The 72,089-nt window shown below is 41.3% G+C and overlaps 3 protein-coding genes across 5 annotated transcripts in view; 1 reads left to right on the top strand and 2 right to left on the bottom strand.

Annotated features, from left to right (window-relative positions):
- Positions 1-13,662: 13,662 nt before the first annotated feature.
- LOC147856907 (uncharacterized) lies at positions 13,663-24,234 on the top strand. Its single transcript, XM_087328246.1, has 14 exons — positions 13,663-13,912; positions 14,425-14,550; positions 15,558-15,676; positions 16,921-17,068; positions 17,146-17,252; positions 17,340-17,423; positions 17,510-17,558; positions 17,642-17,733; positions 18,678-18,777; positions 18,881-18,972; positions 20,668-22,418; positions 22,517-22,636; positions 22,714-23,327; positions 23,391-24,234. Exons 2-14 carry the CDS (start codon positions 14,449-14,451, stop codon positions 23,484-23,486), a joined length of 3,474 nt encoding a protein of 1,157 aa, XP_087184372.1. The 5' UTR covers positions 13,663-13,912; positions 14,425-14,448; the 3' UTR covers positions 23,487-24,234.
- A 1,058-nt stretch (positions 24,235-25,292) lies between these two features.
- LOC147856906 (vacuolar protein-sorting-associated protein 37 homolog 1-like) lies at positions 25,293-42,556 on the bottom strand. Of its 2 annotated transcripts, none has more exons than XM_087328927.1 (7): positions 42,378-42,556; positions 35,286-35,501; positions 35,123-35,210; positions 33,176-33,215; positions 33,008-33,054; positions 25,664-25,784; positions 25,293-25,585 (listed from the first exon to the last, which is right to left on the bottom strand). In XM_087328927.1, exons 1-7 carry the CDS (start codon positions 42,383-42,385, stop codon positions 25,404-25,406), a joined length of 702 nt encoding a protein of 233 aa, XP_087185053.1. In that variant the 5' UTR covers positions 42,386-42,556; the 3' UTR covers positions 25,293-25,403. The 2 variants fall into 2 exon arrangements, with proteins under 2 accessions (XP_087185053.1, XP_087185052.1); XM_087328926.1 differs by lacking the exon at positions 42,378-42,556 and adding an exon at positions 40,436-40,707.
- Positions 42,557-65,065: 22,509 nt separating this feature from the next.
- NPQ1 (non-photochemical quenching 1) overlaps positions 65,066-72,089 on the bottom strand; it is a 7,708-nt gene continuing 684 nt past the window's right edge. For both annotated transcript variants that reach the window (XM_087328280.1, XM_087328281.1), the window contains exons 3-5: positions 67,125-67,221; positions 66,014-66,405; positions 65,066-65,936 (exon numbers count right to left, since the gene is read on the bottom strand). In XM_087328280.1, the coding sequence (XP_087184406.1) occupies positions 65,435-65,936; positions 66,014-66,405; positions 67,125-67,221 (991 nt within the window). In that variant the 3' untranslated portion in view covers positions 65,066-65,434. The remainder of the gene's footprint in view (positions 65,937-66,013; positions 66,406-67,124; positions 67,222-72,089) is intronic.

Raw genomic sequence — 72,089 nt, 5'->3', positions numbered from 1 at the left:
ACATGCCCTCTTTTGTCGACTTGGATCTTTTAATATTTGAAGTCGATTATTAGCTACAATTTTTTATGGAGCTAGTGATGCACAAATGGCTGCAAAGGAATTGAGCACGTTGTTACAAAATGAGCATGGTAAGGAAATTTTAGCTCCCTCACACATGTTAAGGTGTATGGTGCACACTTTTCAATTGGGCATCAAGTCAGCATTACAGATTATCTCACCCTCAACGGAAAAGTTGAGAACAGTGCTCCAAACTATTAGATCTAGCAAGGTTCGAATGGAAGTGTTTAGGAAGTATGCTAAGATGGTTGAACATCGTGAAAAGGAACCTCCAAGGTTTGATGTCGTTACAAGATGGAATTCTACTTTGGAGATGTTTAGGCAAGCTATCAAGGATAGAGATATATTGAATTTTACAATTTCAGATCTAACAATTTCAAGTGATTTCAATGGTTATGTCTTGACCGTAGAAGATTGGAGTCACATACATGCTATGGAGGAATGGTTAGAAACACCTGCAGAGGTTTCTACCTTTCTAGTAGGATCAAGATATCCTACATTATCACTAGCTAGCGTATAATTGTTTACTTAATCATTGTAATTAGTTTTTAGATTCTACCTTTCCAAGATCATCTAGATTCACACAAGAGGTGCTTCAAAACACGTCTGAGAACTGCTTACAATATTTAATTAAGTATCAAGAATCGTTAAAGTCTATTCCATCGCGCATTGCAATGTTTCTTGATCCCAGGTAATACTTTCCTTTAAGTTTTACAATTGTCTTCATGCTTTCTAATATTTTATTTGAGTTTAATAATATTTTTCATTCCTTTATAGATTGCCTATTCCAAATGACCATATCGAAAGAGAGTTAGATATTAAGTTGGTTGAAGGCATGATTGAGTCCCATCACCACTCATTCTCGAGTGGTGTTGAGCCACCTTCAACACAATACAACCTATTGATAATAACTCTAAAATTTGGAGGTTAATGGGTGTACACAATAAAAGTCTTGTTTCAGATTCTCGATCTGAAATTGAGCAGTTCATAAGACTTCCTTTAGCTAGCACAGACAAGGATCCTTTACAATGGTGGCATGATAATAAACCTACAATGCCACAATTGTATAGGATGACATGTGATTACCTTGTTATACCAGCATCATCAGTACCTGCTGAAGAGGCAAATTCAGCAGTAAAAATGACCTTTGATGATAGGATCAAACCACATTCATGCACATTCAAGGCCGAAATGTGTATTCGATCACGGATGCAAGTTTTGCGAGAATCGGATGTTCAAATAACAGATAACTTTCACATGGCTTATGAAGAATTTAAATTTAATCTAGATGATCTTGTTGGTGAAGACGAGGTAATAGATTACATGTTACATGATAATCATGGGAGATAAGGTGTGCATACCTTTTAGTACAGGAATCATGATACTTTTTCACAAGTCCATGAAATGCAAGTTGCAATTGGAGATCCTCGAAGACATTGTAATTTCTTAGTGCATACTTTACGAATTTGTTTTTTATTATTATTACTAATTACTTCTTTTACATATTTTATACTTCCAGGAATTCGTAATTCAAGCTGAAAGTAAACATTGGAAACTAAAAGAGGAACATTAGTTTATGTAGAGGTTTTTCACATTTTTCTTATATTTTTGACTTTGTTGTAAATGGTGGATATAAACTTAAATGCTGACATGAACTGTATATGATCGATTGTTGGTCATAAGCTCTAGGATTTCATTCCAAAAAACTTTTAGTTTTTTGTGTATTATCTATACATTCTCCACAAAACTTTATTATCAGAAAATTTCTATTTATTATAGTATTCTTCTTCAAAAAACATTTCAAATGTCTAAATTTCTGTTTTTCTTTCTCTAATTCATTTTGTTTATTATTATTTGTCTTTGGTTTTGTTTTTATATTTATCTAACCTCTACTTTCTTTATTATGTTTAACGAATCTCTGGTTTTGGTTTAGATGTTGCAATGTCTTTTGTTACATTTTCTTAAAGTGGTTTGGTTTGGTTTGGTTTGGTTTTGGTTTTTTCGTAAATGGTTTGGTTTGGTTCTGATTTTTTCGTAAATGCTTTGGTTTGATTCTAAATTGTTCCTAAACGGTTTGGCTTAAATGGTTTGGTTTCTCATACTTCTTAAATGGTTTGGTTTAAACGGTTTGGTTCAAAATGGTCTGGTTTAAATGGCTTCAAAATGTTCAAACGGTTTGGTTGGGTTTTTTTTCTTAATAAGTGGTTTGGTTTCAAGGCCAAAAAACCAAACCGAACCGGGCCCATTGCTAGTTTTATTTTCCAATCCGCTCAACATAGACAAACATGGAGTCGGTTAGATAGAATGTATGTGATGCACAATGATTCTTTTTTACCGACATCACTTTGTATTGCAGTTTTACAAGATGTAGGAACTTCAGATCACTTTCCTATTTGTTTGGAGGTTTGTGATCATGCAATTGACATGTATAAATCCTTACTTGGAAAGCCTCCATTACACTTTAACTCTTCTCTTTTGCGTCAACCTCACTTTGATTCTCTCATGGAGCAAATTTTGATAAATTTTTCATAAGAAGTGAATCTTAAAGGAGTTAAAGCATAGGATATCACGTTACGAAATATTAAGATCATTCGTCGCATGTATGGAGTAACTAATGCTCAACGAAGAAGCGGTCTTCTTCGAACATTCTCACAAGTTCTCTCTAGGTGTAATGCATTATTGATACATGCACCATTAGATGAGGAATGTTGTCCATAGGCCAAAAATAGAAATTAGTTAAATGTAATACGCCGGAGGTAAGGCAAATAGGTAAGGGAGAGTTAGGTAAATGCCGAGTTTCGAGCCTCACAGTCAGCCGACCGCTCGGCGCTATATGAAGGAAAAGAAGTATATAAACCGAGGTCTGCGTACCTCGGCGGAGGGGGAGATATCGAGAGCCTAGGCGAGGTCGTTTTCATAGATATAAGAGCTTTGTAAGGCTACCCGCTGTGGGCCGTGTTTTTGTAATCATCATTAACTGTTGCAGTAATACATATCTATTAGCTCTTGTTGTTTCATCTATGTGCCGTCGTTTCTAAGGTCTCAACTACGTATACAACCCAGGCTCTATTCCGGGTAGGCTCTCTGTGTTTTTTCCCTAACGACACTGATGAGGTGTTTAAGACAAAGGATAATCTTACACTATATGAGGGCTTGACCAAACCGGTTAGATGGAGTTGTGACTCATAATATATTATATGGATCAAGAGAGACTCAAGAAATTAAGAAAAAAAGATATAGAAGATGAGAAAGAGATAATATTGTTATGATATTCCAACATCAAGACAATACAAAGGAGATAAACTCCACATTCAACTAAGAAACCAAAGACCTTCTTACTACCAATCACTCAAAAACCACAATTAAGACCCTTCCTCTTTCACTAAGATATCTCTTCCTAAGACTCCCTCTCCTCTATTAGTATCCTCTCCCTCTTAGTCCCTCATCTAAGACTATCACTTCCTCTTTTATAATTTTCTTCTTCTTCTTCGTTCATGCTATTTTTAGAAGCTTTTTATCTCCTAATTTTAGCTAAGATCCAACGACCTTCTAATCGTCATATCTCCCTCCTTAGAGCTCCGAATTTAGTGATTTAAAACGCTATAGATAGATCTCTTTACAAGATTTCTAACCCATATTTAAACCTAATATTTGGGTGAAAAATGAATGAGTTATGACCATTCCTTTTTTACTATTTTTTATGGTCCGCTTTTTCTCTTTTTACTTTTCTCTTGGTCTATTACTTTTACTTTTGTCTTCTTCCTAAGGTCTTGGTTTGTGTTCTTAGCCTCCAAATCTGAATTATCCATACTTTATATTCTTCTAATGTTCAATGGCTTAGCTTCTAAAAACACTTTCACAGACACCTCTATGCACAAGTCTTCACGTTACACTTCCCTTGATACCGATAGCTTGTAGGCATATCGAAGGTGTTTCCAACAGAATGATTAACACAATTTGGCACGTCGGGTGGGACGAACCGATCGTGTGTCGGCCATCCGAAGCCAAAAGGGGCAAGGTTCCCATTGATTCAGGCCGAGTTTATGACAGGTAGCCTCGCTGATGACATTCACGCTAGAGCCGCCGTCGATTATGCACCCGTGCAGGTCCCTTCCTTTAATCATAATTTTTATGGCTGGATTCTACGCATCCATGAGGGGTGGACCCGGTCCTGGCTCGGTCAGGTGCACAGATGGCGCAGTGGAATGGGTGTTGGCCGTGAGTGTATCCAAGGTGTCCCGAAACCGCGGCATGAGTGGTAAGAGTTTATGCAGAGGCAGGTAGATCCTGGAACTGGTAAGGGCGTCCCACAACTGGTCATCTTCTGTCACCGTGGATGGTGCCGAGGACTGTGTTGCTCCGATGATCGCGTCTCCCATTTCTGTTTGCATCCGCACCACATTGTTTTTGTTGGCCGTATCCATCCATTCTTTGGCTGCTTGTCGGACTTCATCCTGTACTTGCCATGGGGTAGCCTGGGCTTTGCTGTGTGTTGTGACGTTTTGCACATCGACCATAATACTATTCACGGCAGGAGCCTTTCCGCGATCTGTTGTTGGGCATTGCGTAGCGTAGTGACCAGGTTGGTTGCACTTGAAGTAGGTAACGACGGCCGAGTTGTTGGTGCCAGCCCGATCTATGTGTGTGGGGGGGTGCGGTTGATTCCTGGCCTCGTGTGTTGGTGGGTTGGTCCAAGGTGCGTTTGAGATGCACGGTTCATTTTGCGGGGGGTCCCGACGACGGTTGTCGTTATTCCTTCTGTTGTTGCGCGATCCTCGGTGAGAGTTCGCCGATCATTACGGGAATTTTGTTGATCATATCATCCTCCCGATCATCTTCATTCTGATCATAATCGTTGTCTGCCCGATACTGGTCATCGTGATAACGATCACGGCGGTCGTCCGATCTCCGTCGGTTGTCGTTTCGATAATGGTCGTGGTCCCAACGGTAATCGTCGTCACGACACCGTCTATCCGGCGATCGGGGTCGTTGGTTACCCTGGTTCCGGTAGGATTGTCGCTCATCCTGACGAGAGTATGTATCCCTAGGCTCGACCTGGCGAACCGGGGCCGTCGTTGTGCGGTTGAGCATATTGTATTCACAGTGCTCGAGAATGTGGGATCGGGACTGGCAGATCAGACACTATGGTCGGTGAGGACATTCGAGGGCCATATGGCCCGATCCCGAGCAAACTATGCATTGGAGGGCGTGGCGGAAGCGATTATCCTCCTGGGGAAGGGCGCTTTGCAATGAACTCATAGAGAAAGTTGTGCTTTGCTGAGTCCGATCGAGGGCGAGGACGCGCACTATGACTTGCTCGATCATTTGGTTGTCAAAATTAGTAAGTGCGAGAGTCGTCCATAGAGGCTCCCGTAGGCTGGACATGAATGCGTCCAGAATGTGTTGTGCAGAGACATCGTCGGCCACTTGTCTGTAGAGATCCCGGAACCGGATCGTGAACTGTGTGACCGTCTCGTGCGGTTCTTGTCGCATGGAAAAGAACTGTCGAAGCAATTCTCGTTTGGGCACCTCGCGATGGAACAGTTCTAGGAACTGCGTGCGAACGTTGTGGAAGGTGACGAACTCCCTTGTGTCGAGGCCAGAATACCATCGCACAGCTGGTCCATCGAGGGATAGTGTAAACTCAGCAATTTTTGAGGCCTCGATTTCGGTAGGCGAGAGTCGTTGTGTTGAGTGGTTGGCCTGCCATGTGGACACGAAGGCATGGATGTGCGACTCTGCGTCGAGGCTGTCGGTGTATCGTGGTATCGAATTCGGGGTCTTCCGGTAAAACCGAAAAAGGGTTAGGGTCAAGGTGGGTGACCTCTGGAGGGCTTAGTGGAGAGGTTGGTGTGGACTCAACTCGCGACCGAGTAGCAGGTGGCGAGGATTGCAACCGGTGAGCTTCCGATATTTCGTGGAAAGATTGGTCCGTGACCGCCGAGTCGGAAGTTCCTTCGACTGGCTCAAGGTGTCGGCCAGATGGCCGAGACCGCTTGGTGCTATTGGGCGCCGTAATGGCGGCTGAAGGTTGTCTTCAACGTAGTTCGTAGTGATCTCACAAGGATCGAGCCTTACAGAAGATAGGACGGAAGAAGCAAGTGCAGAATGCTTCGCTCCTCATGGAACTACCGGATCTGAACATGGCCTTAGTCGAGGCATATCGCAATCTACACCACACTACTCGGACAACCAAGGACATGGACCGACATATCAAAACGGCGCATCAGCAAGCCAAACGGGCTACCGACCTATGGCAAGACGCTGAGGAGAAACTGGCGACACTCACACAGCAACAACCACCCTTAATCCTCCTTGCGCCGAGTGAAGTTGTCTCACCAACCACTCTTCCGAACCCCAGCTCGAGTGCTGAAGATACCAAAGACGACACCACCCACCCCACGGTAGCCACGGCCAAGGCCAGCACAATGATGGACTCGGTACAGACAAGTGAGCCATCATCACGGGCAGATATCAGCCCGCACCCCCAAACCAGCCAAACCTCGACGCAAACGCCACCACCTCCGGTCGTCATGGAACGAGCGACACAGACAGACAGGGAGTCCTCGGCCCAACTCCAGCAAACGGCAACCCAGACAGGACCTCCCCTTAGGGACTACCAAGAGGAGCTTCAGGCCCAGATCGCTCTGGCCGAGTTGGCTGAACAGAATCACAACAATATTCTTGGCCAGCAACGAGAACAAGCCGCGAGCCGTGAAGCGAACCTCAAGCGATTGCTTGCTGAAAGGTCGGCCGCACTTGAAGCACGAGAACGAGAGGTGATGATATAGCCCTAGTGGGCTCTCTGGAACATATATTACATATATGTCCCTTCATCCGGTGAGAGGTTCTCACCGGGTCTGCATCATTCGGTTCTCACCGGTTCTTCCTTGCCGGGTACTCATCATCTGGTTCTCACCGGGTTTGCGTTGTCGGGTACTCATATCCCACCCGGAGGGACCGAAATACTAACATACATCCGATGCTTCATCGACATGAGCTTGTGCAACAACTTCAATGAAGAGAGCAAGGCTCATGAACTCTGGGAGAAGATCGGCATCATGTTACAGAACAAGAATGTTGTTAATCGGGTTTCGGTATTCCGGAAGCTAGTGAGGCTCCGTTACTAGGATGACTCCAGTATGGCGAAGCACATGAATGCCTTCCCGGGGTTGATACATCAAGCCACCTCGTTGGAAGTACCTCTCGCTGATGAGGTACTCGCATTACTCCAGCTCGGTTCCCTCCCAGATAGCTAGGAGAGGCTAGTTGTCACGTCAGGAAACGTTGGGCCGGAAGGAAAACAGTTGTCCCTAGCAAGGGTAAAATCAAGCTTGCTAGATGAAGAAGCTCACCGGAAGGATCGGGAGTCCAGAACCAATCCGAAGGACTTGGTCACGGAAGATGACCACAATCGGGGAAGAGGCCGGTATCGGAGTCCCCAAAACCGGGACAAATCGGGCACACGGTCGAAGTCAAGGGGGAGGCCTACTTGCTTCTGTTGTGGGAAGTCAGGGAACTTCCAGAAGAACTATCGGCATTTCCGGAAAGAGAAAGAGACCAACACTACCGATTCGAATAAGAGTTCGGACCGGAGAGGACCGGATCAGAAAGGAACATCAACGATCATGACAAGTGAAGAGGAATTGATGCTCATTACCGAAGAGAGTGAGTTAAACCTTGTCGGCGACGAGACAACGTGGGTTGTCGATTCTGAAGTGTCTTTCCACCTGACACCGGACCGGAAATACTTCTCATCCTACACAGCCGGTGATCATGGTTGTGTCCAGATGGGGAATGAAGGTACATGCTGAATTGTCAGCATAGGAGATGTGTCGTTGACGACATCAACCGGATGCAAGTTGCTACTGAAGGATGTCTGACACGTTCTAGAGGTTTGACTGAACCTGATATCAGTCGGTCGGCTAGATGATGAAGGCTACATGAGTAGCATCCGGAACGGAGTTATGAAGTTCACCAAAGGGAGCCTAATAGTGGCTTGAGCCCAGAAGGTCAACACGCTATATTTGATGCATGCCTGGATATGCCTGGATATGCCCGGAAGAAGTGAATGTTGCATCCGACACTGCCGGGGAGCTGTGGCACAAAAGACTATGTCACATGAGTGAGAAGGGGATGAAGAAACTTGCCGAAGACAATCTCATTCCGGTGAAGGACGTGCAACTTGAGAAGTGCACCGATTGCTTGGCAAGCAAGCAAAACCGAACCTCCTTCCGGTCAAGACCATCGATGAGACGGAATGCACAATTGGAGCGGGTGCATACCGATGTGTGTCAAGTGGACACGAAGTCACATGCTGGATCGCAGTACTTCGTGACGTTCATAGATGACCACAACTAGAAGTTGTGGGTCTCACCACTGAAGACGAAGGATCAAGTGTTATCCGTCTTCAAGGAGCTCCACACAAGAGTGGAAAGAGAAACCGGTCGGAAGCTAAAGGCAGTTCAAGCGGACAACGGAGGAGAATATCGGGGGTAGTTTGAGGAGTATTGCCGGTCGAAGGGAATCCGACTCGAATTTACCATGCCAAAGACGCCAGAATTGAATGGGCTGGATGAACGGATGAACCGGACCATAATGGAGAGAATTTGATGCATGCTAGCACATGCCAAATTACCCAAGACGTTTTAGGCTGAGGCGCTAACGACGATGACCTATGTGATAAACAAATCACCCTCGGTACCCTTGGACGGAGACACACTGCAAAGAGTATGGACCGGTAAGGACATATCCTACCGACATCTAAAAGTGATCAGATGTCTCGCTTACGTGCATGTGGCGAAGGACAAGAGAAAAAAGTTGGATCCGAAGTCCCGGCCATGCATATTCCTTGGATACGGTGATGATGAGTTTGGTTACCGAGTGTGGGATCTGGTCGACAAGAAGGTGTTCCGGAGTCGGGACATAGTCTTCATGGAAGACAAGACCATTGCTGACTGGGAGTCGGAGAAGAAGGTGATGAACCTAGGATTATCCAATGAAAACCGACTTGAGGACACAAGGATTTACCCGATTGAAAACCGGATGTTACCCGGTAACCGAATGACACTCGACGAATCGGCCAGATTCGGACAAGATCCCGAATCGGATTCAGATTCAGAACAAACGGAGGAACCGGTAGTTAGAAACCAAGAACAATGATATCCTCTCCAAGAGAGAAGAGGCCCCCAGAGATTTCCAGATGCAGAGCATGTGTTGCTAACCGAGGAGGGGGAGCCGGAAAGCTTTGAAGAAGCAAAGAGAGACACCCACAACCGCAAGTGGTTGTCTGCCATGCAAGATGAGATGGATTCCCTGCATGAGAACCACACATATGAATTGATGGAGCTGCCGAAAGGGAACAGAGCACTTCGGAACAAGTGGGTGTACAAGCTGAAACCGAGAGATGCCGGAAATCCACCAAAGTATAAGGCCTGAATCGTAGTGAAGGGCTTCCATCAGAAGAAAGGAGTGTATTTCGATGAGATTTTTGCCCCAGTAGTAAAGATGACATCCATCCGGATGATATTGGGCATAACGGCAAGCATGGACCTCAAGGTAAAGCAACTGGATGTCAAGATGGCATTTCTACATGGCGACCTCGAAGAAGAAATCTACATGCAGCAATCGGAAGGATTTGAGAAGAAAGGGAAGGAGCACCTGGTGTGCCAGCTGAAGAAGAGCCTATACGGACTAAAGCAAGCTCCCCGGCAATGGTACCGGAAGTTCGACTCCTTCATGACTAACCAAGGGTACCACAAGACGGAGGCCGATCACTGCATGTTTGTGAAGAAATTTGACGGAGGAGATTTCCTGATACTCCTCCTGTATGTGGATGATATGTTGATCATCGAACGAGACCAAGGCAAGATTTGGATGTTGAAGAAGGCTCTAAACCAGACCTTCTCAATGAAAGACTTGGGTCCGGCAAGACAGATACTGGGAATGCACATCATCCAGAACTGGTCGAAGAAGTTGTTGTGGTTGTCATAGGAGAAGTACGTGACAAAGGTGCTTCAATGGTTCAACATGTCGGAGGCGAAGCCGGTCGGATCAACACTTTCGGCAAACTGCAAGCTATCTGGAAAACAAAGTTTGAGGACAAAGGTGGAGAAGACGGATATGATGAAGATACCATATGCCTCTATCGTCAGAAGCTTGATGTACGCGATGGTATGTACCCGACCGGATATCGGATATGCAGTCAGAGTAGTGAGTGGGTTTCATGAGCAATCCAGGAAGAGAGCATTGGAACGCGGTCAAGTGGATACTCCGGTATCTGAAAGTCACCTCGAGTATGTGCCTCCAATTAAGCTCCGGTAATCCCCAACTTGACAAATTCACGGATTCGGATATGCTGTTTGATGCGGATACCAACCAGTCTACATCTGGATATGTCATGACTTATGCAGGGGGGAGTCTACATCTGGATATGTCATGACTTATGCAGGCTGCAGAAGACGGTTGCGCTATCAACCACGGAGGCGGAGTACATGGCAACTGTGGAAGCCGGCAAGGAGATACTCTAGATTAAGGACTTCATCGGAGAGCTAGGGATCTAGCAAGAGGAATACCGGCTCTACTGCGACAGTCAAGTGTCATCCACCTTGCAAAGAACGATGCCTACCATTCCAGACGAAACATATCCAGCGGAGGTACCATTGGATCCGGGAGAGAGTAGAAGATCAAGAGTTCGTGCCGACGAAGATCCACTCGGAGGAGAACGGGTCGGATATGCTGACCAAGGTGTTGACGACCGACAAGCTGGACGCGTGCCGAAAGCGGATCGGGCTAACGAGACATCCCATGTCGGAGTGAAGGGGGAGATTGTTGGGAAATCGGTCCCTCCAGATGGGATCCGATTATGAATGAAGAGATCCGGAAACCGGATCGGGTGGACCCAGTGAGAACCGGAAGAGATCCGGAAACCGGATTGGATGGACCCGGTGAGAACTAGAAGTGAAGACATATTTGTAAATATGTTTTTGAGTAAGCCTATTGAGGCTATATTTGTAAATAGCCCTAAGTTCATATAAGTATAAATATGACTTAGGGCAATCACTTTGGATGTTGTTATATTGTTGTATGTGCATAACTACTGTACAAAGAGCGACAGAAAGAGAGAGAGAGAGAGAGAGAGAGAGAGATACAGAGCGATACTCTGTTGAACCACCGACTGGCGAAGATACAAACCTCAAGGTCGTTGCCTCCGAGTCTTTGATTGTACCTTTCTCATATATTGGTAGTTTGGAGTCCGTGGGCTCCCGTGGTTTTTCCCTATTTGGGTTTTCCACATAAACATCTTGTGTATTTCCCTTGTGTACTCTCTACTTCCCATTTCTATGTTTCATTCTCATTGAAGTGATTCAAGACTCAGTTGTGGCCGAGCAATATTCCGCGCTATTCTCTTCAATATCATGTACTGAAAGGGATTTGGAATGTTTAGAATGACAAGGATCTGTGGTGAAGAAAGGCTCTATATTTCGACACTTGGGCTATCCATTAGGAATGAATGTTACAAATGGTGAATTGATTGAATGGATGTCTAGTAAGTTGAGGGATAAGTTCATGTATTGGAAATCACAATCTTGGTCATTTCATGTACGTTTGAAGGTTGTATAATTTATTATGGAACCTATGATATTATATTACTTGTCATTGCTGCCATGGACAAAGAAGGCTTTACATTCTATTTTGCAACCTCTTCGATATTTGTTGTAGAAGAAGAGGGATAAGATGGGAATCACTTGGGTTGCATGGAATCATCTAGTAACTCCTAAGCGCTTGGGGGGAGCTGGAATATTAAACTTATCAAAGCATATGATGGCTCATAGATTTTCATTATTACAAGACATGTGTTCAAACTCACAACCATGGTTATCTATTGTTCAATATTTCATTGAGAACAAGGGTTTAACACATGGGAGGACAACAATTAAGGCTTCATGGTGGCAATTACTAAATGAATGTATTTCACTTAGGATTCCGGGTTCTACATGTGTTCAACACTTGGTTACCTCATGGCAAGAAGCACTCTTGTTATGTGTATGGAAACCATCATCTAGTAGAGAGCATTGTAATTCTTTGCAAAAAGAGTTACTTGTGTCTTCTCGGTTATTATGTTGGCCAAGAAAGGAGAGATTGCACTCTCAATTTAATCGTTTGTTTCGTTTGGGGGTCAAAGAGGTGGGAGATATAGTTGAGGCTCCATCTCAAAGAATTTTGGAGTTTGTTGAAGCACGACAATTATTACACATTCCGCCTAATTATGGGTTTATTTGGCAACAACTACAAAATATTCCATTGATGAAAGGTCCCTTACCTCTACAAACAGAAGAACAACCGTGGATTGATTGGTGTTTAAAGGGTACAAACATCGTTGTTACAAGTGACTACTAATCTTTTGTATCATTGCTCTATTGAGTCTCTTGGATGGTTATCATCTAAGGCTAAAGAAGAATGGAGATTACACAAATCTGATTATGGGTGGTGGCAAATCTTACAACGTAGTTAGCATTCTAAATTGCCACTTGTAGCAAAGGTCTTCATTTGGAGAGTTTTGATTGGAGGATTGCCTTTGGGATTGGCTCTAAATCGTCGCGGACTAGCAACAAGTAATTGCTTCTTTTGCACTGTTCAAATGGAAGATAGTACTCATCGATTTATACAATGTTTGATTGCTTCTCATATTTGGAGTTACATTTCTCAAATTTGACAAGTTTTAGCACGATGTTATTTGACACCTAGACAGTGGGTGTTTGCACAAATTACACAGGTTGACCCAAAGTCAAAGATGGGGATTGTTTTTCTATTTCTGAGATATTGGGGATTGCGTCATAATTGGAATATGCGCAGTGCTTTTGTATTCGATGGTAGACATGGAGTGAAAGCATATCTACGAAAGTTGAAGGGAGTACTAATGTGACGATTTTCTTTATTGGAGCAAGTGGAAATTCTTTCCTCGGTGGAGTGTTCATCTTGCCTATTGGCAATTCAACATGTTCCACTACCCATGTAATGCAGTTAGTGGGTGACCATACTTCATTGTCACACCCATTGTAAGTAGTGTCTTTTACACACATTTATTGATATAATTGTGTATTTTCGCCGAGAGAGAGAGAGAGAGAGAGAGAGAGAGAGAGAGAGAGAGAGAGAGAGAGAGAGAGAGAGGGTTGTCGGCAATTGTGATATAGGAGATAAGCGAGGAGGTGATTAGGTGGCCGATCAAGAAGTGAGCAGGTCACCAGGGATTCATCACGACACACACACACACAGAGCGTGATAATAAGAACACGCGAGTGAGTCACATCGGGATTCATCAGGGGGGGGAGAGAGAGAGAGAGAGAGAGAGAGAGAGAGAGAGAGAGAGAATGGGTTGTGGGTGTAGTATGTATAGTAGCAGTAGCTTTTTCTTATCCTTTTTGGTTTTGGTTTTGTTTTTTTTTTGCATCCTTCCTTTTTCTTCTTCTTCTTCTTCTTCTTCTTCATATTTTCTATTCCCTTCTTATTTTCACTCATTTATTTATTTCTCTTTTTGTCCCTTTTCTTCTTCTTCCTTTTCTTCTTCTTCTTCTTCTTCTTCATCTTCTGCTCTGCGATCCTTCACTGCTTTTCTTTCCTCCTCCTCCTCCCATCTTCTCCTTCTTCTTCTTCTTCATCGATCGGTCTTCTCTTCTTCAACACACAGAGATTCGCACCTTCGCTCCCATCTCCCCGCCCTCGCCATCGCCGTCACAGAACCGAAACCTGCTGCCGCCTCTCAAGCTCTGCCTTACATCTTCCAAACTCTGCAGGTAGAAGTAGACGTGGAATCGATCCTCCGGCAACAGACGAACTGTATTTTCTTTCATTAAAGGTAACACCTTCGTCCCTCCTTCTCCACCCTCTCTGTCTCCTCGCTAAGCGTTCTGTAGCAGCTGCTTGAGGTTTCGTATTGTTCTGCTTCTTTTCTCTCCCCTTGTCACCGATTTTTCTAGCACCGTTTCGGAAATCCTTTTTTGTTTTCTCGTTTTTGCGATTATAGAACTTGATCTGAATCGAGTCTGATCCTCTTTCACTTTTGATGTTTCAATCCGCAGATTATATCTTTGTCTACCTCTTCGTACGGCTTTACTTATTAAATATTTATATGTTTGCTTCTTACTTGAGAAACTTGCAGAGATAATGTTCGATTCTCACATGAGGAGCTTACATGTCTTTTGGATACGATACATATGCATTCTAGAGTAAACTAGATTCCTGCTCCATACTATCTATATGCATCTTAGTGAAGTTTTCAAGCATACATAATGAGACTCATTTATACTTGAGCTCTGCTAATCAAGAATAGATGTCTAATGCTCGTGCTATCGGCGTCTTTGCTATTAGGATTATTTTGCTTGGTTTTGGTTCATGGAAGTAATGGCTGAGGACTGGGATAACTGCTGTCCATTATGCATGGAAGAGATGGATCCGACTGACAGGCAGCTCAAACCTTGTCGCTGTGGTTACCAGGTAATCACTCCTTTGGTTTATCATGTGAAATCCTCTAAGTTGTTTCCACTATTATTACTTCTTTGTCCCCAATTTTTATTGGTTTATATTGTAGTTGTTTGTCCTGAGAACATGCAACTGGTTTTCATTTAATAATATTATTATAATAGGCTTATCTGCTAGTTTGCATTATTCTCAGTTTCAACAGCATTAGTCAGGCTATCATTTCTCAGGGACAGGATCAGATATAACGTAATGGTTAATAGGCCTGAAAATATTTTGATCAAACAAGATCTGTGAGTGCCATCATATAGTATGTTTGCTAACCTGAAATGAAATATTAAATAATTAGAACTACTCATAAAATGAACCAAAGAAAATATGTTTGCTAGGATTTTGATTGGCTACAGCTACCGTTCTCCACCTTTTACTTACGATTAGGCATGGTTTCCTTTATGAGAACTTGGATGCCTTGACTTTTTACCAGTACTTAGTTACAAAAATTACCAATTTGGCAACCAAAGCCCTAAGTTTTAGGCCTCAAGCTGTGGAAATATTCATAATAGATATGCATTATTTTCTCGGCCTTCTAATTTAACTTTGTTCTGTTATTTGGCTTCAGTCTTCTTTCTCACTTACATGTTGATCATTTCCTATAAAAGGGACAGTTTTTTACACACGTGTGTTCTATGTGCAGCACATATGAAGTTACGTTGTCTTGGCTATGCTCTTAAAGAAGGGTTTAAATATCATATTTTGGATGTATACTGTTGTAGGGTTTACTTACTCATGCCTTTTTGTTTAACATTCATGACGATTCCCTTAATTAAGAATTGATCACAACCTCCATATACATGCTGTTCTTAAAACCTGTGATGTACTTGGGAATTGCTAGACAGCAAGATGCATAAGTTCTGGGATGTTTGTAGTAGGTTAGAAAACATGGTCAGTTCGGGCATAGATGATGTAATCAGTATGGTTTTTGCAGTCTAACAATGTGATAACCAATTCAACTGTTATTTCAACAGATTTGTGTATGGTGCTGGAATCACATAATGGAAATGGCAGAGAAAGACAATAGTGAAGGACGCTGTCCTGCATGTAGAGCACCATACAATAAAGAAAAAATAGTGGCTACTTCATGTAGGTATGATATACTGCAAAATAATCACTTTGTCTTTTTGGTCCTTGTTTTGGCTGATGCGTTTAAAAAAAAAGTGAACACACAGGCTAACCTGTGGGATATGCTAATGTTGTCTATTGTTTTTGTCAAATATTATTGTTAGCCTTTCTACTTTGGTAGCCTAAGATTCCATCTTGGAAGAGGAGTATCAGATATAATTTGTTTATCTCAAACATCATTGAGTTCGAGAGTTGGTGTTCTATAGCTAAATAATGGAACCCATTTATGATTGATGTTTTGCTGTATTTATATCAGATGTATGAGCATCATCGAATCATCAATATATTTTTATACAGAAGTGTGAAAGACGAATAATTATTCAACCTTTATTACTTAGTTTGATAGAACATGCTCTATACACATAAACCTACACATAATAAATAACATACATATTACATAGTACATTGATATATGAATCTTATCTATAGAAATACAAATACATGATCTCGTTTTGTTTTGCATATGCGTTATATCAGGACAATGGATTACCTTTTTCACTTTGTGACATGTTTCCTGCACATCAGCAAAAGAAATAATCATTCGACCTTCCTTTGTTACTTACTTTGATTGAACATGCCTGGACATAATACATATTACGAAGTATATCAATCTACAATCTTATCTATGGAAATACATGTACATGATATCTGTTTTGTTTTGCATTTGCATTATAACAGGATAGTCTATTATCTTTTATACTTTGTGACATGTTTCATGCACATGACCAGAGGAAATAATCGTTCAACTTTTATTACTTAGTTTGATAGAATGTGCTCTATGTGCATAAACTTGCACATATTGCATAACATATATATTATGAAGTATGCTGATCTATGAATCTGATTTATGGACATACACATACATGATCTCTGTTTTGTTTTGTGTATGCATTATAACTGTATCATTTATTATGTTTTATACTCTGCGGCATGTTTCATACACATCAGCAGAGGAAATAACATTCAACTTATATTACGTAGTTTGATAGAACATGCTCTATACACAAACTTCCACATATTACGCAACATATATTACAAAGTATATCAATCTATGAATCTTATCTATGGAAAAACACATACGTGATCTCTATTTTGTTTTGCGCATGCATTATAACGGAATAGTTTATTATCCTTTATACTTTGCAACTAAAACATTTTTTTGTAGCCATTCTCCCCGTTCTTTATGTTGACATTGAATACTTTTAATAGGTCAATGGACATCAACGACAGGAAACAAAAGTCTGGTAAATCCAAATTAAAATCTGCAGAAGGAAGGAAGAATTTAAGCAATGTTCGTGTTATTCAGAGAAAGCTTGTTTACGTTGTTGGAATGCCTGCAACAGTTGCCGATGAAGAGGTGCAAATTGTATATTTTGCTGTCAATGTTTTCAAATCTCAGGGATTTTAGATGTTTGGTATGTTCTTGCATGACAGACATTGGAACGTAAAGAGTATTTTGGCCAATATGGGAAAATCCTCAAAATATCTGTCTCAAAGCTAAATGGGCAGAATTCTTCATCCGCAAGTCCTAGTGCTAGCGTGTGAGCTTTTTATTGCTACCATTGTGCAATTGTGATGTCATTTATATATAGCTATTATTTATTTCAAGATTGTGCATATTTATGCAGATATGTGACATATATGAAAGAGGAAGATGCTCTCCGCTGTATCCAAGCTGTGAATGGCTTTGTTTTGGAAGGAAAAGTCCTCAAGTACGTCTTATTATGTATGGTTAATTAAACTGCACAAGAGAGTTCATAGCGTTCTTCATATGATTAACTGTATTATTTATCTCCAGGGCTTGCTTTGGAACCACAAAATATTGCAATGCATGGCTTAAACATATGGTTGGATTCTTGAGCTCTTCAAAGTGTTATATAATCATGTCTTTTTTACGAGAGATGAGATTGCTGACTATTGTTATTGGCAGCCGTGCAATAACCCAGAATGCTTATACTTGCACGATGAAGGTACTCGTGAAGACTCCTTTACCAAAGAGGAGATGCTTGCAAACTATGGAAGGTACACTTGCTTAGTTAATACCTTGGTTTTTTTTCCTGGCGTATATCCATTGTAGTTGACATGATGGGCATCTGCATACATTTATGCATAAATTAATTTCATTAGCATTGATACATTTGCTCAGAGAGATAAAAAAAGTTATGCTTATAACTGATGGTTCATGGTAGGATCATTTTCATGATTTTAGAGAAGGTTGTGTTACAGAGAGGAAAGGAAGAGAACCTTGCTTCATTGCTTTCACATTATGGTTTCTGTTCTCTGAAGATCTCTCTTGAGAAGCACCACTCTGGCTGCACCATACAGCACCCGTTTATCTTTTGAGGGGGGGATTAATCATTGGATCCTTATTCTGAAAACTACAAGATATTTTAGAGGCATTATAAACATGTTTCCTACTAACTCTGTATGAGTCAGATAATCATCATAGATGCACTAATTGTAGCATGGATTGCCCTTTATCTCATGAGGGTCATTAGACCCGTCTTTATGCTGACATCTGCAGGACATTATAGGGACACTTCGGACTGATGTCCTATGAATGAGTTAGATGACCATCATGGATGTATTATTTCTGGTGGAATTTCTAGCATAAATTAGAAGAGCTGATGGTCCCACATACTTGGTGGCGAACCTGATTCTACCCTATGGAGTCAGGAGATGCCTCCACTGGCTCATCATTGGCTTTAGAGGAAAGAAAGCAGGCTTTTCTCCTTTGTTGGGCACTCTTGTCTTTTCCTTCATTGGTTTCTTGATCGATATACTTGGCAACACCTTCACCTGCATTGAATTATTACTGATGGCTCTTGTCAATGTTCTGAATGATCCTTTAGCTGTATACCACTTCATACAACCTTCAGACCAGGCTATTTGGAGTTTGTGATGTTTTTTTCTTTACAACTAATATAGTATCATTTAAAAAAGAAGAGTTTTTTGTCTCTTTGCAGCAAGAGTCAACACTTCCATGAACTTACCCATCCAGCTCAAAGGCGCTCTGGAGTTTTCTTGCCTCCTCCACTTGACGCGAATCCTGTAGCTTCTACCTCTGTAAGTTCCACAGCTCTGAAAATTGTAATAGAATATGGTGGAAATGTATGTTTTCATCTGCTAAACTACTATGAATTCTGTGTGCACTTTTTTCATTCTGCAGCAACCAACATCTATCCCAGCAAGCATACCAAAGGTGTCTTCAGCGGCAGGAAGCTTACCAAAGTCTAGCAGTTTACCTGCTGCAGCATCATGGTATATTTACATATTATGTTACATTTTGCTCTTGTATAGTCCAGTTTTGGTAAACTATCCTTTGTAACTTGTGAACTGCTGATATCCTTTGCTTTCATGGCTTTGTAAAGGTAGTTTACATTGGGATACCAAAGTCAATAATCCTCATAATTTAACAATTGAACTCAGCTACATTTACAGTCTAGACATAACAAGTGTCAGCAAGCGCTCATGCATCTGCACTGTAATTTCAGAGACACATGTGGGAACTTCTATAAGACATTATAGTACAGTAGAAATTTGCCTTCAAATTTAAAGTCTTTGAGTGAATGTATTGATGTTTGAGAGTGCAACCCAGGAAAGAGAAGGTTGAAGAAAGGAAATGTAACAGCTGAGGAAAAATTGAAGATTGTTAGTGAATTCCCTCATGTTTGAGAGTGCAAGCTAGGAAATAGAAAGATGTAGAAAGAAAGAAAGAAAGATATATTAACGTCTTTTAAGAGGCCATAATGGTCTATAAGACCAAATAAGAGATTACATCTTAAGTGTTGTCTCGTCTTTAAGAACAAATCAAAATAAAATAAATATTACACAGTAAATATAAAAGTAAATAACATGAAAAGAAAAGAAATGAGGGAATCTGGTTTTTGGCACATGTGAGATCCTCAAGTTAGGTATATTGTAGCTGAGGGAACATGTCATTATGTCACAGTTCTCCAACATTGATGTAATATATCTCCTTGTGAACAATGTGCCATGGAATCCTCTGCTTGCACGTGTGACCAAAGTTTGTGGTGTTGGAGGGTTTTGCTTGATGTCTTGATTCTGTGTACCTTCGTTCCCTTTGATGATAGCCATCTTATGATTTCTCGTATGATTTGCAAAGACCTGAGTTACTAGCAGTTGGTATCCAAAGGCTATAAATGTCTGCATACTCTCCAAAGATATCTGATTACAGGGGAGTATACAGAGACCTTTGGAGAGTATACAGGAGAGTACATGCCAAACCATTGATATCTCTAAGCTTCAGCAACAAACAAATTTCTGTGTATACTAGTAAGGTCAGAAAACACTTTGATAGTACAATGTCAGCTGTCCCTATCATGGTGTGGCAATTTCAGAAATCGTAGGCTGGAAGAGAAGTTCTCACAATATCTAAAGAAAATGGAGGAATGGCAAGATAGTTTGCTAAAAAATGTCCGAGGACAATTTGAGGAGCGTATTTCATCTTACATGAGGCTATTTTATCTTTTTCACATTCTATGCAAGGGCAAACCATACACATGTTTTGAAGTGTCCCTGGTCAAGGCACAGCTGAAAATATTTTAGAGAATAAATGTTTTTTGGTAAAGTAAGTTCAATTTCTTGTATAAAAATTTCCTTTTTGTAATTTAAAGAAGAGCTGCAATCAGTAATTCAAAATTTGGTACGTTTTCCTTGAGTACTATTTTTATGTTCATTGCAGATGAGCACACGTTCTTCATAAATATGCTTTTTAAGATTTTTTTATGATCATCTACTTTTGTTCCTGTCCAAGAATGCTTTGGTCTTATTGCATATATGGGAGCATATTTAATTGACATTTATGCTGGAAATTCTAAAATTTTTACTAGAATTGTTTCCATGGAAGTCAAAATGAAGTATGTGTATGAATGGCTGCTCATGTTCCACTGAATCTCTTTGGTGACTGATCACTTCTCATAAACTCAAATCCAGGGGATCACGTTCGAACACGTCATCTCGGCTTACTTCTGCTGGAAAGACTGGTGTTGTTGCCACCATTAAACCCAAAGCAACAAGCTCATCACTGTTGATGGCTTCTGCAGATCATGGGAGTGGACAGATAGCATATAATAACAGCTATGATGGTGTAAAACCAAATACTACAGATGAAGGCCAAGGTTCTGTGGCAAGGCAGCTAGTGAGGGCTGATCCACCATTTTCACAAACAGAGGCTTCTTTTACTGCTTTAGACACCTTTGATATTGGTGTAGAATTTCCAAGATCTGCATCAGACAGGGCATCTTTTGATAGCAGGAAGCCAAATGACATCACAACTGTGAATCATCTTGATACTTCAAACATTGATATGCTAGAATATCCTAGGCCTGAATCAAACAGGGCATCTTCTGATGGCAGAGAGTCAAGCGATGTAGCTGCTAACCATCTTTACTCTTTGAACATTGATATGGAATTGACTCGGCCTGTAACAAACATGGCACCTTCTCATAGCAGGAAATCAAGCGATGTAGCTGTGAATCATCTTTGCGACACCTCAAACATTGATATGGAATTTCCGGTGCCTGTATCAAATATGCCCTCTTCTCATAGTCGGAAGTCAAGTTATGATGTAGATGTTAATAATGTTGATGGTTTAAACATCGATGTGGAATTTCCAAGGTCTGTATCAGACAGGGACTTTTCTAATAGCAGGAATTCGAATGATGTTGAGATCTCAAACAGAACATCCTCTTCTAGCAGCAAGTTAAGTGATGTAGATATCATTAACCTCAAGGGTGGTGTGCAAGAAGAGTCAAAATCAAACTCTTCAGTTTCCCAAAAATTTGTTGGTGCGGAAGAAAATGACACAGGGATCAATTCTCTTGCAGAGAAAGATTCATCTAAGAGAACATCGACAGAGAATTATTCTATTAGCTCTGTAGGCTTAGGGATTGTCGATGAGCATTCCTCGAGAGGCATTGATGCAATCGAGGTTCCAGTGAACACAAAGAGTTTTCCTTATGGTAGCTCAAGTGTATCTAGTCATTTGTTTGCTGATGCTGAAACGTCAAATCATACTTCTGAAAATGATTCGCAGCAGATGGAAAATCACATCCATTTGCACCCTGATACACATACATCTCCAAATAGTAATGACAGCAGATTTCAGACACCAGCTATTGATGGTTTAACTGTTTCAACCAGTCAAATCACGGTGCTTTCGGAAAATCCGTGGTTGGATTCTGCAACTAATGACCAGTCATTAGAGCTTATGAAAGATGAGATAGATCAGGTTTCTAGAGGATCTTTGATCGAGAAAGATAAATTGACCAAGCTAGAGAGGGATCAGATATCAGAGGAGCCAATAAATGGTCACAGAGAGCATGAGCTTATAACTGACATGTTTGCGACAGGGTTTGACCTTTGGACAGATGGAAATCCTCAAGATCTTGCTCAACTCTTGTTCAATGGTGAAAATGTAGATCTTCCTTCACAAGTACCTGTACAGGAACCATTACCATCATGGAAGTCTTCCAGCACCAAGCAATCAAGGTTTCACTTCGCAAGGCAGGATCATGCAACCAGCGACACTTCCCTCACCAGTAATTGTGATTTCCACGCAAGTGGACATGATCGATGGATCGAAAAGCAACATACATTAAATAGCAGTGCTTCAAACACTTTGGATGAGATTTCCAGTGGTGAATCATTTCGAAACAAAATTGTTTGTTCAGGAGAACCGTTTGGTAAAAGCAATTTCAACCTAATCTTTTTGTATTTAGTTTAGTAGAATTACAGCTTTTCTTTTCTTCTTCGAGCTTATGTCTTTTGTATTATGGTACAGCAACATCATCTAAGGGCGTTGTTGGTGCACCTCCTGGATTTTCAGCAATCAGGGTATCAGCAGCTCCACCTCCTGGGTTTTCCCAATACAGCTGGCCATCAGATCCAAGACGAAATGCAGGTTCGGAAATGTGAGAATTATTCATTTTATTTTTCTTGAAGTGGAAAATGTTGTTTAGTTGAACTTTTACTGTACAGAATCTAGTCAAGATCCCCCTCGATCATTGGTTGCATCTAGTATTTATAATCAATTGGAACCAACAAATATAGGAACGAATGATGTTGAATTTATAGATCCTGCAATCATGGCTGTTGGTAAAGGAAAGTTGGAATCTGGCATGAGGTCAACTATGCACTTTGGGAGTAGTCCTGCATTACCAGGCTTTGTTTCACAAGCAGCTTCAATGTCACAGCAGCCAAGACTGGCAGATTTTGATACAAACTATCAACCTAGTCAAGAACGTTCATATCGAAGTTATGGCAGCATGAATTCAGTCTCGCAGCTTAGATTTTCAAATCAGGATCGCAGTTCTTTATCATCTTTTTTCCATTCATCTTTGAATGATCTTAACAAGCAAACATTACCTGGACAATATCGCGATTCCATGAACTTTCAGCTGCAAGATTCTGTTTATGGGAATGGCACGACTAAAACCAGATATCAGCCTACAGAATGGGATGATTGGAAAAGGCTTTCAGAGGTTAATTCCACAGCACATCAGTCTGTTAATGATGTGGGGCGATTCGCCATGTCTCAGATGTCCCTGGACAGGGTACTTCAAAGTCGCTATGAGGAGTTCGCACTGACCAAGGTAAGGGAGCCTTTGGTTTGCAGGAAAATATAACCTATGATGCTGATTTCCTTTGTTTTGCAGGAACTGGCATCAAAATATTACGCTGATGCTGCAATTCGTGAGGAGCAGGGACAATTTAGCAATGCAAGAGTTGGGCGATATTATCTCCAGAACTGAGGTTTTATCCTCCTAGCAATGACATGTCTTGGTTTTGCCAAATTCTGATTCAAGAATTATTGATCATTTGGGATGGATACTACTTGACCAAACCTGCAGTACTGAAGACATGTCATTATGGTCTACTGCATTTTAGTAAGGTTGGTGTGGGTAGCATTTTGAGCCACTTCCTTACTATATCTGCTCAGGAGGCATCGCTTGATATCAGGGTTCTTGGGGATACTATGTTCTATATTTTGGTTGCAAAAGGCAGAAAAACATGCTCTTCTTTAGGGCTTGATCTGCATGCTTTTAATGCTTATCATGAGGTGATTTAGTGATACATCGATTAAGGCGGTGGCAGGGCTCTTCCAGATTCAGTCGAGCTCTTCATATCTTCCAAATTCAGGTGATGCAACTGCATAGAAGCCTTATGCCACAGGTGTAATTGATCGAGGCAGTTAATTCTTCATACCATGATATAAGCCTCTGCATGCTGTATTGCTTGAGAAATTATTTTGAAAATGAATACATGGATTCGCGAGGCATCTCTGAAAAGGCATTTCGAAAGTACAAGCTTTTAGTATGGAATAAGACGTGTGCATTGAATCCAAAGTAATTGCAGTAAGAAGTTACATATCAGACTGTTTGTCATATTTTATACACCGAAACATTGATTTGAGTTTATGCCCATTCTTTTCTGCTAAAAATGGGTGATTATTTTGTTTATGAATATCATATATACTAAAAAATTGGTTTTGAGTGAAAACTGAGTCGATACTATTTTCTGATCTTGTTGAACCTATTGTATTGTTCTGCAATTATTGGTGCTTCAATTCTGCTGTCGATTCAAAAGTTCCTTTTTATTTATCATGTTTTCTTTGCTTAACATAATCACAAGATAGATCATTACATTACCTTATTCACTTCATGACATCGTTTTTTACAAAATTGTAATGTCAGTCTGGTTCAAATTTTTGAAGAAAACCTGCGCGTAGACACAATTTTGCTGGGGATGCAAACATTTATTTATTATTCATGTTTATTTTTTCTCATCTAATCATGAAAAGTTATAATTTGAGGCTGTGACTCAGATTTGAAAACGTAATTTCAGGCTATTGTAAAGTTGTAAAGATTTGGAAAACCTACATGTGATTTTTTTCGTTATCTTTTACTTTGCTTGTGCACTGTAAAATTTTAATTGTAGTCTATGGTTCAAATATTTGAGGGAACCAATGTTTTTGACATGTGGGTCTGTAGAGGGGGAAATTTGATTTAATTTTCATCACGCAGGTCTGTAGAGGTGGGAGGTAAAAGAGGGGGTGCTGGGAAATTGAAGTTGGTGTATGCTAAGAGAACTTTTAACTTTTAACTTGGTAATAGTCCTGGTGCATCCTCCTGAGGCAAGTTTCTAAGAGACCTTTTGTGCTGATTTTGTCTAATAAATATCATAAATCTTAAAGTTCTATTTGTACTGAATGAAGAGCTGCAAAGAATTTTTGATTGAATGGTGAACGCAAGTTATATTGAGAATATAGCAATTCCGATGTCACTACTCGAATTACTGTAATTTCAACCCACTTTCATTGTGGAACTGTTCCTTTGAACTTTTACAACAATAAAAAATATATAGGTTTTCAACCACTTTTGATGAGGGTCCAAATGTCAAGATTAGTGCATCTTATACACTACATTTAAAAACTAGATTAAAATTGACTTCATCAATACAAGTTCTTCTAACACTCTTCTACACGGCTCTGATAAATGTGAGAAAATACAACAATAGAATCGATTAAATAGAATGTTTGGAAACAGGACACAACTTGATAGACAAATGAAGAATGTATTAAGGATATTGAAAAACAAACAAAATTTGAAAGTTATAGCACAACGAATCTGTACAGAATACTTGATACAAAGATTGTCAGCAGTATTCAGCTACTGTTCAGGTCTGCCTGAGGGAACCATCCAAAATTTGGCTGCAGAATGTATCAGAGTCATTCGATGGCATAACAAACGCAATCTCCGATATTTTGGAATAAATTCCATGAGCTCTATCTCCCCAGACAGAAACCCTTGGTGCAACTTTTCAGATTCTTCATCAACTTGGTGTGCAGCCTCTGAAATAAAGAAAACGCATGAAACATTTGCCCAAGGTTTTTCAATCAATTACCAATCTTAAAGGTGTTCAGACATACCTTTAAGATTTTTTAAAAGCGTGGGGATACTCAGTTGATTTGTTATCTCTTTCTCCTGCTCTTGAACTTTGCACAGGTTTTCCAGAGCAGCAGCTAACTTCGAGGTTTGTATAATTGCACACTGACCTCGACTCAGATTATTCATGAAAATGTTAGTACACAAATTGAATCATCAAATTTGAATCTCATCAAATTTGCATGGAAATTAAAATAATTGGATAACTTAAACGAAACCATACTAGTGGCACTTTCCTATGATGATAAAAACTGTTTTCCCAACTTTTTCATTAAACCTAATTTTAAACTGTTTTCTAAACTTTCATCAAACCTAACTTCAAAATGGCAAGGTAAATATGTACCCCAAGCAATGCATAGGACACCATCATAAAAATGTATGTATAAAGTGTTTCTGTATAAGCATGTTACAGTGCTTTTCTGTAAAATGGAATTTGTTTATTTTTTTGAAATAGCAGTACAGAAAAAGTTTAAAACCAACCCACTTGGAAAAGTCCTTTCTAAAAGTAGGAAAAACCAGCAAGAATGGCCAGCTGATGAAAGAGAAAGATCCCAAACTCCATCATACTACCATAGTTGTTCAGAACACATGGTCAAAAGCAGAAAATTGGCAACATGCATGAAACCAGCGTCCATCGTAGAAAGCAATTTGATGGAAAAGTGCTGGAAAAGTCATGCATGAAACCACCTTTCAATTTCAAAAGTAGGAAAAGCTTGGAAACATGTATGAAACCGAATTTCATAGTGAAACGCAACATGACAGAGAAATGCTGCTCAATGCAGGAAAGGCTTGGAAATGTAAAAAGTCATTCATACAAAGATTAAGGTAGCAAGTACCTAATTGTTTGTGCCATTTTTCATAATTCACATGTTACATTTATAAAAAATATCCCAACTAACATTATTCATGAAAAGATATGGCCCACACTCCCAGATAATGATGTCATAGTCCTTTGTCTCCCACATTCTTCTCCTCTATTCCTGAAATTCAAACTTATTCCGCTATTGCTCTAACTACTAGTTCCAGAAATATACAAAAGTCAAAGGACTCCTTTTTTTTTGTATATTTTGACCCTTCCATGTGAAAGCTCCCTTCGCCCCAATTTGTGGGATTATAATACAAAACACTCATGTCATTTGCAGTAGGGTCAACGTTTCCGCTTACTATAGGAGGACTTACTGGTATAGTCTCGGCTATCGGGATAGATGTTGCTCTATATGATACTTATCAAGTGGCTGCATTTCCTTTCCTGCAAATATATAGGGTCAACGTTTCCGCTTACTATAGGAGGACTTACTGGTATAGTCTCGGCTATCGGGATAGATGTTGCTCTATATGATACTTATCAAGAGGAAGAAAATGAAACTGAACGAATAGAAATGAAGAAGACAATTATGTAAGAGCAGCCTTCTGAACACTAGTAATAGTAGCCGCGCCGCTAACGGAAATAGGGAGAAATAGGGGGAAAATACCACTAAAAGCCAAGAAAGCATCTGACGCAGTAAAGGATCTGCAGATTGTATTTGCCTTGGGCAAGCAAGCAATAAGGAGAAGGTCATGTCTGGGAACTCTGACTTGATAGTGTAGTGTGACGAGGCGGGAATTCTCATTTTCCAAGAGAGAGTTGGTCAAACCCAATCCTAATTGCTCGGATAGAAACCAATGCACATTGCTGAGTGATAAGGTGCTTTTCCATGCTTGCTGCGTAGAGGCTTGCTTTCCTGATACTCCTGATATTGAGGATATTCCTGATGTCGTTGAGGTAAATTTTGTCACTCTATACTAGGTGTAGATCTCTTCGACAAAACTAGTAATAGGCTTGATTCGCGATTCGAAGGGTAGAGGGGGTTCTTGTGTAGGAAGCTAAAAAGGGATAGGGATACGTTCAAAGAAGTTCAGGAAGAAAGGAAGAGCATGCCGTAAAAGCATGGTTGAAGGTCGATCCTATCTTCCCAAGGAGTACCAAAACAAACTACTACAAATAGAAGGACAATCCATTACGTATTAACTTTCTCGTTTGCTACTTTGTCTTCAACTGTTCCATGGAATTAGAACAGAAACTAGGGAGGGTTGCTTTGAGAAATCCCTTCTCATTTCTTCCAGGGGATGCAGACACACTTGCATGGATTATAGGTGACGACTACAATGTCTTTATAATTTTTTATCATTGGCTACGTATGAACATGCCCAAATGACCTAAAAGTCACTTATCCATAAGATTTGGTCTCAAATCTCTTCATTTTTCTACACAATTTTCTCTACTTTCCCTCTCCTCACACAATAGCTCACTCCCTTGGTGTTTTGGAGCAACCAACCACACCATCACATCTCGGTGTTTCATCATGATTTTTTTTTGTCTCGGTGATTTTACTCTTTTTTTGGTGATTTGTTTTTTAAATTGTAGTGTGCAAACATGACTACTACCTCGAATATCAAAAGCTTTTTGAGATCAAGAGAGTTGAAGATAGTGGTTTTGATTTATGGAAAGAGAGAATGTTAGGCATTCTCTTTCTTAAAGATTGCGAAAGGACACTTCTTGAAGTCAAGCTTGAAGATATGACAACTGTAGCATGGATGAAACTAAATAAGAAGGCAATCACTTACATCAAGATGGTCGTATCAAATGAGATCTTAGTGGATCTAATGGGCCTTGCAATTGCTTTTGAGGTATGGGAGAAGCTAGAAGCTATTTATGAAATTACCATGCCTGCAAATCAAGTGCATCTCATGCGTAAGCTAGTGTGTATGCAATTTGACGAGTCAAAAAGTGCAACTGAGCACTTATCTGCCTTTCAAGGTACTCTCTCATAATTGTAGGACTCTAGATTACCTTCCTTTCCAGGAACAAGAGCAAAAGCAAAGGCAAGGCTGAAGTGATTTGTTATCAATGTGGTAGGAAATGTCATAAGAAGCTTGATTGCAAGTATTACAAAGCTGCATTAGAAAAAAAGCACACAAGTGACAAGAAGAAATAGGACAACAAGAATGAAGCACATAACAGCTTTAAGGACGACGACAACGAGAAGGCATCATTGAGGAGCCATCAGATGCAAAAATACTTTTTGGCTACTATGGCAGCAGATCATGCAGAAGTTAATGATGCTTTTGTTTATATCCATGCACACGACATGCAGATTACAAAGAGCGATTGAATTGATGCCTTGCTCACTTTGAATGATGCTTTGTCACAAACATGGATTGTGAATTCAAGTGCATCATTTCATGTTACTCCTAAGGACTGTATTACTGCCTTTCATGCAAGCAAACATGGACATGTATATCTTGCAAATAACCATACTTGTTCTATTGAAAGTGTTGGCACGCTGCATCTCCCAGCAAGTGGTACTAATGAGTTGGTTTTGCATGAGTTGATCGTGCCTCTAAGTTAAATCTGATATGAACCCTCATGATGCACCACGTTTGGTTGGAAATAATAATGAGCAAGTGGTTATTGAGCCAGATGATGTTGGACAGCAAAACGATGCTTCTGATGGGCACACAGCCACCTATGCATGCTGAAAACAGGGCTGGAAATGATGTACAGCCTATTAACAATGAAGATTCCAATGCACCACCTGATGTAGATCCATTGTCGGATAATGTGGATCATTGGGTAAGAAGATCTAGACGTTCTAGTAGGTAAGTGAATAGGATATGACCCCTCTATACATTACATTACATTATCAGATGAGGGTGAGCCTTGGTTATAAAGAGACAAAACTATGTGAGCTGTGCACAAGAAGAAGTGGGAGTTAGGAAACCTTGCACAGAAATGATACGTGGGATTTGGTTGAGCTGCCCAAAGGTAGGAAGGCCATTCCAAACAAAACTGTTGATGGCAAACCCAAGTATAAGTAAGGCTGGTTGCTAAGGGATATGGCCAAAAAGAGGGCATTGATTTCCAAGAGGTTTTCTCTCCAGTGGTTAGGATGACCACACAAATTTCTTATACCGATGCATATATGCTCAAACATGGCAGGGAAGAAAAAGAACACTCTGAATACTCTAAAACAGCAGCTGAACTCTGCATTCTCAATAAAAGATCTTGGGAAGCTGAGCATATTCTTGGTATGCGAATAAAAAGGGATAGGCAGCAGTATCCTTTGCATTTATCCCAAGAAAAGCACATTGAAACAGTGCTGGACAGATTTAATGTGGCTGATACGAAGCCTCTTGGAGTGCCATTGCAGCCAAATGTTAGGCTTTCCAAGGATGATTGTCCCAAAGATGACAGTGCAACCAATTACATGAAGAATGTTCCATATGCATCAGCTTGTGGTTCACTTATGCTATGGTTGCTGCTCGGCCAGACATTGCTCACGCAATTGGAGTTATTATCAGGTTTATGGATAATCCAAGGAGAGCTCATTGGGAAGCAATCAAATCTACCTTGGGATATTTGAAAGTGACCAAAGGTAACTGCCTAGGTTATGGAAAGGGTCCATTAGAGTTAAAAGGATTTTGTGATTCAGACATGGTAGGTGATGTGGATACATGCAAGTCCACAAGTGGTTATGTATACAGCCTTGCAGGCGGAGCTATTTCATAGTGCTCTAGACTTCAGAGGATAGTGGTTACACTTAATGCGTATCCTATGAAAGCTTTGGTGTGAACATAGTTATAAATTATAATAGTATGAACCTAGTTAAGTAGCTGTTAGGTGTGAATATAGTTATAATAGTGTGAACCTAATAAAGTGACTGTTGGGTTTCCACCTACCTGTAGAAACTGGTTATATAAACCATTTTCAATCTTTGTAATCAGTGCTCATTTTTCCTAATCTACTGATATTTCCTTAAGTCTTCTAAGTGATCTCATTGTGTGAGAGTTAGTCTAAGATCCCTGCATTTTCTACAATAGTTGCACTATCTACTACAGAAGCTGAATATATTTCAGCTACACAGGCTTCCAAAGAAGCCATTTGGTTATCCCACTTGTGAAGTGAGTTTAGGAAGCCTGAAGAGGCACATGTTCTTGGATCCAATGGCCAAGTGCAATATGTTTGGTAAAGAATGCAATGTTTCATGCTCGCACAAAGCATATTAATGTGAGATACCACTTCATCAAAGGGGTGATAAATGATGACCTAATTACTTTGATCAAGGTCAATACTTCAGAGAATCCTGCACACGCTCTCACAAAGTGTCTACCCAAGGCACAATATTAGCTATTTATACAAATGGTGGGAGTTACTTAGCTTAAAGGAGCCTCCTTGGTCCTTTAAGTGGGAGATTGTTGGGGATAAAGGCCCCACAAACTGTCCTTTTTTGTATATTTTGACCCTTCCATGTGAGAGCTCCCTTCGAGAGCTTTTAGACATATTTTTACTATATTTTTTGCCACAATTTGGGGGGTTATAGGCATTTACATTATCTTTATTTTTGGTCATTGGCCATTTGTGAACATGCCCAAATGACCTAAACAACACTTATCAATAAGAATTGGTCTCAAATCTCATGCTTGTTCTTCTTAGGTGAGGAATGGATGCCAAAAGGTTGTATACGCTAAGAATGAGACCGGACATGTTAAATAACCAATTTACTCGAGAAACAATTGATGTTATAGTTATGGAGTTCATAATGGCATCCTTGATTTGAATCCTTTTGCATCCCCAAAAGAAGTCATACATGGGTTGTCAAAGCCATTGCAATATGCCACCAAAAATGCCTTTGCAGAGTGTTGGGATTAAAGGACCTTAAATCACACATTGACCCTCCGAGGCCTTACTGAGGAAGGGACAAAACCATAAAAGGAGAATCTATTGTTTCTTTGTGGATTCCTAGAGAGCCTTCAACACTACACCACATGCTTGGCTCATGCAGTGACTAGAAGCTCTTGGAGTTCCAATAGATATGCGATGGGGGATCTATGCACTGTATGAACAGCATTAGGGAAGGTGTGCACTCCTATTGGATTGTCAGAGATTGTGGCTAGCACAGTTGGAGTAAAACAAAGATGCCCATTATCACCCGCTCTTTTTGGTCTTTATATAGATGAGATATCTAACTAGATAGAGAGATTGTGTGGTTAAGAAGCATGCTTAACAGGAGTAGTCATACTGATATTATTCTATGCCGATGACTTTGTGTTGATCTCGAACTCTCCGGTGGGCCTACAAAGACATCCAAATGCTTAAGTTATTTTGTACAAATGAGGATATGTCAGTCAACCTTGATAAAACTAAAGTCATGGTGTTTTAACACCACTCGAGTATGGGGACCAAGATCAGAAGATCAGAACCAGAATTCTTCTTGGGAGAGGAAAATGATGGCATAGACACGATCTTACACATCTAGGTGTAACATACACTCTCTATTCTCCCTACAAGAGGCTACTTGTGCTTGACTTTCTTGTGAATATGCAGCTACAAGGCATTCTTTTTACACATGTCACAGAATGGATTTATTATCAAGCCTTCTTATATGGATAGACATCGGCCTCATGCACTGCAATCACAAACCTACAAGAGGCTACTTGTGCTTGACTTTCTTGTGAATATGCAGCTACAAAGCATTCTTTTTACACATGTCGCAGAATGGATTTATTATCAAGCTTTCTTATCTGTCTCATGCACTGCGATCACAACAAGTCATCAGCAAAGCATAATCACAAGTTTCTTTAGCCACATCACTCATGCTACAAATCAATTGAGGACTACATCAGTGGATTCTCAACGAAGACACTTGAAAAGGGTTACAATAGCAATTTTTCGTGCATGTAGGCCACAACCATCTAGACCATGGCCTTGTCACCCATTCACCGATAAATAAAGGCCATTATCACCTGGCAGCAAAGGGGCTTCCCTCGCTTCGGAGATCTCTCCATTATGGAACTGCCCCTGTTGGGGATTTTTAAAGACAAAAGTTTCAGTCTAATTAAGTTTAGAATTGTAATTTCTTACATATATTTATTGTATTTATTTCGATTTGTTGTTCTCAAAGGCGAGAAAGCATTCTATGATGTAATCTTTGTTTGGTCTTATAGGCCAGTTTGTATCTGTGCTTGTAAGACATCAATATAGCTCTTTTTCGATCTTTTTATCTGTGTTTGTATTTGGTTTGCATTCTGTGAGGGATTTTTTATGAAAACACCTTTGGTTAAGTTCCATTTGAGGCCTAACATCAGCAGACTTTCTCACCTCATTATCAAAATGATACAACTTGCCAATTCCAATGCATTGCAAGGTAAGCCACTCTGATGTACTTTCCATTTGTTAATCTTTCTTTTATTAAAATCAATCTGCATGCAGCATGAGATAGACTAGATCTCACTATTTATGATAAGATTAATACATATCCCTCCATCAACACATGTGGGAACTTATGTACCTGATTTTGGAGTTCTGTAATGATGGATTCTTGCTGTAAATTGTTCCCTGTTGAAAGCAAGAAAACATTGAATAAATAAATAAACATACAATGCAAGTAAAAAGGGTAATAAAAAAGCATGCAATGCATATACATTAATGTAGCATGAAGAAAAGTTAAAAAAGGTACTTGCAAGTTCAATGTTGTTCTTTTGTAGTTCATCATTCAGCTGCACAACACCACTAAACAAATTAGCTTTATTGATATTTGAGTGATCTTAAACAAAAAATAAAACTTAACACATGAAAACTTTGACAACAAAAAATGTTTGCATCTATGTGAGTACAAACATACATAGCACACAAAGTCATATCTCAAGGAGCTAGTTTTCCTCTTCATGCATGATTTGAATAATATATTACACTATCAGTTTCCAAGTCCAATTCATGTTTGAGTCAGATATAATATATACGTATAGATTAATTCTATCTTGGAATGTGTTGATAACCTATAGAGTTATTGATTATGTAATGCTCTGTGGGAACCATTGTCAACAAGCATGGTGAGACACAGTACTTTAGGGGAATAGAGAGTGGCAACAACAGTGATGAGGAGATCAAGTTTAAAGCTCATTCACTGCCTATAGAGGACAACAGATGAGAGAAAATGAAAAAATCACAGCTAACATTCTGAATACATAGTACAACAGTCACTCCAGCAACGTCATAAAAGTTAGGATGCCAAAGCATATGTGCAAGAAGTCGGGAAGCACGATATACATAAGGCAGACTGACACAGATATAAAATACAGAGTGAGAAGTTCAGAATTCAGCAGTATCAAGGATTCTCTTCTCAAATCTACATTCGTGCTGCAATTGCAGGTGCATACCACAGAAACAAAAACTACCAAAGAGAATTTTGAACTTGATTTGACAGATGTTCTATTAAATGCAGTCAGGTACCAGGCTATCCTGGAGACATTCTTCATTGAGCTGTATCCTGTATGTCAAGCAAGAAGAATATGGTTTGACATAGATATAAGACAGTTCTCATGGCAGCGCAGTGATGCAAGCTCAGGTTTTGAGTCACTTTTTAGTGGCTAAGAAGCTAGAGGCTGCTAGACCGTATACAAACTGGCCTCAAAGATTAGTATCTCTAAAGGAAAGCACCAAGTACAAAGAGATCAACAATCTGGAGAACTTGACAAAGCACTTGCATGTGAATTGCCAATCAGCACCATGAAAATGTGCATGTACAGACAGACATATGTATGATACAAATTTAATATACTCTCAATTTCATTATAAACATGCTACATATACTGAGCAAGAATATCTTGGCTTGCATACCCAACTGAGACTAGTTGAAAACCATTTGAAAACTAGACCATTAACGCGTCTCACGGTTCTTGACATGCAAATTATACTCTAGATGCTCAACGAAGTTTTGAATACAAGGTTCCAAGGCTTGGAAGACAAGGACTTTGATAACGTATTCTATTGGCAGCAACATTTACTGAAAGTAAACAGAGAAAGTACTGTGAAAGGAAAACTTGATTTGCAAATGATGACCAAGTTCCTGAAAGGATAGCAAGGAGAAGTAGAAATTGGGTGGAGCAGATGTGGATGCCACAATGTTGGCATCAAATGGAGCCCTTCAACTTCTTCATGAATATTCTTATCATGGCTATTCCTTGGAGTTAACATGGTGGTGGAGATGTGCTCAAGAGCAAAGCAAAGTTCTCGGGACCTTTGGATATTCTTATGACAATGAGTTAGTGTAGCAGGTTACTGTAGTGGTAGTATTTCCAGCAAGGGGATTATATACAAGCATGTACACTAAAGTAGGAAATCTAAATTCTGGTAAACATTGTTTGTAAATGCTATTGGAGTAACAACCAACTAAGCGTTGTGTAAATTCTAGAATGGTAAAGGCAAATTTTGGATTTCATGCAGAATCGAGATTACTCGAACTTTCTGGACAAATTTTATGCACTTTCTCATTATTTTCCTGTCTAAATTTCAGTACTCAAAACAACTGGCTGAAAACTTCAAATTATTTCAAGGAAAATTTCAGGGTGTGTGAAGAAGCACTATAGATACTAGGGTAAATTTTAATACATTATCTGACACTTACAATGTCTAATGTCCTGACTTGATCAAGAGAATGCAAAAGCTCATTGTAAGCAGCCTTATCCATCATGAGTTTTCGCAGTTCTTCCACACTGTATCCAAAACAGAACGTTAAGATTCCTTTATCTATTACACATGGAAAAGTGCATGTGTGAGAAAATAATAACCTTTTATCTTTTAAAGGGGGAAATGTAGCTGTAAACACAGTTGAAGGAGACTCTGGTAATACCCTGGACTGAAGGTTTGATCTTGATGCAAATTCTGCAATGTTTGGAGATGATGAAGCTCTAGGCAAGCTTCCAGAGCCAAGCACAGAAGGAGGATACCATGATTGAGTGGGAATCCGTGACAAGTTTGATTGTCCCTGTTGTTGCTGCTGATTTCTGCAGTAAAAACAATCTCTCTCTGCGCAAGGTATTGGAATATGAGGACCAACGGTGCTCGGGGGTATTCTGGCTAGAACTCTAGAGACACAGAGAAAAGTTGTTGAAGGACAACAGACAACCACACAAGCTCATCAACATAGAACAATCACAACTTTCTTTAGCCCCATCACTCCTACACATGCTACAAGTCAATCAAGGGCTACAGGAATAGGCACCCGATCAATGTAAAGAAGTAGAAGATAGAATGACAGTTTTCTGACTAAAAGCGGAGAAACTGAAAACAAGTATGGGGTATAAAACATAGGAGAGATTAAAGAAAGCAGAAGCAGTTCTGCAAACCAAATGCCTACTACATAAAAAAATATACAAGTTAGGAGTGCATACACACACGTGTGCATGCTATTCAAGATGCATAGAATATGCTCTTAGAAGAAGAGGTTTAAATGCTGATGGGACAGCTGTCATGGCCTCATAAATACCAATTTAATGCTGAATGGGAATCTTGTCCAAGGATTCCATTCAGGGTACAAAATATTCTTTGAGGTGAAAACAACACTGTACAACTTTACCAAAAATTAGAAAATATTAAATAATATAAAACCATTTTTCTAGTTTAGCTAGAGAAACGTAAAGTGCCTTCAATCCCAACAATCAGGACATAACAAAGGGTTTACAATAGATTGGGCAATAGCAATTTCTCGTGCAAGTAGGCCCTGGCCCATGGGCCAAGATCTCACCATCCTTCTCATCAACAATTAAAGGCCATTATTTCTGGCCATGGTAGGTGCTTCCATTGCTTTGGGGACCTCTCCATTTTGGATCGACCTATGCTAGAGATCTTTCGAAGAAATAAATTACAATATATCTAACTTGAGAATCTTACATGTACCAATAACAAGATTCTTTAGTCTCTTTTCATCTTATTTACTTTTTTTTACGTAGTAACATTTATCTATTTTGATTTGTTATTGTCAAAAATGAGACAGCACTTAAAAATTTAATCTCTTGTTCATTCTTATAGGCCATTTTGGCCAAAACGTCTTTCTTTCTTTCTTTCTTTCATTGGGACGTTGCTCTGAAATTTGAGGATCTTCCCTTTAATTAGAGGCAACCCACCACACAATTGACCTCACCTCAGGTGTGGCATGAATATGCAAAGGTTCTATATGATATCCTAAGGCAACCTCCTCTTCCCCACCCGAATGGCTCACGCCCACATGAATCAACCTTTTTTACACCACAAAATGTAAGAAATGCCATTGATCGGCTACAATTTAGGAAGGCCCAAGATCATGATGGATTGGTTGGTGAGCACTTTATCTATGCCCGTGACACCTTGCTCCCATTGCTAGCACACATCTTTAACAGCATCATGTGTGAAGGTTTCCCAACTAGATGGACTCAGCACACCATTGTGCCAATCCTCAAGAGTGGAGACCCCATGATGCCAAAGCATCTATAGGAAAACCATGATTGGCCATTACTTGGCTAAACTATATGGCTCGATTCTAGAATCAGAATTCAGTGTATGTGCAAAGTGGAATGGCTGCCGTTCAGTTGGACAGGCAGGCTTTCAGAAGGGGTTCACAACTTTGGATCACATATTCACCCTCTGGGCCCTTATCGAGGAGGGAGAGCCCATAATAAGAAGATTTATTGCTGCTTTGTGGATTTCCAAAAAAGCCTTTAACATTGTGCCACGTGCTCCGCTTATGCAGCGGCTAGAAGCCCTTGGTGTTCCTACAGCTTTGCAATGGGGAATCTATGCAATCTATGAATCCGTGTCAAGAAAAGTGCGGTCTTCCAAGGGTTTGTCAGAGGCAATGGCTAGCACAATTAGAGTGAAGCAAGGATGCCCATTACCACCCACTCTCTTCGGCCACTATATAGATGAGGTATCACATTACATAGAGAGATTCGGGGGTTCCGGAGCACGCCTAGCAGGTATAGCTATACAAATATTACTATATGCTGATGACATTGTGCTGATTTCTGACTCTCCAAAGGGACTACAAAGACATCTAAATGCCTTAAAACAATTTTGTACGGACAAAGGTTTGTCAATCAACATGGACAAAACTAAAGTGATGGTGTTTAACACCACTCAAGCATGGGTAACAAGATCAGAACCGGAATTCTTCTTGGGAGAGGAAAAGGTGGAATACACACGCTCCTACACATACCTAGCAGTAACATTTACAGGGCCTAGGTTCTCCTTACAGGAGGCTGCTTGTGCCCGACTTTCTCGTGGATATGCAGCCCTTGGTGCTCTCGAGACACAATGTGCACATTTGCAGTTCCAAGAACCATGAACTAAGTTGTGGTTATTTGATACACTTGTCACACCAATTCTTCTCTGTGCGGTAGAAACATGGGGACCAAGTCTTAACAAGGCAAATCATTGGAAAGATTTAGAGAGACCTTTAGTGTCAATGATTGCTCCATGATACGGAGGAAAGCATCGGTGCCACACAATATAATCCAGGCAGAGATGGGAGCAGCACCTATAATCACCGAGGCATTGTTCTGATCAGTGACATTTATCCAACGTCTATGGGAGCTCCCTAAACGAAGGTACCCAATGTTGGCACTTATGTCATCAAGACAATTGGCTGAAAATAGAGACATTCATTGTTGGTATGCTGAAATGCAGCAATGGTTCGAGTCACATGGCATGAGTATAAATGCACTACCCCCGTTCCAATATAGCTTGGACTGTCCTCATCTAAATATGAGCAAAGTGGAAAAGAATAGAGTGATCCGAACTGATATTATTAACTTGGAAAACAAGATAACATGGATCAGCCCCAAAATACCACTTGGTACGAAGATGGCCCACTATAAGACACACTTTCTTACACACATTGGAGGATGGATTCATCATCAGGCCACCTTATATGGACATACATCTATCCTATGCGTTGCATAGTGTGACAGGGCAGTTGCGAACTTCATCACATCAGTTACTGATTGAGGTAGGCAGATATACACGACTACTTCTAAAAGAGAGAATTTGCCAATTGTGTCATCAAGGAGTGGAATCCGAAGAACACTATGTTTGTCATTGTATTGTCTTTTATGAAATCCAAGGGAGATACCATTGCCTCTTTAAACAAGGCTTTGGCTCATTGCGCAAGGTGATGGAATATGAGGACCAACGGTGCCTAGAACTTTTCTTGTTAGAACTCAAGATACATAGGGAAAAGTTGTTGTGAAGGACAAAAATACAACCACACAAGCTCTCATCCACAAAGGACAATCACAACTTTCTTTAGCCCCAGCACTCCTACTAATGCTACAAGTCAATCGAGGGATACACAAATGGGCTCCCAACCAAGACATAACAAAGGGGTTACAATAGATCGGGCAATAGTAATTTGTCCTGCACGTAGGCCCCGGCCCGATGGACCACGTCCGCAGCACCCTTGTCATCGACAAATAAAGGCCATTATCTCCCGCCATCGCAGGTGCTTCCCTCGCTTCGAAGACCTCTCCATTCTGGATCGACTTATGCTAGAGAATTTTCAAATACAGTTACAATATATCTAACTCGAGAATCTCACATGTGCCGAAAACCAGATTCCCTCATATATTTTTATCTTATTTACTTTTATATTTACTGAGTAATACTTATTCTATTTTGATTTGTTCTCAATGACGAGACAACACTTAAGATGTAATCTCTTGTTTGGACTTATAGGCCATTTTGTCCTTTTAAAAGACATTAATATACCTAACTTGAGAATCTCACATGTGCCAAAAACCAGATTCCCTCGTTTCTTCTCTTTTCATCTTATTTACTTTTATATTTATTGTGTAGTATTTATTTTATTTTTATTTGTTCTCAAAGACGAGACAACACTCAAGATGTAATCTCTTATTTGGTCTTATAGGCCATTTTGGCCTCTTAAAAGACGTTAATATATCTTTCTTTCTTTCTTTCTTGTATCCAACTGATGCTCACAAATGTACTAAAGATTGGCACTTATGCCATTAAAACAGCTGACGGGATATGCTGATAATAGTTATTCCAATCATATGGCACAAATATACTTGGATTGGCTATGATTGGACATGACCAAGTGGGAAAGAATAGAGGAATCTGAATTGATTATCATTAAATTGGATAATGGAAGAATGTGGCCCACTATGTAGCCCTTATGAGCTCCATAGTATGACAAGACTTCTTCACATCACTTACATATTGAGACAAATAAATATACACATGAAACCGCAGAAAAATGTTTATGTGTATGGTGCCATTGAGATGTGAAATCAGAGGAACACTGTTTCACCATCACACTGTTTTTTATGAAATCGGGAGTAGATATTGCTACATCTTCAAACAACATAGTGGTTCATTTAGCAAGGTAACGGAATACAAAAACCAATGATATTTAAGCATATTCTTTCTAGAAGAGAGAAGTTGTTGGACAACAATACAGCCACAATAATTCATCAACAAAGCATCATTTTCCAATGTCCTTTAGAACCATAACTCATGTTACTAGTCAATCAAGGCACACACTTAAGGCCTTGACCACAGCCATTGAAATGGTCACAATAGATGACAAATAGCGACTTGCAAGCTCTCTCTCTAATATTGTGCTTTTTGCAAATACTTTAGAAGATGTCCAAAAGCTTATGGGTGCATTGGGAAACTTTTGTATGTATGGTAAATTGAGTATCAACGGCTCCATAAGGAACGTTTGCTAGTGAAAACTCAAGATAAGAATAAACCTTGCATTGTGAAAAATAATGAACCACTTGAAACTGCGGAAAGCTTCAAACATCTTGGGCTTTAAGTTCCCCCCAATCATAGATGGAATGAATGTGCTACCTGCCACTTAGAAATGGGAAAGAAGGCCTACTACACATTGGAGAAAATATGTAATGTTGGAGAAATTAAATGTTGGGTTCTTGAGAAATACCTCTTTGACACTTCCGTAACACCAATGCTAGGCATCCCTACGATTTCTTGGAAGGAGCTTGAAAACATCAAGGATCACAGTACTCTCAAGTAATGAAGTAGTTCAACAACAATGGACTTGACGTCAAGAACTTGCCACTCTTCTAATATTGTGCACCTCTCCAAAGTGATGAATGGAACAAGGTATTGCAACAAGACTTATAGCAACTCTATAACCAAAAGACTTGGATCACATCAAATGAGCCTCTTTCCCCAAAGATGGCCTACTACAAAACTCAGTGCATGAAACTTATACATGATGATTTATATTGAAACCGAGGCGCATGTACGTGAATGTATGCTTGCCCCATAGTGTTACAAAGTAGTACGCCACCTTAAAGTTTCCTCCCACTAGCTAGAGATTGAAGCAATATATGCACTTCACACACCTAGAGCGGAAAAATTTTGCAAATTATGTGAAAGAGAGATTAGGAATGAGAAACATTTTATGTGCAAGTTCTCAACTTATAAGCACGTAAGTGAGAAGTATGACATCCTCTACGCAAACTTCACCACCATTTGACAAATGATAGAGAAGGTTGACCCACGAAATTTTGGCCAGAGCTTGTTCAAGCTTCAATAACATAGGCAATTTCAACTCTTACATTAGCATACTTGATGTAGTACCAACCACACATCACTGACTTCTTCCATAGCACCGCAACTCCATCAACAACATGTCGAGGAGTTACCATAGAGCGGGCAAAGATCAAAGATCACAAGTACCGGGATATGCAGCACATAGGGCATACAACCAGACCATGGGTACACACAGATAGCCTTGCTTACTCTCCTGAACCAACCAGGCTTGGAAAAGATGTCTCCTCACCACTATTCAAGCCATACATATTTGATAGGCACTTCATGCTTGCAAACCATCCCCAAAGTGATTCCACCACATGCATTAAGATCATTATCATGGATCGTTAAGAAATGTAGGTTTTTAATTATTTTCATATGGATAAATACAACCATATTTGTAATCATGATTTGTCTTAGTAGCCAATTTCAGCCTCGAAAAGATGTTCTCTCTCTCTCTCTCTCTCTCTCTCTCTCTCTCTCTCTCTCTCTCTCTCTCTCTCTCTCTCTCTCTCTCTCCGACCAACACTGGACATGTCCCCTCACCACCAAATCATCTCATCCATAGTCATTATGAACGTCATGCTTGTAAAACTATCTCAAGAATCATTAGCATTTGTAAAAACCACTCAATACTCATGGGGTGCAAGTAAACCATTTCAAAAGACACACAAAAGCAAAATACTGAACTTGGGATGGAAGATATGAAAAAAACGCTTGAAAGGTGGGATGCATCAGATTTGCTTCATGATGCATCAATAGATTCCTTAATGAATGAAGCCTTTCTGAAACAACAGTGGAACATTTACAGAGATATATCAAGATGCATTCTTACGTTATACTTTATATGTTGCACCAAACTACAAAGCCATCTTCTTTGAATTGGCAAACCAAAGTCTCATACATCATAGAGCCCATCGCCCTTTTGTCCACCCTCACACCATTGCTTCCATACATCTTAGCTTATATTCTCGTTGATGCTATTTGGGGCATTGGGACACACATGAAGAGTGACATGATGTGAAAAAATTTACCTTTGGTTCCATAGGTCATCCATATTTGACGTCTGAGAACAATAATAAGTCCTATCCACCTCTCTCAACAAAATATATTTTCCCCTCTACTTTAGGTTGTATTACTTCGTTTATCTTACGCTAGAACCTATATCATACAATATGCTCTCTCTATCGTACTCGGAACAGTTAAATTAGAATCCCGGATTAGTTTTTCACTTCAGCTTTTACTTTTCCATTACCGTATAGAAAGATAAGAGAAACGAGCAGATAACAGGGGATAATCTCGAAAAGTTGAAAATAAAAGTGCACCTGGACATGGTGATGAAATGAGGAGCTTGTGTCTTCTAAGTTCTCTCTGTTGAAATCGTAGAAGACGGATCGAGCGAGAAGGTGTCCTCTCTGTGTTGGATTGTGGCAGCAGACGATGGATCGAGCGAGAAAGGCGATGGTGTCTTCCACTTCCTTCTCATTCGAATGTAACACACAAAAATGAATGGACTTCTTCCTTCTTACTTAACACCCACCATTAATATTAATTAGTTAATTAGTTAATATGTATATTATTGTTACTTCTTTTCATTAATAGGCTATAGCTCATCTAAATATTTTGGAAAGACAATACCACAGCAAACCAAATGAAATAATAAAGGAGTTTGTCCGATCCCAAAAATTGTCTCATGTATATGTACATGCATATAAATAGATACACAAACTCACATACAAACTGATAGATAGATAGATAGATAGATAGATAGATAGATCGATAGATAGATAGGTATGTTTCCCACCATCTGCATCTAGTGCTCTTACTCGCTTCGCATCAACGATCAATGCCCTTGGAGTTAGAAAAAAGAAGAAAGAATACTACCATTGTTCGGTTCAATCAGAAATCCATTGGACTCTGCCGCTTGCTTTCCTTTTACCATTGTGTTTCTCCTTCTCTCCCACGAGGATTACTTCCGCATTCAAGCTTATTGATCTCAAAGGTGAGGTTAGTTAATGAACAACATGGGATTTGAAATAATTCCCCCTCCCTCCATGTAGGGCTATCAATGTGAGTTTGATAGTGAGAATCTTTGCTTGTTTAGTGGTGTTGATCATGACTAGATCGTGAACATGATTGGCATACATGCATAGGCCGTGTTGCCCGTGCACTAGGCACATAAGGACCCACGCGATGATTTTCTTATATATTATTGTTTATTTGAGTTTAGAGAGGTTCATGTATTGATAAGTTCTTAAACTCATAGAACCATAGTGAATGATTGTCTTCTTTTTTGTAGTTCAACTCTTTAAGGGTTGATTTGGAATCAAAGTGGGTGTTTCCAATTGCCATTTAAGTGGCATCTTTTTTTCAATGAGATTTTTTTCCAATATGTGATCTTTAAAAAAAGTTGGTTTTGGTGTAGGAGTTGTAATGGGTCATAAATTCCAACAATGTGATCATTACAAGAGCCATCTATAAGCAATTGTTATGACATGAGTCATGAGTCATGCCTTGGAGTGTTGCACTTCTAAAGGTCACAATAGAATCCTTGAGGGGTTGCCTTCCTCACAATGGGTTAATCAATGGATTAGGGATGTAACTCCCAAATGGCAAAGACCATATCATACTTCAACACATAAAAGCACTTAACTGTTCATTCCATGGAACTGTGGAAACATCCAAGGCTTACTACATTAAAGTAAAATTAACACACAAAGTCACTACACTAATAAAATAATATGTTTGTCTTAATTAACAAATAATTGCACCATAAGATGTGCCTCAATTAAATTGATAATTGCTAAAAAGAAACGTATGTATATATATTAATTAATTATTGTGGAAAAGCCAAGGGGATAAAAGAGGCACTTAGTAGATACAAAAGTAAGAGAATGAGAACTTAAAGGTGACCCAAGTTTGGGGAACCCAAATACCTTTTTATACTTTAGAGCTCTCGCCCTTTTATGCAAGTTAGAAACTCTAAATGGCCCAATTTTGGGGCACCCAAAGACCTTTTTATACTTTAGAGCTCTTGCCCTTTTATGCAAGTTAGAAACTCTAAATGGTTCCTTGAACAGTATAAGCCCATTAGCAATTAGATATTCCCAACCCAACAAAGGGTAGTTCCTTACAAATCACGATATGGCCATGTTTCTTGCATATATTTGGTTTATGACCAATAATTTGTATTGAAAATATTCAGCTTTATAGTGTTAAACCTAAAGAATATGATATTATTGCTCGTACTACATGCATGCATGGCCACCAAATCTATGCATTGTTCTAGCCACAATCATTCATGGATATACATGACTCCATGAAAGCATGCATTGGTCTTATCAATTCATGAATATACATGACCCATCCAAACATCTTTCGAACCCATGTAGGATTGCCCATCCATGACCAACCAAAGGCACACAATGATATCCACATAAACATTCCATGCCTTCATCTCAAGAGAGAAAACCCCTTTTCTTTAATATCAATGGTTATTCATGTGAGGGCCACATGCATGGGTGATGTATGGGTTACCTTATGGTCATGTACGAGTCACAGATCAATGATACATTGTCATGTTGTTAGTCCTATATATGTTAGCATGGATGAGTACACATGGTTATAAATGTGTATGTTTCATTGTGTGTGGCTCATTGAACCAATAAATTCACATATTCACACATTCACAAGCTCATTTAATATGAAGCAACAATTCTTAGATACATATTTACAATACATATATGGTTAGGATCTAAACAATTAGTGAACCAAGGGAAACCTTTCAAAGGACCATCACAAACATTTTACTATAGGTGCTAAAGATTTAACATATTTGATTGATCAATTGTCAATGGGCATGCGTTTAAATTGTTCAACATCCGGCTTTTGCATAAGTGCTAAAAATATCAATCGACGACACAAATGTTAGTATGATCCAGCTATCGTCTCACTTGACTTTAGGTAAAGCCAAATAGATATAGTTGGATCTCTCTCTCTCTCTAGACACTTGTTAATTTTACTCTCCAATCAATATTCCAGAGTATCTTGCAAACTTTATTTATATCTTTGTATTTGTCTTCCAACTTTTCCCAATCAATATTGCAAATGTAGGAAATAATGTGGAATATTGCTCGGCCACAACCGAGTCTTGAATCTTCAATAAGAATCAAACACAAAAATGGGAATTGGGGAGAGAACGCTGTCGAGATATTACGCAAGTGCGTGTGGAAACGAGGCGGGACCGCGGGGGTCTCGAACCAAAGAGCAAGCGAGGGAGGAGAAAGAGAGAGAACCGGTTACGCAGGACCGGGGATACACAGGGACACGGCCCTTCAGCACGGAGAACGCGGACAGACACCGACACAGACAGATGCGAATGACTAAATATGTATATTAACAAAATGGCTAACACGACTACAACCCTCGATGGGGCACAGGTTGGCTACAACCGAACAGGCCGGCGAACAGATGCCGATGCTTGTTCGCTTCGACGCACAAAGGGGTAGCAGGTCGGAGGTGCTGCCGGAAGCACTCGGGCGTTCCTCGAAACAGCGCGAGCCTCCTCAGAACCCTGCACAGAAAAGCTATGGAGCTCAAGAAGGAAGGAAACAGAGAGAGGAGCGTCCAGAAACGGTCCGACTGCACTTCGTCCTCTCTGCGCGAGATGCCTGCAACAGCTCTTTCCTGCTCCTTATATAGGCCGACGAGCAGGTCGTCCTGTCAGCTTTATTCCCTGTCCCTTTTTGACAGGGATCCGCTCCGTTCTTCATGCATCCGCGTAGTTACGCCGCCGACTCGTACAGTTCCTTAGCTCGCGCGCGCGACCGAAAAGACTGTTCGCGCGGTCTTTGTCTCCACTTTTGTTAGGGCCCGTTCTTGCCGATTATCCTCCTAATTCGCTTCTATGTACAACTTGGAGCGTGCGCGCGTGAAGAACCGGTTCCCACGCCTTGGTGCGCCGATTCCGCCTATGGACGGTTTTCTTCACGACATCCGCCCCCACCTAACCGCGCATCCTCTGGTATGCGCCAAGAGAGTTGGGACGGGGAAAACCGGCCCGTCTTCATTCCTCGCCCGTCGGTTCTTCCTCGTTTTCGGATCGTTCGTCACTGCTGACTAGGAGAGCCGGGTCTGGCTCGTCGTCGTGTCGCTTCTTGAACGCTTTGATCCGCTTCCCTGCAACCGGTATCGCCATTCGCGTTCCGTCTAGTTCCGCCAGGTGATATGTCCCGTTGTCATTGGCGCTCCGTACCACGTAAGGCCTGAACCACCTTCGTGCGAACTTCCGTGTAGCTCGATGCTGGTTGTCGAGGCTGCTGTCGTAGACGAGCACCCAGTCACCTTCTTCGATTTTCTTCGGTCGGAGCCGGTGCGTTCGGTCAGAGCCGGTGCGTTCGGTCGAACCTGGCTTTGTTCTTTGTCCTTGCCACCTGGAGCTTCTCCGCAGCCAGTTCCACGTCCTCCAGTCTCCGCTCGAGCTGTCGTATACGCGCGGCCAACAACTCCTCCCGGCTCATCTCGTCCCTCCAGTCGACCGTTGCCCACGAGGAGATCGTCCGTTCCATCGGCATGATCGGCTTCTGGCCGAACATGAGCTCCGTCGGCATGTACCCGGTTACCGAACTGTGCGTGGTCCGGTCTGCCCACAAAGCATAAGGTAGCAGCCGCGGCCAGTTACCGACTTGGCCTCCGCATGCTCGAACCAGCGCCTTGACGATCGGTCCGCGTCCGCGCTCCACCTTTCCATTCGCCTCCGGATTGTACGCAGTGGTGAGCGAGAGCTTGACTCCCAGCCGGTCGAACAGCTCCGCGGCTTCTTCGGCGTCCAACTCCCCTCGGTCAGCCACGATCTTCCCGACGCACCCGTACCGGCATATCACGTCCTCGATTAGGAACCGACATACGGCCACGATCGTTTTGTTCGGAAGGGCCCGGCCTTCCACCTGGTTCGTCAGATCCTCCCGCGCTAGGACCAGGTACCGCATCTGTCCTACCCCCATTGGCATCGTCACCAGATCTACCATCCATTTGAAGTGGATGGTCGGAGGGTACGTAGGGTGAAGCTCGTCCCGGTGTCGGACCACGGAGTGCATCTGACAGCTCTCGCAAGTTGTCACTAATCGATGCACGTCCCGGTACAGTCCCGGCCACCAGTACTTCTCCTTTATCTTCTCGAACGTGGCCCAAGTTCCACGGTGTCCGGCCCAAGGGCTGTCGTGGTAGGCCGTCAGCAGCTCCTCCTGTTCTTCCTTCATCGCCACCACCCGGAGCGGAGCGCCGTCCCTCTTCTTCGGGTGCTTCCATAGATAGCCATCCCGGAGAAAGAACCGGTACGCTTTCTTCCGGATCCGGTTGGCCTCGTCTTTCGTCCATGACGCATCCGGCGCCATTGTCCTCAAGAACCCGCCGATCTGCAGCCACTCCCCGTCGTACTTGCTCGCGTCGAAGTCGTTAAGCGCCGGAGTGCTCGTCCCGCCGGTTGTTACGTATGCTGCCTCGAAGAAGTCCACGCCGACCTCTTCGTCCTCCGAAACCATGCCGCCCTCGTCATCGAATCTCGCCCTTGAAAGCATGTCGGCCATGGCGTTGTCTTTCCCGGAAATGTGTCGTATTTCCGGGTCCAGGGACTTGATGTACGCTATCCACCTGAGCATTGCCAGGTCCGGCGTCGCGCATCCGGAAACCATGCCGAGAATCGGCATGCAATCCGTCTCTATGATTACCTCTGTCCCGATCAGATAGTCCTTGTCGGCCTTCACCGCCGAAACGATACCCCAGAGTTCGCGTTTAACCTGGGCGTATCCTCGCTGCCGCTCACTGAGGACCTTCGCGCCGAATCGGATCGGAAACCGATTGCCGTCCTCGTCTTCTTGGTTGACGACCCACCCGATTCCGGTCGGACTCGTGTCAACCGTTATGTACACTGGGGTGCCCTTCCTGTAGACGGCCTTTCGGAGCGCCGGTGCTGCCGAAAGAGCCTCCTTCAGCTTCCGGACCGACTCCGTGTGCTTGTCTAGCCATTCGAATCTTCGCCCTTTCTTCAATAATCCGTACAACGGCTCCGCGACGTGCGCGTAATGCGGGATCCATATGTGGTAGAAGGCGCATGCTCCCAAGAATCTTCGTACTTCCGTGACCGAGCTGCAATCAAGCTTCATCGCGGAGATGGCTTCTACCTTTGCCGGAGACGGTTTCCGGCCATATGGTCCACATAAATGTCCGACCACCATGATTTCCGACTGCCCGAAGGCTGACTTCTCCCCCGAGAAGGTGAGCCTCGCATCCTCTAGCCTTTGCAGCACCTTCTCGCAGTCGTCGATGTGCGTCACCACGAATCGCCGACATCCGTCCGGCCCGATCGTCTCGTCCTTCTCTTCTACCGGGCATCCCTTGATCGGGATGTCGTCTAGAAACGGCATGGTGATGTCCGGGATGCAGTCCCTCAGCACCTTGTTCATTGCATTCACCATGTGGGCCACCGAGTTGGTCCCTCCTTGCGGCAGCGTACACATCCGCACTAGGCCGAGGGGAGTTTGCATCGTCGTAATGTCTCTGCTCTCCACGGCTAGCTGGAACTGGTCGTACCCTGAGTATAGATCACCGACCGAGTAAATCGACCTTCCGGCGAAGGCCTCCGCGAACTCGTCTATGGTCGGTCCGATCCCTGCGTTTCGAATGGTCACTCTATTGACCGGCTGCAGGTCCTGAATGAAGCGCAACGATCCGTTTTTCTTTGGTACGGTAAAGCATCGGTTTGAATACGGGGCGCTCGACGGCTCGAGAATGCCCATATCAACTTTCTGCTTCAACAGCTCCATCAACTTCGGGATGTGAGCTCTCGGAACCGGAATTGGCTTGAGATTCCACGGTACATGCGGTACTGTGAATATCACCATCGGCTCTACGATCGTCGGGTTTACGCACCCGATTTCCTCCGGTGAGAATGCGAAGGCTTTCCCGTGCCTTCCGAGCATTCTCCGAAACCGGTCTTCCTCCGCCGGCAGTAGGAACCCGCCCCCACCGATCTTCAGCTCGCGGAGCGTCTCGTTGGTGAAGGTGTGTCCTATGCAGGCCGGATCTCGTAAGCTGGGGTCCGATGCAACCCCTTTGATTCGGGATTCGCTGCCCTCCGGTAAGGGCGCCGCAACTGGCCTCACCTTCCGGTCCACAGTCTTGTACTTGGTGCTAACTCGGGCCGTCCGTTCCGACTCGAGCCCTCGACCGAAGTCCGCGATGACTTCGTACATTTCTTCGGAACATACCGGTATCGTCCGGTCTTCGTTAAGGTCTCCTTCGACTACCTTCCCCAGCATTCCCAAGGTGTCGTCGAAGGAGACTGCCTCCACGGCTCCGTTGATTTCTTCGTCAGGGCCGAGAACTCCGCACGCTCGAAGTCTCCCCTCCGTCTTTGTTTTCTCTCGGCCGGCGACGCCGACCATCGTACATGCTCCGCTGTCGGAGAAGCAAAATTTCCTACCTATTGTACACGGTTTTATCGTACAGATGTGGGGTTTTCCCGGAGCATCCGGACTGTCGCGGCCCCACGCCTTGGCAGTCCTCTCTAAAAATCCTCTCGGTTTTCGGAACCGAGGGAGTCGCGGTTACGTTCGTGGTTCGGCCGTACCGTCAGAAACTGGACCGAATGGCGCCCGTCTTGGCTTTTGACCCTCGCGTAGGCCGAACCATTGTCCAGCACCTTGGTCTCCATTCGCGCCGCCGTGATGTACGGCTCTCCCAGTATGACCGGATGCGAAGACGTCTCCTGCACGAAGAAGTGCTGGTCAATCTCGACGTCGCCGATCTTGACTCGCACATTCGGACAGGCCCCGTGCAGTTCCTCGGTGGCGCGCGTTGCTGCCCTTATTTTCCACCCGTGCTTGGTGTTGATCGGCCATTTGCCCTTCTTATAGAAGTCCATGGACATCAAATTGATCTCCGATCCGTGGTCCACCAAAGCTATCACCGGTTCCTGGACATCGCCGATCTTCACCGGGGTTTCCGTGGTCGCTCGGGCCCAGTGTGGTCTCGAATAGTGGCTTTCCGCCCACTCGTCTCCCAGCGCCATGTCGTCTAGGTGCGTCGTCCGCACTTCCACCGGTCTTTCCGGTTCTGTCTCCGTTGACAGCCTCTTCCGTTTCACCAAGTCCACGATGGAGTCGTGGAACTCCTTCTTGGCGATTCCCAGCACCTCTCGTAACGACAGCTCCACCTTGCTGTCGAGGATCCGTTCCTCCAGGACCTTTCGTAAGTCCGTGGTCCTTTCTATCTCCGTCCCCAGACGGTACCCGCCCTTCTGGGGTTTATCTTGCGTACCGGCCCCGCCGGCTTCGTCCCGTCGTGGCCCGGACCGGGTCTCGTATCGTTGTGAGGGCCCGGTCGTCCCGGTTTTCCCCACCCGCTTCTCTTCTACCAGAGCCTCGTAGTTCTGGCAAGCGGCTTCCACGAAGCCCGTCTTTTCCTCGACCGGGTCGCTCCACCCGGTCATCTCCCGTACCCGTTTCTCCGCACTGTCCGATTCCTCCCTTTTAAGCCTTGCACCGGCAAGGCCTTCCAGCATCGTCGGCCAGAATCCGGCTTTGCTTTCCCTTCGGGCCTCGCCGCCCCCGACTCGAATGCCGGCCGACGCCGAGTAGTCGACGGTTTCCGCGTGTCGGGCCGCCGCCTCTTCCATCAACCTTTTCATACCACCTCGCCCGTCGTTTCGGCTCAGGGCCCTTCAGGTGTCGCTGGCATGCACCCGTCCTTCCCACAGGTACACCACCTTGTTCCTCAGCGCCTCCGCGAAGTCGCCGCAGTCCTTCCGAATGTGGCCGACTTCATCGCACCACATGCACCTGTTTCCTGCTGCCGGCCGTCGGTCACGAGCCGGTTCGCCACCTTCCCTTCGGGCTTGCGCGATTTGGAGGTCCTTTATCGCCCTCGTCAATTCCTCCAGCGCCGCTCCTCCGGTTGAGCCTCTGACTACGCCGGTCGAAGCCGAACCGGTTTCCAACCACTCTCGGGTCTCTTCCTTTTGCACCTGTGGCGCTGGTTCGAGCTTCCTTGCTGCGACCGAGCCCGACCCGGTTGCCCCGTTATCCGCCCATTCTCGCCGTTTGTCGAAACGGCCACAGACTTTCTTGACAGCCGCCCAGTCGGTAGTGAGCCCGTCTTCGGTTTCCAGCAAGAGGCCCACTTGCTCCCGATCCCGCTCGTCGACCGACTTGACAAACAGCAAGACCCGACTTGTGTCCAGGATGGTTCGGTCGAGCGCCGAAAGGCGCGCAAAGTTTTCCTCGAACTCCCGGAGGAGTGCCGACGCGTTTCTTCCCTTCCCCGGGGACTCCACCCATTCCATGAACCTTCGCTTCGAAAGCCGGAGCGCGTCGTCCAGCCCGTATTTCTCTAGGAGCCGACCTTCGAACTCCTCCCAGGTACGGCTCTCCGCCCGCACCTCGAGCACCTCCGCATGGATGCTCGGCATCGCCACTCGGGGAAATCCGGCAAGACGCCTTTCTTCCGGAATGTCCCGCATCAGCATCTCTGCACCGTAGGACGCCAAATACTTCGTGGCATCCTTCCCATCGAACCGGCCGATCGTGCCGACGACCGCCTGAATGGCTCTGTCGAGGGCACCGGTGCCCTCGCGCGCGTTTACAATCCGATCCACGGCCGAAAGCCATGGCCTCTGCAAGATCCGACCCCCTCATCTTCTGCTCTTCTGCCGCCTCCTTCACGTCGGGTTCACCAAAGATGTCGAGATATTACGCAAGTGCGTGTGGAAACGAGGCGGGACCGCGGGGGTCTCGAACCAAAGAGCAAGCGAGGGAGGAGAAAGAGAGAGAACCGGCTACGCAGGACCGGGGATACACAGGGACACGGCCCTTCAGCACGGAGAACGCGGACAGACACCGACACAGACAGATGCGAATGACTAAATATGTATATTAACAAAATGGCTAACACGACTACAACCCTCGATGGGGCACAGGTTGGCTACAACCGAACAGGCCGACGAACAGATGCCGATGCTTGTTCGCTTCGACGCACAAAGGGGTAGCAGGTCGGAGGTGCTGCCGGAAGCACTCGGGCGTTCCTCGAAACAGCGCGAGCCTCCTCAGAACCCTGCACAGAAAAGCTATGGAGCTCAAGAAGGAAGGAAACAGAGAGAGGAGCGTCCAGAAACGGTCCGACAGCACTTCGTCCTCTCTGCGCGAGATGCCTGCAACAGCTCTTTCCTGCTCCTTATATAGGCCGACGAGCAGGCCGTCCTGTCAGCTTTATTCCCTGTCCCTTTTTGACAGGGATCCGCTCCGTTCTTCACGCATCCGCGTAGTTACGCCGCCGACTCGTACAGTTCCTTAGCTCGCGCACGCGACCGAAAAGACTGTTCGCGCGGTCTTTGTCTCCACTTGTGTTAGGGCCCGTTCCTGCCGATTATCCTCCTAATTCGCTTTTATGTACAACTTGGAGCGTGCGCGCGTGAAGAACCGGTTCCCACGCCTTGGTGCGCCGATTCCGCCTATGGACGGTTTTCTTCACGACAACGCACATACACACATGAACAATAGAGAGTACACAGGATGTTTACGTGGAAAACCCTAATAGGGAAAAACCACAGGAGCCCACAGACTCCAAACTATCACTATATAAGAAGGTACAACCAGAGACTCGAAGGCAACGACCTCGAGCTCTGTATCTTCGCCAAGAGGCGGTTACAACAGAGTATCGCTCTGTATATATATACAACAGTTATGCACATACAACAATATGACAACTCTATAAAGTGATTGCCCTAAGTCATATTTATATTTATATGAACTTAGGGCTATTTACAAATATAGCCTCAATAGGCTTAATCAAACATATTTACAAATATGTCTTCTCTTCCAGTTCTCACCGAGTCCATCCAATCCGGTTTCCGGATCTCTTCCGGATCTCGTCGGGTCCTCTTCATTAATAACCGGATCCCATTCGGAGGGACCGAATTCCCAACAATCTCCCCCTTCACTCCGGCATGGGATGGCTCGTCAGCCCGATCCGCTTTCGGCATGCGTCCAGTTTTTTGGTTGCAAGCACCTTGGTCAACATATCCGATCCGTTCTCCTTCATGTGGATCTTCATCAACATGAAATCTTGATCTTCTACCTTCTCCTGGAGCTAGTGATATCTCCTACGGATGTGCTTGGTCTAGGAATGGTAGGTCGTATTCTTCGCAAGGTGGATGGCACTTTGACTATCGCAGTAGAGTCGGATTTCCTCTTACCGGATCCCTAGCTCTCCGATTCATCCAGATTATCTCCTTGCCGGCTTCCACAGCTGCCATGTACTCCACTTCCGTTGTCGACAGTGCAACGGACTTTTGCAGCCTCGACTGCCATGATACAACTTCCCCTACATAAGTCATGACATATCCGGATGTAGACCGGCTGGTATCCGCATCCCACACCCGGTAACCAAACTTATCATCATCGTATCCAAGGAATATGCATGGCCTGGACTTCGGATCCAGTTTTGCTCTCTTGTCCTTTGCAACATGCACATAGGCGAGAAATCCGAACACCTTTAGATGCCGGTAAGATACATCTTTATCGGTCCATACTTTCTGCAATGAGTCTCCTTCCAAGGGTGCTAAGCGTGATCTGTTTATCACATAGGTCGCCGTCATCAGTGCCTCAGCCCAAAACTTCTTGGGTAACTTGACATGTGCAAGCATGCTCCGAACTCTCTCCATTATGGTCCGATTCATCCTTTCGCCAATCCGTTTAGTTCCGACGTCTTCGGCACGGTAAATTCGAGTTGGATTCCCTTTGACCGGCAACACTCCTCGAACTTCCCCCGGTATTCTCCTCTGTTGTCCGCTTGAACCGCCTTCAACTTCTAGCTGGTTTCTCTTTCCACTCTCACGTGGAGCTCCTTGAAGACAGATAACACTCGATCCTTCATCTTCAACGGTGAGACCCACAACTTCCGGTTGTGGTCATCTATGAGGGTCACGAAGTACTGTGATCTTGCATGTGACTTCGTGTCCACTTGACACACATAAGTATGCACCAGCTCTAGTGGTGCATTCCGTCTCATCGGTGGTCTTGACTGGAAAGAGGTTCGGTTTTTCTTGCCGGCCAAGCCATCGGTGCACTTCTCAAGATGCACGTCTTTCACCTCGGGAATGAGGTTGTCTTCGGCAAGTCTTCTCATCCCCTTATTGTTGAGAAGCAAGCTCAACATGGTATGTGATGCTTATGAGAAATAAGCTATAGTAGCTATTTAGCTACTAGTGAACAAAAAGGTAAAACAACTATTTAGCTAGTGACAGCTAATTAGCTAGTGAACAGCTATTTAGCGACTGACAGCTAATTAGCTGCATGTGTAATAACTTATGACTTAGGTAAAAGTAAGTGAGAGTGAATAGGAAGAAGTAGTAAGAAAAAAACAGAGAATAGTGAGGAGAGAACTCTGAGAGAGAGTGAGAGACCAGAAGACTGACGAGAGCAAGTTGAGCTCTACATGTAATAGAAGAAAACCATTTTGCTACTACAGAGGTAAGTCCCCTTTCCTTTTTCTGTCTGTTTAGAGCACGCTAACGATCCAGCACACTACGATCCGCCGCGCACATAAGAAGAGCCCGAGTGCCTTCTTCACGTTTTCTTAACATGGTATCAGAGCAGAGTAGCTCGTAAGGAAGAGTATAGCAGTGCCTTAATCTGAGAAAGTTATTTCTCTGGTTGCTGATCAGAAATCAGAAAGTTACTTGTTGAAGTAACTAAAGCAAAACCTTGGTTTTTTGGAAGAAAAAAATGGCTGCAGAGAATGTAGGCCAAATGGTCACAGAGAAATTAGATAAAAACAATTTCCCGGCGTGGAAATTCAGAATGACAAACTTTCTGATGGGGAAAGGATACTGGGATTACATTGAAGGAGACCTAGAAGAGGCTCCAAAGATCCCAGAAGAGAATGCAACAGCTGCACATATTAAGGCATTTAAAGATTGGAATCAAGGGGCAAGGAAAGTAATGCATTGGCTATCACTCAGCATCTCAGATTCAATGCTTGGGCATATACAAGATGCTATGCTCCCAAAAGAAGCTTGGGACAGTTTGGTAAAACTGTTTGCAGTAAACACAAAAGCTAGAAAGCTACAGTTGAAGACTGAGCTAAATACCTTAGAAAAAGGTAAGATGTCAATAAATGAGTATGCCTTAAAAATAAAGAGCATATGTGAATCACTTGCTTCTATCAATGTGAAGATAGAAGATGATGACAAAGTGGAAATATGCTTAAGAGGCTTAGGACCTCAATACAAGAGTTTTAAAACTTCTATGCTCACAAGGGATAGTATCCCAAGTTTTCAGATCTGGTCTCAATGCTTGTGGTAGAGGAAAGGAATCAGATGGATGATGCAAATAAAGGAAATCTTGAGAATGAGGGGCAAGCCCTATATAATAATGCCGGAAGAGGCCGAGGAAGAGGCCATGGAAGATTTGGCTCAGGAAGAACCAATAATAATGGCTTTCAAGGAAGAGGACAACAAGCTCATAGAGGAGGAAACAACAACAGAGGCAGGGGGAGCAACCGAAGTAGAGGTAAGAAAACTTATGTAAATGATGATGGCTGCTGGTATTGTGGTAAACCAGGCCATACACAGGCTGAATGTTACAAGAAACAAAATGATGAGAAAAGAGGAAAAGGACAACAGAGTAACTATGCCTCTACTAGTGAAGATTGTGAAAAGGAAGGTGGTTTTGTAGTGCAACATGAGATAGCAGCAGTGGCTGAAAGCTCACAGAAATGTAATGAAGAGTTTACGTGGTATGTAGACTCGGGGGCATCTAACCATATGACTGGACATGCAAATTGGTTTGAGAGTTTAAGAGAACCAGAGGTTCCTGGTTATGTACAAACAGGTGATGACACAACTCACCAAATAAAACATGTTGGAGATATCCCATTGTGGGAAGAAAGAGGAAAAACCAAGTATATGTTGAATGTGATGCATGTTCCAAACTTTGCTAAGAATCTGATTTCTGTTGGACAGATTGTAGAGCAAGGTATGCAAGTGAAGTTTAAGCAAAGTGGATGCTATATAGAAAAGAATGGGAAGCTCATTGCAAAAGGGAAGAGACAAGGAAGAATGTTTATCTTGGATGTAGAAATGCCCAAACAGATTTCAGCCATGTTTGCAAATGGAACGAGTGTAATCTCAGATGTGGAAATGTGGCATAAAAGGATTGGCCATATAAGTATGCAAACATTAAAGAATATGTTGAGAAAAGATGCAGTGGCTGGACTGCCAAACTTGAAAAAGTGTGAAATGGGAAAAGTATGTGAAGCATGTCAATATGGTAAGCAAAACAGGTTGCCATTCCCTCATGAGAGACATGTAAGCAAAAATCTGTTGGATTTGGTACATACAGATGTATGGGGACCAACAAAGAATGCATCTATTGGTGGATGCAGATTTTATGTTACATTTATTGATGATTGTTCACGGAAGACATGGGTGTACTTCATGAAGGAGAAAAGTGAAGTATTTGACTGTTTTCGTAAGTTTAAATGCATGGTAGAAAAGCAGGCTGGTACAAGGATAAAATGTTTGAGATCTGATGGAGGAGGAGAGTATTTCTCCAATGAATTTTCTGATTTTTTGTGTAATCAGGGAATAAGAAGACAGTTCACATGCCGATATACTCCACAGCAAAATGGAGTTGCTGAGAGGAAAAATAGAACTTTGGTGAACATAGCAAGGGCAATGATGACTGAGAAGAACATGCCATTATACTATTGGGCAGAAGCTGTAAATACAGCAAACTACATTTTAAATAGATGTATTACATCAGGAGTACATGAGGCAACTCCTGAAGAGTGTTTTTATGGCAGGAAGCCTAGCTTACAACACTTGAAAGTGTTTGGATGCCTTGCATATGTACATGTGCCTGCAGAAGTAAGAAGTAAGTTGGATCCAAAAGCAGAAAAATGTATCTTTGTTGGATATTCAGAAGAACAAAAAGGGTACAGATGTTATAACCCTGTGACTAAAAAGATTGTGACAAGTCGAGATGTGATATTTGATGAGTTGGCTAGTTGGTACAGCCCAAAACAGAATCTAGAGACTGATGAAGACTGTCAAAATGAAGACAAAGACAGATCAGAAAATGTAGAAGACTGTCACAGAGATGGAGACAAGGTTGGACAGCAAAGTCCAACATCAACAGAATGTTCTGGACCATCAAAAAGCTCAGATGGTAAATCTGATTCAAATTCATGGAGTGGAAAAACTGGACAGAAAAAATCTGATGACAAAAAAGGAAAACAGAAAATGCCAGAGTATGAAATCTCAGATGACCTATCAAAAAACATGGAAGATGAAGATTCAGATATGTCTTTGGATGATTTCCTTGGAATACAGGAAATGAAAATCCCTGGTATGGAAAAGGAAATAAAGAATGCAAATCAGAAACTGAGAAGATCAGATAGAGAGAAAAAGACTGTGGAAAGATTTGGGTATGATACATATATGGCTATGCACTATGCATATATGTCTAAGGTGGTACAGATCCCTGACCCAAACAGCTTTGAAGAAGCAAAATCTGAGAAGAAATGGATGGATGCAATGCAAGAAGAGATTGATGCATTGGCTGAGAACAAAACGTGGGATTTAGTGAAGTTACCAAAAGAGAAAAATGTGGTAGGCTGCAAATGGGTCTACAAGACAAAGCATGACTCCAATGGAAATGTAAGTAGACATAAAGCAAGATTGGTTGCAAAAGGATATGCTCAGATGCAAGGGATTGATTATGATGAGACTTTTGCACCGGTTGCAAAGATGGCAACCCTGAGAACACTACTTGCTGTAGGAGCAGCCAGAAAATGGATTTTGCATCACATGGATGTAAAAAATGCTTTTTTACATGGTAACTTGGAAGAAGAAGTGTATATGAGTCAACCACCAGGTTTTGAAGATAAGAAACAACCTGATTATGTATGTAAGCTGAAAAAAGCTCTCTATGGACTGAAACAGGCACCAAGAGCATGGCACAGAGAACTTTCAGATTCTCTGAAAAATCTTGGTTTCAAAATGTCAAAAGCTGATCCTTCTTTGTATGTAAAAAGTGAAAATGATTGCATTGTTATTATTCTGATTTATGTAGATGATTTGATTATTGGAGGAGATTCCGTGGATGAAATAAGAAAGTTGAAAAAAAATCTGGAAATGCAGTTTCATATGAAAGATTTGGGAGATCTGAGATATTTTCTTGGTATTGAAATCATCAGATCTGAAAGTGGTATATGTATGTTGCAAAAACAGTATGCAACAACTATGTTGAAAAAGTATGGTATGCTTGGATGCAAACCTATTGCTGTACCACTTGATAAAAACTGCAAGTTGAGGGCTGATTTGGGAGCCAAGATAGAAGATGTAAACATGTACAGGTCTATGGTGGGCAGCCTTATTTATTTGACTATAACAAGACCTGATTTGAGCTATGCTGTTGGATTAGTCAGCCAGTTTATGCAACAGCCAACAAAGCCACATTTGGACTGCATCAGAAGGATTCTGAGATGCTGATTGGGCTGGAAGCCAAACAGACAGGAGATCCACAAGTGGATACATGTTTACCTTGGGAAGTGCAGGAATTTCATGGAGTAGCAAGAAACAGGCTACTGTTGCATTGTCCAGTACAGAAGCTGAGTATAGAGGGGCTGCAATAGCCACATGTGAAGAAGTATGGATCAGAAGACTGCTTGCTGATCTGGGAGTATATATAGATGGTGTTGTCACAATCTGGTGTGACAATATGAGCAGCATTCAGCTTGCAAAGAACCCAGTGTTCCATGCAAGAACAAAGCACATTGAGGTGCATTATCACTTTGTTAGAGAAAAAGTGATGGAAGGTGAAGTTGATCTGGTGTATGTGAATACAAATCAGCAGGTTGCTGATATCCTTACGAAGGGATTGAGTGTGGAAAAACATACACAGTTTCGGAACATGATGGGAGTTGTAAACATTGATGAGATGGCTAAAAAGCAAAATGGAAAAGAAGATTGAAGAGAACCTCAAGCAAGAATAAGTTGAGCTTGAGGGGGAGTGTTGAGAAGCAAGCTCAACATGGTATGTGATGCTTATGAGAAATAAGCTATAGTAGCTATTTAGCTACTAGTGAACAAAAAGGTAAAACAACTATTTAGCTAGTGACAGCTAATTAGCTAGTGAACAGCTATTTAGCGACTGACAGCTAATTAGCTACTGGCAGCTAATTAGCTGCATGTGTAATAACTTATGACTTAGGTAAAAGTAAGTGAGAGTGAATAGGAAGAAGTAGTAAGAAAAAAACAGAGAATAGTGAGGAGAGAACTCTGAGAGAGAGTGAGAGACCAGAAGACTGACGAGAGCAAGTTGAGCTCTACATGTAATAGAAGAAAACCATTTTGCTACTACAGAGGTAAGTCCCCTTTCCTTTTTCTGTCTGTTTAGAGCACGCTAACGATCCAGCACACTACGATCCGCCGCGCACATAAGAAGAGCCCGAGTGCCTTCTTCACGTTTTCTTAACACTTATGACTCATGTGACACAAACTCTTGTGCCACAACTCACCAGCAACATTCACTTCTTCCCGGCATATTCAGGCATGCATCAGATACAACGTGTTGGTCTTCTAGGCTTGAGCCACAATCAAGCTTCCTTTGCTGAATTTCATGACTCCGTTCCGGATGCTACCCGTGTAGTCTTCATCATCTAATCGACCGACTGATATCAGGTTCAACCGAACCTCCGGAACGTGTCGGACATCCTTCAGTAGCAATTTGCATCTGGTTGATGTCGTCAACAACACATCTCCTATGCCAACAATTCGACATATATCTTCATTCCCCATCCGGACACAACCGTGATCTCCGGCTTGTAGGATGAGAAGCACCTCCGGTCCGGTGTCAGGTGGAACGACGCTCTGGAATCGACAACCCACGTTGTCTCGTCGCCGACAAGGTTTAACTTATTCTCCTCAGTAATGAGCATAAGTTCTTCTTCACTTAATGTGATTGTTGACGTTCCCTTCCAATCCAGGCCTCTCCGGTATGAACTCTTCTTCGAATCGGTAGTACTAGTTTCTTTCTCTTTCCGGAAATGCTGATAGTTCTTCTGGAAGTGCCCCGACTTCCCACAGTAGAACCAAGTAGGCATCCCCCTTAACTTCGACCTCGTCCCCGATTTGTCCTAGTTTTGGGGACTCCGATACTAGCCTCTTCCCCAGTTGTGGTCATCTTCCGTAACCAAGGCCTTCGGATCGGTTCCGGACTCCCGTTCCTTTTGGCGAGCTTCTTCATCTAGAAAGCTTGATTTTACCTTTGCTAGGGACAACTGCCTTCCGGCTCGGTGTTGCCCAACGTGACAACTAACGTCTCCCAGCTATTCGGGAGGGAACTAAGCAAGAGCAATGCGAGTACCTCATCCACGAGACGTACTTCCAACGAGGTTGCCTGGTTTATCAGTCCCTAGAAGACATTCATGTGCTTCGCCATACTGGAGCCATCCTAGTACCGGAGCCTCACTAGCTTCCGGAATACCGAAACCCGATTAACAACATTCTTGTTCTGGAACATGATGCCGATCTTCTCCCAGAGTTCATGAGCCTTAATTTCTTCATTGAAATTGTTGTACAGGCTCATGTCGATGAAGCACCAGATATATGCCGTCATCTTCATGTGCATCACCTCCCAGAATGCGGCGTCGATCTTATCCAATCTCTTGTCCCCGAACTGGATCGACAACCAAAGATCTTTAACCACCAGCATATCCCTCATCTTCGATTTCCACACTGAGTAGTTGGAGCTAGTGAGCTAGAACATGCCACCAAACGATTCTTCCATTTCCTGTGTTGTTCTCTCTGATACCAGATTGTAGGAAATAGTGCGGAATATTGCTTGGCCACAACCGAGTCTTGAATCACTTCAATAAGAATCAAACACAGGAATGGGAAATGGGGGGAGAATGCATGTACACACACGAACAATAGAGAGTACATAGGATGTTTACGTGGAAAACCCTAATAGGGAAAAATGACGGGAGCCCACGGACTCCAAACTATCACTATATAAGAAGGTACAACTAAATAATTAGAGGCAACGACCTCGAGCTCTGTATCTTCGCCAAGAGGCGGTTACAACAGAGTATCGCTCTGTATCTCTCTCTATATATATACAACAATTATGCACATACAACAATATGACAACTCTATAAAGTGATTGCCCTAAGTCATATTTATACTTATATGAACTTAGGGCTATTTACAAATATAGCCTCAATAGGCTTACTCAAACATATTTACAAATATGTCTTCTCTTTTGGTTCTCACCGGGTCCATCTGATCTGGTTTCTGGATCTCTTCCGGTTCTCACCAGGTCCATCCGATCCAGTTTCCGGATCTCTTACGGTTCTCACTAGGTCCATCCCATCCAGTTTCTAGATCTCTTACGGTTCTCACTAGGTCCATCCCATCCAGTTTCTAGATCTCTTACGGTTCTCACTAGGTCCATCCCATCCAGTTTCTAGATCTCTTACGGTTCTCATCGGGTCCTCTCCATTCATAATCGGAACCTATCCAGAGGAACCGAATTCCCAACAACAAACTCTATCTTTCTAATGATGTTGTCCAATTTAGTGATGCTCAAATCAAGTTATTTGTCTTTGGTGATTTTATGATGTGTTCTAGTGTTGTCAATCTACTTCAATTCCTATTTTAATTGATTATCCAAAAAGAGAGGTTTGGGATTTGTTTGCAATACAAGGTTTCAAGTATGATGTATAGAGTTCAATTAATGGAACAAATCTTAGTTATACTTTTCAATTTGTGCAATATAAATCAACATGGAGTTGGGTGGATCGTATATATGGGATGCATGATGAAGCATTCTTGATAGAAGAGTTGACAATGCAGGTATATCAAGGGGTTTGCATCATCTAACCATCAAATAGTGAATGGTTTCCAATCTTTATTGGGAACACAACCACTTATATTTAGCTATTTATATCTTGGACAAAATAGTCTCACCAAGCTATGGGACAACTAGTGGGAGATTTTACAAGACAAGGGTTTATAGTGTTTCTACATGGAATGTTTGTATTTCTATATTCAACATTTTGCCCCTTATGGGAGTTGTCAAGCATTTTCATGCAAAGAAAAGGTGGGTCCGGTAAAAAATCCTTTGGATCAATGTGATGCTTTGTTTAATGTCGCTTTCATTAGATGACATGTAATTGGATATACAAGTTACATGTCTCAAGCCTTGCAAGAAAATCTTGAGTTTCATGACTATCAACAATCTCAAGTGATAGACATGAAAGGAGCTGTACAATATCATAATTGTCACTCAAATATATTCCCCCATGGTTTATATTCTACCCTTGTTAGATTGAATGTGCTACACGTAGATGTTGATCATAGTATCAGTACAGATCCTCAAGTAATTATTGATAATTATACACAACATTACACAACTCTTTTTAATCCAAAGTGTTTTTTAAACAATGCATAGTTGTTAAAAAAAAGTCTATTCTACGTTTTGGAACTGTCGTTTTAAAATTTTTGATGTATTCTACGTATTCTATGTATTTGACAAGCATTTATCATTTCAAAAAAAAATTAATTTTTAAAAAAATTTTAAAAGTTTGTTTTTGAAAAAAACCTTAAAATTTAAGAAGTATTTAACATATTTTACAAGTATTCTACACGTATTCTATGTATTTAACGTATTTTATCTATAAAATACGCATTCTAAGTATTTAAAAAAAAAAACTTAGAATACGTATTCTACACGTATTTTATGCTAAGTATTTTACAACAATGAAACAATGAGATGAGACCAACAATCTCAATGCTATTTGACTTGATCAATCAGAAGGTTAGCAACAAGTCATGGTGACATTAGAGGAAAAGAGATGAGGTGAAATGTGTTCATCATATCTTTATAATGGTAGAAGCCTTCTTGGGATGAACTAACTAAGAAATTTTTAAAGAATTTTGTTGAGCAACTAAAAGAACCTCTTGCAATATTGTTTTGTGAAATGTGGAGTTCCTATAAGATGCCTAATTCATGGAGAGTTCTTGCCATCAAGCTTTTACCAAACATTGCGTGGGCAATGTCGTTTCTTCAATGGAAACCAATATCATTGGTAGTGGCTTGGATAGGCTTTTCTTTAAAGTAATAACAAATCAACTTTATAATGCGCTATCTTCAATTGTCGATCCCATGCAATATGGGTATTATTGCATGAGGGACCATGCCAACCTTCATAATCTTTTATTTAAATTGTTGTTGATTGTGTTGATGAATTGAAACAAAAAATTATAATGATTCTATTGCATATTGAGATGGATTATGATCATATTAGTTGTATATGATGTTTGAAATTTGAATCAACATAACTTGGTAGTTTGTTGCCCAAAATATTATATATTGTATGGGTTTCAATGCAAGGATGTTTTGCCTTACTTTCATATTGGGGGTAGGTGCAATCTCATGTGTTATGTTGAATGGTTGAGTGACTAGGGAGATACCTTTCACATGATTTTATGACAAGGATGTCCATCGAGTCCATTATTGCTTGCAATTCAATTCTTGTTATAATGCATACCTTGGAGGAATGTGGGGAAATTGTGAGACTTGTGCTACCATCATGGAGATAACACATGCATTGGCATATGATAATCTAACTATAGCTATGGAAGTGTGGTTGCATTAACATCACGATTCAATATTAAAATGTGTAAATTTATCCTTATCTGATGCTCAAAGAATTTTGGCTAAACTTGGCTAGCATGGAGATATTGGAACAATGTGATGATTGTTGCCATTTAGGTTACCTTATTGGTGTTGATATCTCACCTTGTCAAAGTTGACTTGGACATTGGGAGACTCTTGGGCAAGTTTGTATATTGGGTATCCCAAGCATTGGTTATTTGCTTCACAACTCAAAAGTGATACAAACTATTATGATTCTAGTGGTTTCTTATTTTTTCCCATTGTCAACATGGACAAAGAAATCAAATATCCATTTAGCTTGTTTATTAAAATATAACTTCGAAGTAAGAGTCAAGAATCAACATGAGTTGGGTTTATAGTGATCAATTGTTTCTTATTTTTTCCCATTGCTAGCATGCACAAAGAAATCAACTCATGGTGGTGCGTTGTTTATAGTGATCAATTGTTTAAATTCTCAAAATCTATCATGATTCTTCATGTGCTCTTGTCAAAGGAGTTTAGAATCAATGATGCAACAACCACCACCCAAGCAAAGAAAATATCCTAGCTATTAAATTGGGATGGAAAGGAAAATCTCAAGTTTAAGTTCAATCATTGGCTTGCCTTGGTAACTATGATGTATTAGAGTCAGACATGCATATCACGACCTTTACGACAATGCACACTAGGTTTGATATACCTCATGGATATGACTATATTTGGTGATTAGTAGTTGTAATGCCTATTCTTGTGGCCCTTTCCAAAATTAGCAATAGAGGCACCATTGAAAGATTGGTTATTTGATGGTACAAAATCAACACTCATAGTGTCCACTGTCCACCAATAGTAGCCAAGCTTTGCAAGCACCTTGTACCTAGAGGAGTAGCTTTTAATTCACTAGTATTGCAACACCTTAGCAAGTTTGCCTTGCCATGAGACCCTTACTAGTATAATTAAGGATAACACATTTTTTTGTAACATCCTTTTGTTTTTAATATATAACTTTGCAAAAACAGAGCACCAACAAATGGTTGTAACATTAAGACTTACTAGGACTTACCTACTATTCAGATCCCAACCAAGGGGACCTTCATCTCACATTGAAAGTAACCAACCAACAATGTGTTGATGTACGTTGATGATGCACCATAGTTGCCCCATTGGTTTAGTGGGCAACAAATTAATATTCAATGACCTAGAGCCATTCTATCGCTTCCCATCAACAATTCAATCGATGACCTTTCAAACCAAATGCAGGTCTTCAATTAGAAAGCTAGAGATTTGCAAGTGTCAAGGAAAAAAGATATCTCATTAAAAGCCACAAATAATTGATAGTGTACTTTGCACCATTAATCAAGCTAATATGAATCATTTATTATTATATATAATACAATCAAAAGTTCAAACCAATTGGTTCTCTTTGATACAACTTGAGCCGAGACGCAAGTGAGGACTGATGAATTTTACAATTGAAACTACCTTGGATGGAGCAAGTTTAACTTTCAACAAAGAAATTTCATAAAATTCATGCAACCCAACTAAGAATAATGGATTCTCTTCTATATTGATACAGAAAATGGATGTCAATAATCTCACTTACTTTTTGGTACTCATACAGTTTCAGATACATGCAGGCCTACTTTGGTGGGAACAAAAGTGCCTTCTTACCTTAGCTTTCGTATTGGTAATGCCTTTCCAAAAAGTTTCTCTACTTCTTCAGCTTCCATTTTGAGGTCACCTAATAATGCTTTTTCCTCATCCCCTAACTCTTTTAAGAGAATATCTTGATCTTTCTTTAGCTCTTGCACTCCTAATTTAAGCCTATCAAACAATGCCATCTCACTTTTTCCAACCTTCACTACTTCCTCCTCAATCTCTTTCACCTCTTGCACAATCACTCGCTCTCCCTCCTCAACTTTCTTCTCTATTCTTGCAAGCAAGGGTGGCTCTGGAGCACAACTATTATCAGTAGTTCTAAATTTGGAGAAATCTAGCCCAGCTTTTTTAGCAGCTGTTGTCAGCTCAGGAATGATGCTTGATGGAAGAATCTTACTGCGTGTATACACAACCGCACCTCCGTATCCATCCCATGCATCATTCCGACCCTTATAGTAAATAAATATGTAATCATCGGGTTCATTCATAGTCTTGGCTGACAAAATGTACCTACGCATGCATTGATTCTACATTTAACAATTGCATACTCAACATTGAATAGAGAGGATAGTGAAAAGAATTCAAACCAGTCATCTTGGTAATGTAGAAACTCATTGCCATGGTTGAGTAGTATTCCCGGTTGACTTGAATCTTGCACAAACTTTTGAACAGCAGTGCGTGTTATAAAACCTCCATCTGGAGTTTGAATCCTCCATGAAAGCTTCGCTGTAAGATTCTTTGGAGAAGTTGAGAACTCATGTAATTGACAATCAAAGGTGTCAAATGTCGGATTTAAACCACTGCTGATATACCATTTCCCACTGAAGTCTTGAGTATCAAACTTCTGCACAAGAGCTGATGGTTGTGGTATTGGATATGCACCTTGGTCTGCCTTCTGGGGCACGCATTTTTTTCTTGATACAGCACACTCGTTGAATTGGTCGACTACAGAATTTTCGAAAAGATCTCCACAACCTATCTACAAGAGTGAATGGAATATTGTAGCAATTAAGTACAGCTCAGACTGAAACCAACTGAAATTACACGTTCTTTATAAGAATGAACATGCATCAAAAACTTGATAATGAGGTTATCCAGGGTATGAAGAGTCTTTCATTATCTTGCAAATTTTGATTCAACACTCAAATCTTATCTAATAGATGCAGTACATTCAACTTGAAGGTCTAATTGAAAAGGGCAATATGATCAAAAAAGTCACAAAGCATTCTTCGTATTTGTAACATTAATGGTGGGAAACTGAAGTGAAAGAGGGAAACAGGCCCTCTATTGCCAGGATATGTTATATATGATGGATACACAATTACAATATTCCTATATACAACCTATGTCTACTCTCTATCACTGGGGTATATGATGTCATGCTTTGGGATGAAGGAGACAAGATCATCGATTAGCATTTCAAAAGAAGATTTATTTTGATAGAATGTTGCCTTCTTTTGATAATGTATTTTGCTGCCTCACAGTTACTACTTATCTTGATTGCCTTTGTTTGAACAGTAGTTTGTGGTAACTGTTTCTTTAACACAATGTTTATGGCAGCTCACTGGATCAATAAAGTTAATCCATTCATTCCAACTAAATGAAAGTCTTGAGAACTTGATGCAATTATTTAAACTTTTTATGTCCAAATACCTTCATTACTTCCAAAACAAGCACATAAAGAGGAAGACTGCACACCTGGCATTCTGTTTCATCAGGCCTATTATTGCAAGTTTGTAAGCAAGCTACGTTTGCAGCACAAGATGGATCCGCAATACAACGTGCTAGTTCTACCCTATTCATCAAGAATTTGGAGAAAATTAATCAATGTCTCTCTCTCTCTTTTTCTCGCAAAAGTTACATTCTGATATAGAGAAGCAGTTCCCAATGTCATTTGTCCACTTTTGTATATAAGACTGCAAACAATTGACCAAGAGTATCTAGAAGTGTTTATTATATAGGAGCAAAATGGTTTTTAACAGGCAAAAAGAATCTGTCTATCCTTTCCAGAAACAGCCTTTTCTAGAACCTCAAAGCTAAATTTTGGTTGCATATTAAATACTATAAGCAAAAGTTACGCTTCTAGAAAATATGACATCAATTAAATAAATTATGAACAATATGCTTCAAACCGCCGTGCATAGTTGTCGAATACTTGGCATACAATACATGTGCTATATATTCTAAATATTTTACTTTTTTCTTTAAATACTTTGAATACATATTCTGAAGGTGAAATACGTTAAATACTTCTTATATTTGTAATGCATCTAACAGTTGTCTAATGGCCACATTTTTTAAAATAAAAAAAATTGTAAATGTGAAATGCTTGTTAAATACCTAAACTTGGGGAACATTTTAAAATGGCAGTTATAAAAACAAACAATACATGTTGAACAGCGTTTTCTGAAATGTATTCTATACATAAATTGCACGTTTTTAACAATTATTCCGCCATGTGACCAAACCATGGTTGCATAGGCATCATTCCCTACTAATCAGTCAAAATGTGTCTCCTGAATCACAAAGAAGGGAACCACAGCACCTTGATAAACATTGGTTGGCTACATTCACTCTCCTATATGCCACACCAAACCTCAAAGTGGTGAACCCTATCAAAGTCACAGCTGCCACCAGTCAAAGTGTCCAGTCAGCATCATCCAAATCCACAATTCAATGTTTTCCTAAGATCCAACAATCCAAACAAGGCCAAGGAAGAAAGTTCTTCTCCATGTCATCTAGGTGATGTGAGATGTGTAACCAAAACTCATCAGCGTGAAACAAACACCAGGGACCACACCTAATAATGATAAAAACAGCAGCCCAATGGAAGAAGCCCATGAATAAAAAACAAAACGGGAACTGACAATCAACTTCAGTTATCATATGTTATATTTTAGATATTCTCAAGGCGCACATGCTGCCTAATATAGTTCTCCTATATCCTATATCACATTCGCAAAATGTGCATTTTGTACATGATAAAAATCTTTCAAAAATCAAGTTAAGTGGAACTTTCAAATATTGTCAAAGCTCTCTACATAATGATGTCGAAGAAAATTGGAAACATTTGAAAGATGTTCATCCTTAAGAGAGTATATCAATACTTTCAAATGCATGTTGGTGGACATAAAAGATCCAATTTCTAGTGTAATTCTTGGTTTGATTAGATATGAAAGATGTATCTCAAACTATTTAAGTTTGCACGAGGGTAAAGTGGAAGAGCCATGCATGGAACCAATATAGAAAGTTAGCGAGGAGAAAGAAAAGACACAAATTCAAATGCGAGAAAAGAAAAAGAAAAAGTTGTTTAAGCATAAAGATAACTCAAGGGTAAGAAAGAAGATATCAAAGGTGAATTTACAATGAAGAGAAATGTTGGAGAATCAATGCAACTAACTAATACTCATGGTTGGGAAGTGAAACTAATGTTATTGAATGCCATTGTAACAAAAGTCGTGCTTTATAGAGTAGAAGAATCGGGAGGCACTATCTCTCTTAATGCATGGAATCAAATTGAGAATATTTAAAAGATGTTTTTAAGGAGACAATTGAGAGTCGAGAATATGCCAAGTCATAGATGACAACATCTTACTTGGGATGTTGGATGTAAACTACAAAAGAGTCACAAGAGCAAAATTATCTCCTCTTGTTGGATAGTTGACATCAAAAAATGGTTCAAACAATGGGGTGTAGAAGATCTCTTAGACCTTTTAAGTGATGCTATGATATATATACTTAGTGAGGGACAATTAATGGAACCACTCACGAAGAAGTGGCAAAAATGTACTTAAAGTATGCGAGATAGGGATCGTAGATAATGAATATCATTTGCTTTTTAAATGCTCAGCATATAGTACAATTTGGGAAAGCTACGGTGACATATTAAGAGGGGGTGATGAATTGAGTGTCACACTAAAGAGCACACCTAGAAGTTTGAGCTCATATGTGTATATCTTACATATTGAGACTTTGTGATGGGAAGTATGAATATCCCTTCTTAGGAAGGTGAATATTGGCCTCTCTATAGACGCTAAAAAATGAGACTTTGTGCTTGGAAGTATGAGTATCCCTTCTTAGGACGGTGAATATTGGCCTCTCTATAGACGCTAAAAAATATCTAATATAATCTAATGTAGAAGCTAGTGGCAAAATTGTTGGTCAAATCAAAGAGCTCTCTAAGACACCTCATAATAATAATGCAAATAAATATGCTGGAATGGAGTATGCATTATAGATTGATCAGGATAATTTAATCGTGTAAATTGCATTTTAATCCATATGGAGAAAGCCTTTGATATAATCCAATGGGAGTAATCATTGACAAGAACATCCAGCTTCTTGTATTCTTGATGGATACCTAATCAATTCAACTTGAACAAATAAATATGATTTATTGACAATGTTGACCACTAATTGCTCTATTATGAATTATATGTAAGGGTTAGCAATGATGTCAATAGGGCAGAGAAATACTCAGGATTCACCCTAGTATAGGCTCTTTAGATGCAACAGTGGAGCTATGCTAGAAAAGATATAGAGAGAGAGTAGTAGTCGGAAGAGCTCACCTTTCAAGTGAGATCCAAAAGTTTTTAACTTATGTTTTATATGACCCATTTAGGGCTGTCCAAGTTCACACTGAACTTGGCCCAAAAAATAACGGAAAAATGATTAGCGACTTTTGGCCTTTATAAAAAGGCCTATACACATTTACACACTATAAGGGGTCATTTAGGGCCTTTACCCCAACATTATATGTCATGTCATTACTTCTAGGCATGGATCAATAAATTGTGCATACATTTTTGAAAGGTTTACAGATGCTTCATGGCGACCACATTGTACCAGAACATTTCACATATGACCTTTTTCGAGTGTTGAAATGACCCAATGATGTACAAGTGGTCATGGTCCATGTGTGCATTAACAAGTATATAGTAATAGTGTGCACAACAATGACAAAATGAAAATTGATTATGAGATAGACGTACAAATAAGATGATTAAGAAAATTAGATTAAACTTGGTCACTCATATAGAAAGAACAAGGATGCAAATAGTTGAGGGTGTATGGCCTCCTTGATGAAGAGCGCGAGAAAGATAAGAGCATGCACATTGATGAGAAACTCAATAAACTGACTCCTCATTTATAAGCTAATAGAAACTTCCATCAGAAGTAAAACATAAGAGTACATTCTGAATTGCAAGTTAGGCCTGGTTTAGGGTTTGCAAAACAAATGATACACTAAAAATTGTTCCATGATTGGACCAAATGAAACGCTCGATATCTATAAAACATAATCAGCAATCCACCTGATTTGGAGTCCAATGTGGTGCAATCTGCTCTATTTTTCAATTTAGAGTTTTTGAGGATCATCATTATGCCTGACAAAAAATTGGCTGCCCTACATTCCCTCCTTCAATGGTTTTATGACATGTCTGCAAACTTTTTAATTATTGAAGCTGAACCAGGTAATTATTGAAGCTGAACCAGGTATTAACCTATGCAAAGTAGCCAAAGACAAATAGGTCTAACACCCCTATGTCAACAAGAAATGCAATGGTGTGAAGCTGGGCTGAAAAGATATTGTTCAGCACCAGCCTGGTAAAAGAACGAAAATGACAAATGTTGGCAAATACTGGAAGCGAGGATCTTTAGCATGACCCTCATGGACATAGGGTTCACGTCAAATGCAACAACAGTTTGGTTGTCACACGAGAGCAGTGTGGATCTGTTGTAGGAGATCCAAAGCTCCAAAAGTAGACCACATAGACAAATAGCTTCAGCCTTCACAAAAAAAAAAGTACGTTGTATGAAGCTCGGCCTTGACAAGAATGTCTTATCATCAACCCAATCCGAATCACACCATCTAAGAATATCCTTCCTACAATAATAGTAAATGCCATAGTCCATAGTTCTCTGAATTTTCAGAAACCCCCTTGTAGGTACTGAAGATGTTAAAAACGAGGTTTGGAGGGAGTTAATCAAAGTAGACTACAGTCATCCATCAGAAATGGGGCATTGTTCTCCAATAGCAAAATAACAGGGCATGTCATATTTTCCTTCAAGGTCAATGGACCCCGTTGTTGAAACTCATCAGGATATACTGCCAGTAATGAAAGAATAGCCACATGTACCATCTGCACAAGTCTATTTGCAACTTCTCAATGGAAATGACTATTTGAAAAAAGCCATAATATCACAACCTTCCACCCCCCCCAACTGTTAAAATGCTGGCAATGTTTATGCACCATTTTATTTTCTAAGAGCTATCCAGCCATTGTACGTATTCCAACTTATATATGTGTATATATAGAGTTACTGAACATGATACATGCCTCTGTGCATATGTATCTTGTCGTTTTCATTTATTCAGGATACCTAGAATACATATGCTCTTGTACACTCTTTATCAGTTTTGGCCTCTAGTAGAGTTTGGAAAATCTATTTGTTTCGATACAAGGTCATTTGTGATAGAGATAATTAATAGGTTTTGTGACTATTGCAATGATTAATACATGCCTCTGTGCATATATATCTTGTCGTTTTCTTTTATTCAGGATACCTAAAATACATATGCTCTTGTACATGCTTAATCAGTTTTGGCCTCTAGTAGAGATCGAAAAATCAATTTGTTTCTATACAAGGTCATTTACGATAGAG

This window comes from Azolla caroliniana, unplaced genomic scaffold, assembly GCF_043228905.1.
Source record: "Azolla caroliniana isolate FFs.n. ecotype wild unplaced genomic scaffold, voAzoCaro1.0.p SCAF_12, whole genome shotgun sequence".
NCBI lineage: Eukaryota > Viridiplantae > Streptophyta > Polypodiopsida > Salviniales > Salviniaceae > Azolla > Azolla caroliniana.
This window is presented reverse-complemented; position numbering and strand designations above follow the sequence as displayed.

Coding starts and splice junctions, on each gene's coding strand:
- LOC147856907 (XM_087328246.1), top strand. CDS start 14,449: ATGGAAGTAATGGCTGAGGACTGGGATAACTGCTGTCCATTATGCATG. Junction 17,069..17,145: donor CAACAGTTGCCGATGAAGAG/GTGCAAATTGTA, acceptor CTTGCATGACAG/ACATTGGAACGTAAAGAGTA. Junction 18,778..18,880: donor ATCCTGTAGCTTCTACCTCT/GTAAGTTCCACA, acceptor TTCATTCTGCAG/CAACCAACATCTATCCCAGC.
- LOC147856906 (XM_087328926.1), bottom strand. CDS start 40,503: ATGTTTTCAAGCTCCTTCCAAGAAATCGTAGGGATGCCTAGCATTGGT. Junction 33,216..35,122: donor AAGTCAGGACATTAGACATT/GTAAGTGTCAGA, acceptor GGTGTTGTGCAG/CTGAATGATGAACTACAAAA. Junction 25,586..25,663: donor GCTTTTAAAAAATCTTAAAG/GTATGTCTGAAC, acceptor TCTTTATTTCAG/AGGCTGCACACCAAGTTGAT.